The sequence below is a fragment of the Sceloporus occidentalis genome, unplaced genomic scaffold (assembly GCF_023333645.1).
Source record: "Sceloporus occidentalis isolate IW3139 unplaced genomic scaffold, rSceOcc1.0.p SCAF_55, whole genome shotgun sequence".
Classification (NCBI taxonomy): Eukaryota; Metazoa; Chordata; class Lepidosauria; order Squamata; family Phrynosomatidae; genus Sceloporus; species Sceloporus occidentalis.
Genome location: NW_028317035.1, coordinates 1,745,657 through 1,817,745, shown reverse-complemented (window position 1 = coordinate 1,817,745; position 72,089 = coordinate 1,745,657). Strand labels below are relative to the sequence as shown.

General features: G+C 39.6%; 1 protein-coding gene across 1 annotated transcript; it reads left to right on the top strand.

Moving 5' to 3' along the window:
• Positions 1-26,935: 26,935 nt before the first annotated feature.
• On the top strand, positions 26,936-68,928 carry LOC149287898 (neurofascin-like). Its single transcript, XM_089492268.1, has 25 exons — positions 26,936-27,014; positions 27,972-27,989; positions 28,737-28,842; positions 30,785-30,981; positions 31,678-31,800; positions 32,385-32,555; positions 36,274-36,385; positions 36,499-36,683; positions 38,298-38,435; positions 39,844-39,981; positions 40,514-40,625; positions 40,904-41,070; positions 41,409-41,556; positions 42,072-42,196; positions 48,375-48,476; positions 48,981-49,178; positions 49,264-49,334; positions 49,655-49,877; positions 51,147-51,262; positions 51,951-52,155; positions 52,603-52,725; positions 53,084-53,257; positions 65,902-66,033; positions 66,352-66,421; positions 68,697-68,928. Exons 1-25 carry the CDS (start codon positions 26,936-26,938, stop codon positions 68,926-68,928), a joined length of 3,465 nt encoding a protein of 1,154 aa, XP_089348394.1.
• The last annotated feature ends 3,161 nt before the right edge of the window (positions 68,929-72,089 follow it).

Below are 72,089 nucleotides of genomic sequence, written 5' to 3'. Positions count from 1 at the left end.
AAAAAATGTTAAAAATTTTTTTTGAAAAAGACAAAAAAATAATATATATATATAAAAAATATATTTTTGTGAGCAAGTCCTAAAATTAGCATATTAGCTTAAAACAATTCTCGCATGGAAAGAGTTAAAATACTGGCATATTAAATGCCCGTGGGGTGTCTACTTTTAAAAAAGTATTAAATGCCCGTTGGGTGTCTACTTTTAAAAAAGTATGATTTGTGGGGTAAATTGAATTGGCCAGGTTCAACAACGTCCCAATTAACACCGGGGGAAGGATGGCCACACACCTAATTTCCAATTAGAATGCACACGTACCAAATGTGGCCTTTTAGTTCCCACAAAAATGACACACCCATGCATGTGGGATATCACTGCACTCAGGAGATGTTGCTGAACACATTATGGGGTGTCGTGTGACAGCGGCATATACCAGGAGCTGTAAATTCATACATAAAGTAGGTGTGTGTGGGAAAAATACACACACAAAAATACTACTGCAAACTTTGAAAACATGCTGGTGGTAAAATGTGTGCATGCAAAGAGTTAAAATACCAGCATTTAAAATACCCTGTGGTGTCTCGTTTTGAAAAATATATGTTTTTGTTGGGCACACTGAAATGGCCCGGCTCAAAGATGTACCAAATAGGGCATGGGCAGTGGATCCCCAAATGCCAAAGTTCAACATTGAAAAATGTGCATGCCCCAAATGTGGCCCTTTTGCCCCCAAACGGCCAGGCAAAATCATTCATGTGAGGTATCGCTGTACTCAGGAGATGTTGCTGAACACATATTGGGGTGTTTTGTGATAGTGACATAAACGAGAACCTTTTAATTCATACCTGAAGTAAAATGTGTGTGACAAAACAAATGCAAAAAAATGACTACCACAAAGTTTGACAAAAACTGGTGGTAGATATGGTGCATGGAAATAGTTAAAATACTAGCATTTGGAATACCCTGGGCTGTCTAGTTTTCAAAAATATATGGGTTTATTGGGCACACTGAAATGGCCCGACTCAAAGATGTACCAAATAGGGCATAGGCAGTGGATCCCCAAATGCCAAAGTTCAACATTGAAAATGCACATGGGGGGAAGAATTACCAGATTTGGAAAAAATGGCTTTGAAATAGCAAAACGCTACCTGTACTTATTGCCCCATAATGTGTAGAAAAAAGCAAAAAAACATAAAAACATTGGGTATTTCTAAACTCAGGACAAATAGTAGAATCTATTTAGCAGTTTTTTTCATTACCTTTTATAGATGAGTAAAAGATTTTTCAACTAAAAGTTAGAAACAGTCATTTTTTTCTAAATTTTTCACCATATTTTATACTTTTTTTAGTAGTAAATAATATGATACAATCAAAACAATGTCATCTAAAGAAAGCCCTTCTTGTCCTGAAAAAAACAATATCTAATGTGTGTGGGTTCAGTAAACGGGAAAGAAGAAAATTACAGCTAAACACAAGCAGCGCAGAAATGTTAAAAAGGCCATTGTCACGAAGGGTACAAAAAGTAAAATCAGCCTTTGTCACGAAGGGGTTAAAATTGATCAAACTATGTGTTACGATAACCCCCTGAGGCTGAGGACACATGGGGGTAGGTTTGAGTTTGGAGGGGATACCATGATGGATTCCGTTCTTCCCTGCCCAGTCCCATCTTATGTCTAAGTCACCCTGTGAATTCCCGAGCGGATTGGAACTTTGCTACAACCCGCTACAATTTAAATGACTGTAGCTTGTCCCCCCTGCAGCGGATTACGGAGCGTGTTGGACAGTTAACAGAGGGGTCAGGAGCTTTCAAATGACACCTCACTCCACAGGTAAACCTGAGAATTATACCTTTTTTCTGCCTGGGGGAAATAGAGTCAATCACCCTGGAACTCCTCAATGGGTACTTTTCCATCTGTACCTGCTAAATCTTTTAAGTGGTGTTGCTCGGGGCATCAGTGCTATATTTGGACTAGAGACAGTTGGGGTCTATATAATGTCAGCCCTGTAAGATTCACTTGCTCCTCTCTAGCATGCAATATGTTTTATAAAGTAATTATCTATTATTTGTCCTGGCTTTTACATTTGAACTGTGGTTATAAATATTTGCAAAAAACATATTTGAGGTTGTTGGCTCCTCATCAGTCTGGTTGCAGCTTGCTGTCCAGGGGTTAATAGGGAGGAGGTTTAATTGCACCTCCCCCAACACATTAATAAGGTTTTGGTAGCAGTATAAACTGCTTTGTGTGCCCACTATGTAGGAGGTGAGAGTAGGTTCTCACCCTATTGAGAGTGTGCCTTGACGTGGCGGGTGAGCTTAATTATGCTTTGGCCAATTCATATAACCATAACCTCTCATTTATATTATGTTTATATATTTGTTGCCAACTTTATTAGGGTAAGAAGCGCAGACAGTTTTTGTTTTTTGTATAGATTGTACAGCCAATACACTGTTTTTGCAGCATGCTTACACCTGTTTGGTAGGCCAAAAAATGGAGAGTGTCGTCACATGAAGCACACAGCCGGTACTTGCCAGAAATTCCTGCCGTTCCTTTAATGTTGCAGTAGGCCTCTTGTAAGCCTCCCTGACCAGTTTTCTTCTTGTCTTTTCATCAATTTTGAAGGAACGTCCAGTTCTTGGTAATGTTGTGCCATATTTTCCCCACCTGATGATGACTGTCTTCACTGTGTTCCATGGTATATCTAATGCTTTGGAAATTATTTTGTACCCTTCTCCTGACTGATATCTTTCAACAATGAGATCCATCTGATGCTTTGGAAGCTCTCTGAGGACCATGGCTTTTGCATTTTGCAAATGTCAGGTAAATCCTACTAGAACAGCAGAACTTTATTTGTGATTAATCAGAGTCACTTTAAATGATGTCAGGTGTGTAATGACTTTTATTTAACATGAGTTTGAATGTGATTGGTTAATTCTGAACACAGCCACAGTTATAAGAGGGTGTGCATACTTATGCAACCAGGTTATTATGAGGGTCCCCTCCCCTCAAATATTTCAGTTTGTTTCAAAAGAACCTGGCATTTTAACAGGGGTGTGTAGTAGAGCCCTGTGCGGGACTGCTTTTTTAATCCCGCTCCCGCTGATTTTTTGCCCAATCCCGCCCGCTCTCGCAATGTGGGTGTTCCACTCCCGCCACATTTGTGGCCAATCAAGCCCACCTCCTTACCTGAACTGCTGATTTCCCACGCAGTCCCGCAAGGCTGCCCCCGAATTGGAGTCACAGGAAGTGATGTCACATCACGTGACTCAGTTTTGTTCCTGGGCGGAGCAAGAGAGGAGACACTGTAAGGGAGCAGCGAGGTACAGTGCCTGACCGCCTGCTCCCGCCCGCAACCCTAGCAAGAACGGCCGCAATTTTTTTGGCGGGACCCGCCTCCCAATGCAGTCCTCTAGTGTGTAGACTTTTTATATCCACAAGATAAGTAGATTCTGTACTACTTTAGTATGACAGCTGAACCTTCGTTCACACTTTGCATACCAATGGCACAGTACATGCGCCACATGCATGTGCAATTGTCAAGGCTTTTTGAGGTCATTTTTGCCTTAAGGGCAAATTGCAGAAATGTTTCGCCTATGGTGCAGAACCCCAAAGTGTCAGGACTTGGGTGATCAGGTCAGGTAGGAGCCCATGCGCAGGGGATACTTGGGGTTCAGTATGTAACCCACGGTGCATGATTATGCAAACAAAGACACCACAAACAGAAATCCAGGTAATGCAGTGTATTTCATGTATATAACAGGACCAGCAAATAAGGGTAATATAGTCTAAGCAAGTAACCGGACGTATGGCAAAATAAAATACAGGTAATAAGTCTTTTGGCAGGGAGCCCGCTTGGAAGGGCGCGACAGACAGAGAGCCCGCTTGGAAGGGCACGAAAGGCACACAGCCCGCTTGGAAGGGCACAAAAGGCACACAGCCCGCTTGGAAGGACACAATAGCAGGGAGTCCACTTGGAAGGACACAATAGCAGGGAGTCCACTTGGAAGGACACAATAGCAGGGAGTCCACTTGGAAGGACACGATAGCAGGGAACCAGGAACAGTACAGGTGCAGAGCCACAGCAGGAAGGTCCATAGACTTCAATACAAAGGCCCTGACTGAAGGGCAGGGCAGGTTCATAAAAGGCAGGGTAATCCAGATAACAAGGCCCAGCTGGATGTATGGACTAGGGCTCAACCCAGGTAACAAGGCACACCTGAGTTCTGAGTGCTCCAGAGGGCGGAGGGTGGCCACTAGTGGTCGCAGATGTAAACGCCACAGGTATAAAAAAAGCCATGGATCAGGCAGTGAAAAAATGGTTCCTGACAGTACCCGCTCCCCAAGGAGTGGTCACTGAACGCAAACAGACTGAACAAAATCTGTACACCTTTAATAAACTGAGCAGAAGGGTGTACTTAACGTGATTTCTTCTTCTTCTTTTTCGGTAAAGCTTGTTCACAGATCTCCAGGTCTTCCTTTCTGATTATATTGCCGTTAGAGGTAATAACACAATCGAAGGAAAGGTTATCTGTGGTGCAATTGTAGGTCAAATTAGGACTGGATGCTGAAGAAGTTGAGGAGAAGCTATGAGTCAGTGCTTTCTCTTTCCATGTACCAGGGGTCACATAGCTGCCCTGTACCCAGGGCACCACTGAGGGCAGTTCATTATGGGAAGCATTGATGGAAAGCCCCTTCTTACCCAGAGATGGAATAGGGTCATGCATCTTTGTTACCAGTCCAGAGGTGATACTAGGGGCTATGGTAGTCTCTGGTGTATCACACTTTGCTGAGGTAGCAGTGATAGGAGTTGCAATCACGGCTGAACAGAAAGCAATAGGAAGTTCATCCATATATCCACAGACTGTAGGATCGCAGACGCTGCATTCCATCACAGAACAATCATCAGGCTTCAGCTGGACATCCACCGGAGTTTGAGAAGCACCAGGAATCACCAGGGTTGGTATATACTCCATGGGTTCACTATCCTGGGGAATAAAGCTACTTCCCCTTTTAGCAGAGCTCTGTGGTTGTGACGTAGACTGCTCAATCGGTACAGAGGGTTTAGGAGGTTTCAGAGGACATTGGGTGATCCAGTGTCCCTTTTTGCCACAGTAAAAACAAGATTCCTCATCACGCCTTTGTTGTAATTCAGTTGTGGTAAGGGGGTTCACGTTTCTCAGGTGATGTAGCAGGTGTAGGTGAATGGTCTTCATGAGAGTGATTGGAGTTGGAGTCCCAGATTTGCATTAATGATTTGCACAGTTCAAGCAAGCATTCTCCTATCACTTTGATGACTGAAAGTAACCCCGCTGACTCCTTGTAATGGCCTTTGTATTCTGTCAGGACTCGGGTGATCAGGTCAGGTAGGAGCCCATGCGCAGGGGATACTTGGGGTTCAGTATGTAACCCACGGTGCATGATTATGCAAACAAAGACACCACAAACAGAAATCCAGGTAATGCAGTGTATTTCATGTATATAACAGGACCAGCAAATAAGGGTAATATAGTCTAAGCAAGTAACCGGACATATGGCAAAATAAAATACAGGTAATAAGTCTTTTGGCAGGGAGCCCACTTGGAAGGGCGCGACAGACAGAGAGCCCGCTTGGAAGGGTACAAAAGGCACACAGCCCACTTGGAAGGACACAATAGTAGGGAACCAGGTGCAGGAAGGTCCATAGACTTCAATACAAAGGCCCTGACTGAAGGGCAGGGCAGGTTCATAAAGGCAGGGTAATCCAGATAACAAGGCCCAGCTGGATGTATGGACTAGGGCTCAACCCAGATAACAAGGCACACCTGAGTTCTGAGTGCTCCAGAGGGCGGAGGGTGGTCGCTGATGTAAACGCCACAGGTATAAAAAAGCCATGGTTCAGGCAGTGAAAAAATGGTTCCTGACACAAAGTGTCATTGAACAAAGTTTTAACTACCTAAAGAAACATTCATATTCATTTATTGCTTTACTGTTCCTTTCTGTATTATTAAATATAGTGCCCCCACGCTCCTTCAGGTGTCTGTGTAAAGCAGTCTACAGAGACTCCCCTTACATAATCAGCCACAGACGTTAGATGTGATCAACCCTGAACAGAGTTGCTATAGGATAAAATGAGCTGGCTCAGTGTGAGAGACTTAAATGCCTCTTTTCATTTGTTGTTTTGGTTCTTGCAAACATTCGTACTGTGTGACGTTGTGCAGTTATGCTATGTGCATAGTAAAACCAGTGCCTGATGCCTGAAACTATTGCTTTAAGGGTAGAAAACTCAAGCAAAAATATAAATCTGGATTTTGTATATATAGGTTATTCTAACATTCTATCGGGAAAAAACCTGTATTAGCAGTGTTAAGTGTTTTGCCTGTGTCATGGTCTCTGTAGGCATTGAACATTATACATTTTCTTACTGTAAATAATCTTTTATGTTCCTGGAATCTATTTAATTGGCTCACAAAGAAGCGATTACTCAGTGTGACATCTGTGGAGCTTAGCTAACGAACGAGGCTGTTACTCTTTCCTTGAATTAGCTTTATCACCATATTTATTCAGACATGCACCTGCTTCCCCTGTTGCCGGAATTAAACAATATTCTGTATATTCTGCTACGATAGATGTTCATGCATCAAAATGTCAATATCCACCCCTGCATAAAAAAGATGGTCATACCTTAAACCTATAATATAGCAATCAGCAATGTATTTATCTGGGGTAAGCATCCAACCCCCCTGAGCAATACCTAGCTCCAGTTCGGAGCCCCACATGCATTTTCCCTGAAGAGTGGCTTTGAATTGTTTTTATGGTAGGTAGTTTTAATGATAGGATTGGAGACTGGCTCTCATCCATATGTTAAATCACACCCCACAGCTTACATTGTGAAAATGAGTGAAGAACAACTCATGTTAGTCAGTGCCAGATGGTACAGATATGTCCTTATTTGCAGGCAGGCACCTTGAACGTTATCATGCAGCCATTTGTTGAACGAAGCATATTTACGTCACTGCTTACATTGCATCTAACTACATAAAAGCCTGCAGTTTGTGAAAAGAACTTTGCTGCAACTTAGTGCAAATTTGTGGGCTGCCATATACTCAATGTTACGGAAGCTCATGCAATTTTTCAGAAGCAGTATGGTCTGTCAGGTGTGTTGCAACTTTTTTTTAAAGGCTGCGCACTGTGTGCTACATAATTGCTGGCAGGCCTCCTGGGTTGCCGGACCCAAGTTAGTTCTTATCAAACTCTATTAATAGATTACTTGATACTAGATTATGATACTGCACTAGGTGACAAGGAGTGTGCATTTGTATGCTTTGGTAGTTGGTTGATGTTTACAATGAATAGTAAGGTTTATACAGTAGCCCAGAGGAACATACAAAATGCACATTGGAGTCCAGGCCTTGACTGGGACAAAAAATAGGCCCGGGCATTTAAGACTGACCAGCCCATTTTTATTTATTTATTGTTAAAGCCCACCCTTCATGTACCATCTTTGAATTTCCCCAAATCACTTAAACATTCATGATAGACCCTTCCCAATTTCTCAATATGTACCCCCTCTCACTATCCCCTCTGCCCCTTCTCACTGTAACCCCCTCGCTTACCCTACTTACCTTGTTGTCGGAGTAAGCAGCAACTGCGACCGCGTCCGCCACTCTAGGAGGCCGGGCAGCCCCCACCAGGGCCGGCCTTAGGGGTGCGCGGCATTATTAAAACATCGTTTTTTGTTGTTGTTTTTTTTTTTACTTTATTTAACATGAAGGATGTTAAATAAAGTAAACAAAAAAGAAACCCCCGATGTTTTAATTTAAGCCCTGTGCGGCCGCGCACCCCTAAGGCCGGCCCTGGTTGGGGCTGCCCGGCTCCCTAGAGTGGCGGACCCGGTCGCAGTTGCTGCGGGCTTAAGGGGCAGGTGCCCCTTTTGCCCTGCGTTAATGCGGCCGTAGAGGCCGCATAGGCTCAGTCAGTCCGGTCCTGACTGGGCCTATTTTAAGGTAGGGGCCTGGAGCTGCAGCTCCATCAGCCCCTACTTCAATCCAGCCTTGGCCAGTCCGGGCCTGTTGGAGTCCATAGATTTAATGAGACTTTGTACTTTTTTCTCCTCTGTAAGTACAACAGATTTCTCGTATTTTCAAAATATTTTTCCTATATTTTACAGCTCGATACATATGTAATGGTATGTACTTACTAGAAAAGGCAATAACCCACATTATTCCGCCAGTCCATCTTAGCTATGGACCCCATTATTCTTTAGTGAGTCTCCTACTAAGCTGGGCATGTATCGTTCTCAAAGTGGTCTCAACAGCAGTCACATGTTCGTATTAGATTTTATTTATTTTAAATTTGTATAAAATGGTCTGTTTGTTACATCACCTGTTTGCAATCAGGATTGTAGGGTTTTAATATACAGACATTCTCCATCTCTCCATCTTTGTTTTTCTTTTCTTATATTTCTTTTGTTCTTTTAGTAGGTTTACTATGTATGATGGGATTTTATGCTGTAGCTATATGCTTTCGATAAATCGATACACGCTCCAAATGAAATCCTAATGTATCTGTTGGTCATACCCTTCGAAAGTATGTAATGGATGAAGCGCTTTATAAATCGTTGGCGCTATATAAATAAAATATAGTTAAAATTGTACTATGGATACTATTTTCCTCCTATTAATCGTATATCTGCCCTCTTGTTAAGCTCCTAACTGAATATAGCTGTAACTGCGACTGATCCCCTTTTAGGTACGCTCCTGTGCAAGCGCACTTGAACATGCCAACAAGATGAATAAGGTCTCTTACCCTCCCCTCCTGTCTTTACTTCGGATAGTTTCTTTAACAGTCAGGAAGTTATTTTTGCTCAGGGTAGGTAGCTCAGGGTTTTACTTTTTTAGTATGACCTGTGGTTTCATAGACCACTTTTAAAAATATATCCAAAAATAGTGATTTAAAAAAAAAATGCAGAACTGTTTAGTAATGCATACCACCTCTATTTCTTTTATGGTAAATTGTAGTACACATCATGGATATATTCATTTGCCAAGATCTGATGAAGGCTAATTATATTAGACTTTTGTTTTGGCAGCTATCTCTGTCTGTTTGATTTACAAAGACAACCGAAATGTTCAATCCATTTCAAGGTTGTTTATTAACAAATTTGTACTTTAGATTGCAATTCACATGCTTCATGCATTTGTAATATTGTATCTATTGACATTTCATTAAGTATCTTTTTAAAATATTCATAGTTTTAATAATGGTTTGAAAAATCTGGAAACAAGCGGGTTGGATGTGCTGATATGCCCCTAGCAGAATGTGCAAGTCGCTCAGTAAATTTGCATTTACTGCTTATGGGAAGGTTGACATTTTCCATAATATATGTTGAATACATTACTGATTCAGTTTTGTGAAACAGTAATCAATACTAACTGTTCATCTGCATAGTTTAGAAGTTCTGTCATTCAATGCATAAGGCCGGATTAGGGACAGATGTCCAGCTGCAGTGTAGACAGCTGGAGCCCTTTATGTGATTTCATTTCAGAATGTAAGCAGAGCAGGGACTAAAACAGGAGAAAGCAGCTGCTTCGAACATGATGAAAGGTAGATTGATGGATCAGATAGCAGTATATTTAAAGAAGGGAGACACTATATTTATGTTTATTTAGTCAGTATTGTAACTCTGTTAGTGTTCTATGGATGCCATTATGTGGAAATTTGTTAGTTTTCAATGGACAGCCACATTAAACGTTGTTTTTATGTATTAATTTTTTACAGTCCCTGGACCTCTTTCATCTGAAACATTCTGCAGATTGGGCCGTTAGGGCCTTTACTTTTTTGGGCATGCACATTAGACCAGGTCATACTACGGTACGTGCAAAAAAAGCTGCACACTGTCACTAAGTGAAACACTACTGTTCACTAAAACATGGATACCAGTGAGGCAAACACTATTTTGTTTTAGTGATATCTAAAAATAGCTTAGATTTTACGATCTGAAATCATAACGTGCTGTGTAAATTAAATGTGTTCTGATGTGCATGTTAGATAACTAGGGCATTTACTTTCAGTGAGTGGGGTAAATGGTGGAGTTTGAAAAGAATATTGATAATATGGGTTGTGCTTCCAAAGATCATCGTAAAAGTTTTCACAGGCATAGCACCTACCAATTACTTAGGTTGTTGGCTGGCTATTAGTGAACAGACCCCTAAAGATGTACTTTTCTGTTGTTCACATGTTACTGTTATGCATTGCAGGACTAAACTGTTTTATGGAACAGTTGCAATATTTTAGTATTTCTCTTTTGGTTGCATTTATTGTGCCCTAAGTAAGTATTTTTAAATGATCATGGAACTTCAAACAGCAATTTTTTCCCATTTCTGCCATGTGTACAGCAGATGTAGGATTACACTGAAATTGACAGCGATAAGAGGCAGGGGTGAGAGATGAGCCGTTTGCGGAGCAGGCACCAGACTGGTACCCAGTACATGCTGGCACAGAAGGCAGGGTGCCTCATGTGTTCACATAATGAAGCCAAGGAAACAGTGACAGCCTGCCTTGGGAAATGTACATGGGAGCATCATGGGCACAAATCATAGAATTTACATTACACAAATTCTCTACGTCACATTACTTGCCATTGAAAAAGATAAACACTTGTATGCTGCTGTGAAGCCGAGTTTCTGTCAGAAGCTGTCTTCTAATTACATACATTCTAAACAGTAGCTAATGCAGGGGTGTCCAAGTTTTTTCTGCAGTGGGTCACTTCATCAGAATTGTATATGTTCGGGGGCCGCACTCAGTTTTGACTACAAATTCAGGATTCTGTATAAGTAAAAATCTAGGGATGCACCAAAATTCACGGTTCACTTAGCCGAAACCAAAAATGACCCCCCCACCTTTAAAAATAATAAAAAAAATCCCACACTTTTAAAAAAAGTAAGTTACTCACCAAAATTGTATATAATATATATATTATTATGATTAACAGCAATCTCAGGCATACTCAGATTCCAGCATGTACTGGTTGGCTGTTAGCAATCACACTCCTATCATGCCAAGTCAGCCAGTACATGCTGAAACCTGGCTAGCTGCCCCATTGTGTATTGATGCTGCCAGCCACCATTTACAGCCACCCTGTACCAGGCCCGGACTGGCTATCGGGCACACCGGGCATTTGCCCGGTGGGCCGGGCCGGATTGACTTAGGGGCTGATGGAGCTGCAGCTCCTGGCCCCTACCTTAAAATAGGCGCAGGGCATAAGGGGCACCTGCCCCTTAAGCCCGCCGCAACTGCGACCGGGTCCGCCACTCTAAGGGGCCGGGAAGCCCCCATCAGGGCCGGCCTTACTGGTGTGCGGCCGCACAGGGTTTAAATTAAAACATTGTGGGGGTTTTTTGTTGTTTTTTTACTATGTTTAACATCATCCATGTTAAATAAAGTCCCAATAGAATAGACATTTCTAGGTGAAGAACAGCATAATACAGTAGTAGTTCATATTGCCCTGGCTAATTTAAGATTTTGGCAGCTGAGCTTCGCATGAAATTTTGTAGGTGATCAGAATGAATAAAAGAAGTGGATTACAGTGTTTCATTCACAATGATTTATATATAAACAAATGTAAACAGGGTATTTGTCCCACTAAAGCGGTAACAGTATGCTTTTTAATAGGGCCTGTGCAGCACATCTATTGGACTTGAATTACGTCTTTTAGTTATTTCTTCTGCAGAACGGACAAAGGGCCAGTCAAAGTACTTTAATATGCATTCTTCAAAAACAAACGATTAAACAAAAGGACTTATAAGCTGCTGTTAAAGCAGCCACTCATTTGCAGGTAAACGCTGCAAATTTTTTTTTGGAACATGTGCCTCAAGGGCCTAAACAGACACCCACAGCATTCATGGAGCCAGTGCTGGAGCTCACTGGTGGTGAAAATATTATGGGCATGGAGATGTGTTTGGCTAAATAGCTGAGTTGCGGGCAAATGCATAGGGGAGATGCTACCAAAATGTAAAGGTATCATGCAGCTATCATTCACATTAAAGTGCATATGATGCCTGGAGTGTCCTTTTAAACATTATTTTTCACTAGTCACCCTGGAACGGTCGAATTATGGTGCAGATTAGTCTTAAAAAACATCATCAGTTACTTGGCAACAGCATTACTTCTAATATAAAAAATCTGGGGTATATTCATTAAATATAGAAACAAAATAACAGGGCAGGTAATATTTACAATTTACCGTATTGGCTTGAATATAGGCTGCACTTTCCCCCCCCCCACTTTAAGTCTTTAAAGTGGGGGTGCGGCCTATATTCGGGGTCTAGCGCCCCAACGCCCGGGACATGCAGTTCCGGGCGCGGGGCAGGCAGCAGGGTTAGGATACAGATCCCCCGCAGCGGTGCAGGGGACCTGCATCCTACTCTCTGATACGCTCAGACAGCCTCCCCTGCCAGCACTTTCCACGGGGGGAGTGCCTGCACGGGAGGTTGTCTAAATGTATCGTGCAGACGTTCACCGGCAGCAGCGATGCGCGTAAACAGCCTCCGCTGCCGGCACGTCTGCACGATGTGCTTTAACAATCTCTCCTGCCGGGAATTCCCACGGGGAATCGGGAAGCAGAGGTCGTTTACGCGGATCGCCGCAGCTGGTGAACGTCCGCACGATGCGTTTTACCTTTGCCCCCAAGACTTACCAGAGCAGACTCCCGGGTGTCTTGCGTATACAACTTCCGGGGCCGGCACATCCGCTGAGTCCCGGTACCAGAAGTTGTATATGCGTATTGCGTAGATGTCCCCCGCCGGCCCCGCAAGACACCCGGGACTCTGCTCTGGTAAGTCGGGGGGGGGGTGAGTGGCAGCATATCTCGGGGGGGGGGAGGACAGTGGCAGCATATCTCGGGGGGAGGAGGAGGAGGACAGTGGCAGCATATCTCGGGGGGGGAGGACAGTGGCAGCATATTTCGGGGTGGAGGACAGTGGCAGCATATCTCGGGGGGGAGGACAGTGGCAGCATATCTCGGGGGGGAGGACAGTGGCAGCATATCTCGGGGGGGAGGACAGAGTGGCAGCATATCTCAGGGGGGGGCAGAGTGGCAGCATATCTCGGGGGGGGTGTGGCAGCATGTCTATTAAAAAAAAAAATTTCTTTAAAAAAGCACCAAACATTTAGGGGGCGGCCTATATACGGGGGCGGCCTATATCCGAGCCAATACGGTATTTGGTATTCATGTACGTTTAAAGCAAAAAGCAGCAGCCAATTTTTAACATATGTGTTTTTGCTTTAAAAACGGAAACAGTTTTAATAATTTGAGTTGTTATTCTTTTGTAACAGCAGTATTATCTGGAACCTATGCTTTCTTTGTTCAAAAAGTCATTTTAAATGGCAGTCTCTGAATTCAGTATGTGTTTTGTTATTTGGTTTGGAAATATTCGCTAAGAAAAATAGATGAAAAGTATATGCTTTAGTATGCATTTAGACAGATAGTGGCTTTGACTTCAGCCAATTACAGCTTGGATAGTAGATTCTGTGAAGCGTAATGTCAGCTATATGTAGGTAACCTCTATTTGCTATGTGACAGAATCTCCAAGTTTGTTCTTGAGACTTTCTGGTGGATGAAGGGTTAACATGACAAAGAAAAGCCCTATTGTAAAAACAGAATATGAGATGGGAGCTCAGTTCCATGGTCAGAGAGAGATGCAAATAAAATAAAAGCTCTTTTGTACCAAAGAAATGTAGCTCTTCTTTATAAATATTTTAAGTCCCCCAGACTCCTAAGGATCTACTTATGACTGGTTATTTGTGTAACTGCTATGCAAGGAACGTATCACGGTGTAAAACAAAAGCAGTAGTTTATTAACATACACACCAACTTTGACAATACACCATATGATTGTTTAGAAGCTGTGGACATTCTGAAATGTAGCAAAACAGGCAACAATAGCAAAGCTGTATTTAAATTAAACAAGAAACTAACTGAATATGTGTCACGCAGGAGCACCTAAAGCCGGGTTAGGTACACTAAGCCAAGGTCAGTACATGGAGGAGGTAGTCAGACAACTCAGGTATAGTACACAGATCAGGTCAGCAAAGTACAAAATCACTAGGCAGAGGAAGGGAAGATAAGCCAGAAGTCAAAGTATAATTTCGAGAAATCAATTTGCCAAATAGGTAATACAGGACCACACTAGGGTAAAGCAGAATAGCTTTAAATCATGCTTGCTTAGCCTCTTGTTGAGTAGCACAGGCGCACCCCCTAATCAGTGTCACAGATTGCTTACCAGCCCGAGGGGACCGTGCTGGCAGCCGTCAGGCAGGTAGTGACCTTGCTCCGGCTACCTGCTATTTGGCTTTGTGACAATATGCTAATTTTCATAGTGTTCCTGAACACTTTTGTTGACACTTGGTACATTATAAGGCTGGTGTAATATTTTTTCATACCCCATTACTTCTGCACATAAAATCGCCATCTTTTTTTTGTTGTGCACATATTTTAAGTCTTACACATACCTGGGAACTTTTTAAAAGAGTTGACTCTAAGAATATTGAAATATTAACTGTCATGAAGCTAAATGTGTTAACTAAATTAACTTGTCATTATTTAAAGATACGCTTAATTGAGTCATCTGCATTCAAGCAAGGAAATCAAATTGGCATACTGGTAGCAAAAGCACAAATTATGATAACAGAAGTGTAGAAAGTCAGTTCCGGACAATGTAACTCTGAGAATCTGCCCCTTCATCCTAAAACTGGTGGAAAGACCCAGAAACTCAGAGTAAAAACCTGAGAGCTCCGAGGTATGGTCCTAGATTTAAAAAAAAACACATCTTTCCATATTTATTCTGCAAGTCAACACAAAGCAGAAGAGTATTTTTCTGAAATGTAAAAAGTGAAAGTAAGAAAAAAGGCCATTATTCAAAGAGAAAATTAATAAGGGATTTAGGTATACTCAGTTCTCCTACACTTCAACATATTAACAGGGACAATTTGTTGCACTTGTTTGTGAAAACCATACACAAAATGCTGAGAAGGGCATTGTTGTGAACTGATGAGGGTAGGTTTGATACAGTGGTTCTAGATGTTCAGGGGCATAAGCAAAAATTCATTAATTGTGAATAGCTTAATTAAACATGAAATATGGAACAAAATATGTATAATGAAAGTTATTTCCAAAAATAAAAAATAATAATTGTCTCACACCTCCCACATCCCATTCAGGGGACCACACAAACCAACAGGGTCCTAAACTTGCTAATATGGTAGTGATACCTCTCTAATGTGAAGACACATGTGTGGTTTCTGCACGGTAATGAGATGCCAGTTCATTTTTTGGAACCATATGATAATAACATGTACTACCAGAAATTGTTATATAGAAAAAATAGAATAATATAATTTGGAGGACAGTTTTAACTTCTGTTCACCAGGCATTATATCCCCTATGTCTGCCTGCAGTTATGTCTTTTCTTCCTCCAAAAAGGGTATGTATTCTTTTTTTGTAATTGAAAAGGAGGATTATAAAGACATGTTCTTTTGTACTTGTATACAATGTCAGATTTCCCACTTTGTCTGTAACATATTAAAGAAAAATGTCAATGTTTGCAGGTATGGTATACATATAGTTGTTTTTACATAAAAACAATATATACATATCTACAGCTTTGTGTTTCTGCACAGGGTCGATTTATCTTCTTGCGTCTTGTGTCTTCATCAGAGAAATTGAATGTGTGTTGCCACAGAAAGTGAACAGGTCCCCTGGGGGAGTTTGAGGTTTCATGGAGGGTACACAGTTGGCCGATTTATTTGTGAGTGCATGCAGCCAGAAAACAGCAGATTAATCACTACCCATAGGGGACTATCATTCCCACTAAATGTTATCTGGTTAGACACTGAACAAAAACATGAAGAGGGTAGATGTGTGTATGAATGCATTTGTCAGTGTTTAATGTTATTATCTGTTAAAACAGAACAACATTACTTAGATAGATATATAAGATGTGTAGTGTTTTTCTTCATGAGCTCCAAAATCACCTTTAATATTGCAATTCACAGTACAGAAGGGAAAGGGACAGTGTACGCCCTTTATATCTGTAAATATCTGCCACCACATATAAGTTGATAGGGCCACTTCCACTTTGGCTTTTCCTGTTCCCTGCACCAGAGGGTAATGGATGCATCTGGTCACCCTCATTTAATTATTCTGCCCTTTTATTTAGATTCATCCATGTATATCCACGATGATGGGATGGCAAATATATAACAGATAATGAATTTCATCCCACACTTGGTGTAAATACAAATCCATATAGATGAGTATAAGCACTCTGTAGGGACAGGGTGCTAATTCTCAACTCATCTGCATATTAACTGGTCAGCCTGCTAATCTCCTGCTACCATGCCTGGCTGCCATGTAACCTGTACAGATCACACTTTGGGTTTTAGAGAAGAAGCCTTTCATTTATGTTTCGTTGCTGGTGAAAGACAAGTATTTGACAACATTCAAACGTTGCTGCATGGTAAGCCTGTGTGACACTAGGAAGCAATGACTAACATAATGAAACAGGGGGTAAACAGTTATTAGTTTGACATAATTAAAACGTTACTCCTATATTTTTTGTGTAGCTTGTGCCGCTTTAACTATGCTGATGAAACACTGAAGAGGTTTAATTACAATGTGTAGGCTGTTGGAATGTGAGAGTCCTTAGAAGCAGAAGTTTGTGTTTTTGAATGGTCCGAGTTAAAAATAAAGTGTTACAACATAGATGGGTTGCTGTGTAATGCCAGAAAAATAGGAGTTTATCAGACAGGGTGGTGACATTTCTCATTTGGTTGGTCCCCAGAGTATCTTACCACTTAATGTTATATGTTAGGCAGTATAGCTTGTGTAATCTAGTTATCTGTGTATCCATCTGTCTCATACCTTGCAAACATCCCATTTTCATGCACAGTCGCAGTTTTCGGGCAGTGCCCCGCTGAGATGCCTAACTGTCTTAAAGTTTGGGAAGTGGGAAACATAGGCCAGTTAAGGAAATGCTCTGATCTCCCCTAAGCGGCTCAGGAATTAAAAGCGTGTAAAATTGATGTGGTCTGTGCTGTTGCAACTGAGACCTAAATTGTAGCTATTTAGAATAACGTAGGTTGACAGTCAACCCTTGTGCCCAACTCTGACCACACCTCTCCACATCCTAGTTTAGATACCCGAGATGTTGGGAGTTATGCTTTCTCATCTAGCTGTCCATTTAAAGGATTTTTGGAGCAAGAGTGCAGACCAAACTGAGTCAGTGAAGGGGCTTAAAACAGGAGAACTAGGGATCCAGTGCTCTGTAGCAGGGTTAGAGGTCCTATCCTTCAATGGTGTCACATTTGCTCCTGGAACTGGAAATTAATTGGCATTAAAGTGTTCCCCTCACTATATGGCACCCACAGCAGCTGCCCACTTGCCCCAGGAAGCTGCTGCTTTGCGTAGGTAGTTCCATCTTCTGTTAGTGTGAGGCTGGTACAATTTAATATCGGTTTTAAAAAGCAATAGGAATCATTTTCATGTTTTTAGGAATGAGGAATCAGGTACATCATAATTTACATAATTTTAGGGACCGATTCGGTTTCCTGATATGCACAGTACACACTACAGCATATTTGCTTTCTTCTGTGCTGGGCAAAATCAGTGTGACGCATTTTCCTAAAGAATATTTTTCTTCCTGAATATGTTGCTGTTTCAGTATCTGCATTTGCCAAGGCCCTGTTTATATTGCCTGATTGCAATGATGTCAACATCATTTAGAGCAGACCTGGGCAAAGCACGGCCCGCGGGCCACATCCGGCCCGCTGAATAGCTCGGACCGGCCCGCAAAGAGTGTCCTGGTGACTCACCAATGAGTCCGGTGTCCCCCCCCGCCCCGGTCACTTACCTTAAACTCCTGTGTTGGAAGCGTTTGTCTCGGGTGCCGGCGCTTTACGCTGGGCGCCGGCATATGACGTCAGACGCCGGCGATCAGCAGTGAAGCGCCGGCACCCGAGACAAACGCCTCACGCTTCCAACACAGGAGTTTAAGGTAAGTGACCGGGGCGGGGGGAGAGATCCTGAGAAGGGGGGGTTAGGGAGTTAGAGGGGAGATACTGAGAAGGGGGGGTTAGGGAGTTAGAGGGGAGATACTGAGAAGGGGGGTTAGGGAGGGAGGTCTTACTGTGTGTGTGTCTTACTGTGTTTGTGTGTGTCTTACTGTGTGTGTGTATCTTACTGTGTGTGTGTCTCACTGTGTCTGTGTGTGTCTCACTGTGTCTGTGTGTGTCTCACTGTGTCTGTGTGTGTCTCACTGTGTCTGTGTGTGTCTTACTGTGTCTGTGTGTGTCTTACTGCGTGTGTCTTACTGTGTTCATAGCTTATTCAGTTATTGTAATAAATATTTTAGCCCATTTTTTAGCTCAAAATATTTTTTCCTTTTTTTTCTCCTCTAAAATCTAGGTGCGTCTTATCAGCAGGTGCGTCTTATAGAGCGAAAAATACGGTATGCACTCCGAAGCCTTGTTCATTTTGTTCACTTCTGTGCTGTGCTAATAGTTATTCAGGCCTTACTTATTCAAGCACCTCTACCAATGACGTAGGCTTGAATAACTTTATTAAACAGCACATAAGTTAACAAAATGGACAAGGCTTCGGAGTTTGTAGTTTGTAGAGGTCTGGCCCTCTAAAACCATTCCAATTTCTCATGTGGCCCCATGGGAAAATTAATTGCCCACCCCTGATTTAGAGGAATCTGTCAGCATAATGGAAACATGAAAGCTTAACACAGATGGACTGATAGGTGAGCTACAGGAGCTAACCCTTTTATAGAGCAAGAGAAGCATTTCTTCTTCCTATTGGATGAAGTGTGTATCTGGATTATTTTTTTTGCTTAATGTACTGACTTGCTGTATTTAATGGTACACTAAGTGCTTATTCTGTAATACATGCACAGTAAATATACGGTATGTTAAACTTTGTCATGGCCTTACCTCTGGCTGCTCAATTACCTTAGGTGTCTCATTCCTTGGTGTGCCTTGGATGCCTTCCTAGTTGATGGCTAGTCCCCAGGAGTGGGTGTATGTATTATGTGACTTTTATAGCATACTTCTGCATGTTCCAGTGTCCTGATGTCATAGTTGTGTCTGGCCAAAGGACTACTCAAACTACACGCAAAATACATATCATCCCCTGTGTATCGGGTCTTTTGGTAATCTTGCTAGAACTCCACCTTCCCCTACCTTTTGGCTTGATTCCAGGACTTTATCTAAACTGCCCTGAACTTTTGTCTTGATATCAGTACTTTTCCTGAACTCTGTCTGGGGTATGTGAAAGTTTCTGACCTGAAGTCAGAGTTTCTTTAGTGAACTTCGACCAAGGGTCCATCTGCAGACTTTGAGTTTGTTATTATTATTATCTTTTATTTATATAGCGCCGATACAGCGCTAAATACAATACATATCTTCAAGGGGTATTACACGAGGGGAAATTGACAGACTAAGACAAAATGATACATTAGGTCAGCGGTTCTCAACCCGTGGGTCGCCTAAGACCATCGGAAAACACATATAAACAAGGTTTTTTCAGAGCAAATGCTCTGAAAAAGACCCCTCGTCTTATAATCGGGGTCGTCTTATAATCAGACCTCAAATAGGTCTGACTATGAGACTAAGATCCAGATCCCCTACAGTGCTGCTGTCTTATGCCCCCCCAAACTTACCTGTGCGTCTGACTCCCCGGCGATTCGCGTAGACAACTTCCGCTGCAGCCGGAAGGAGGTACGGTTAGCAGCGGGGGTTGTCTGCCTCCATCGCACAGACCTTCCCCGGCTGTCAGTGAGGAGAGTTCCCCGCACCGGTGCAGGGAATTCTCACTGACAGCCAGTATAATATGGTATAATATAGTATTAATATGCCAATTGGGGAGATCACTTTAGGGAGCTCCTGGTTTTGTAGGAGAGAGCTGCTGCGTCCTTGACATGCTGCCCTACTCCATAAAACACAAGTGGTGGTGCAGTCATTTCCAAAGCCATTAACTAGCCTGTTCTAAATTCACTAGTCCAGCCTACCTAACATGAATCCTACACTCTGTATTTACCACTATGATGCAGGACTGTATTAAGATCTACCTAGTGGACTATGCAATGGATTTTTGCCCTTTAACTAATAACCAGCTATATATACTTAATGACCTTTCCATGCACCATCATGTAGTTCTTGCATCATTTCTTAATTCCCAGTCTGAGTTAATATGGGATGATTTTTTGTCATTGATTTAACTATGCATCTTATGTTAGGTAAGCTTTTAATGTAGGAGAAGCTCTTCTGTAATGCATAGGGAGGTAAGTGAATTGACATGGAGATGACCTCTGTATGATTTTTTTTTGTACTTGGTGCATCTCTGTTAATATCCCTGGTAAAATCTCTGCTTTAATCCAGGTGATTTAACTAAGGTTATACCGTATTTGCTCGATTATAAGACGAGGTTTTTTTCAGAGCAAATGCTCTGAAAAATACCCCTCGTCTTCTAATCGGGGTCGTCTTCTAATCAGACCTCAAATAGAGTCTGATTAGGAGACTAAGATCCAGATCCCCCGCACCGCTGCAGGGGACCTGGATCCTCCTGTCTCACCCCCCCCCCCATCATACACACACTTACCGGTGCTTCCTGCTGTATTGCCGGGGCAGCGGGTTGACGTCTACGCGATCCGCGTAGACAACGTCCGCTGCAGCCGGAAGGAGGTGTGGCTAGCAGCGGGGGTTGTCTGCGTCCGTCGCGCAAACCTTCCCCGACTGTCAGAGATCAGAGTTCCCCGCGGGGAACTCTGATCTCTGACAGCCGGGGAAAGTATACGCGACGGACGGATACAAACCCCCGCTGCCAACTCCACCTCCTTCCGGCTGCAGCAGAAGGCGACGTCAACCCGCTGCCCCGGCTGGAAGCACCGGTAAGAGAGGGCTGAGAGGGGAGGGGAGGGGAGAGTGTGTGTGTGTGTGTGTGTGTTAGTTAAATGGGGGTAAAGGGTGTGTGTGTGTGTGTGTGTGTGTGTGTTAAATGGGGGCATAGGGCATTTCTGGAGTGGCGTTAAGGGGGCATTTAATAGAGCACTCTGCCTCCTGAAATGCCTTATACACCTATATGCCACTCTGCCCCATAATATGCATTTTAACCCCCTAAATGCCAGAGTGGCATATAGGGGTATAAGGCATTTCTGGAGGCAGAGTGCTCTATACAATGCCTTTTAACTCCCTTAATGCCACTCTGCCTCCTGAAATGCCTTATACCTCCCTATATGCCACTCTGCCCCATAATATGCATTTTAACCCCCTAAATGCCAGAATGTGATATAGGGGTATAAGGCATTTCTGGAGGCAGAGTGGCATATAGGGGTATAAGGCATTTCTGGAGGCAGAGTGGCACATAGGGGGTCAAAAGGCATACCATGGGGCACAGTGGCATATAGAGGGTTAAAAGGCATATCATGGGCCACAGTGCCATATTGGAGTGGCAAGCCTGGGGGCAGATGTGCGTAACTGGGGGACAGGTTGGAAAATACAAGAAATAAAAACAAAAAAAATATTTTTCTCAATCATAGCTTTTATTAAAAAAAATAGTTTACATGAATTAACATTTACTGGTAAAACTTTTTTCCTTTAGGGTCGTCTTATATTCAGGCTTTTTCTTTTTTTCCTAAGTTAATATTCAGATTTTGGGGGGTCGTCTTATAATCAGGGTCGTCTTATAATCGAGCAAATACGGTATTTAAATCTTGGAAAGTAAGGACTTCTGTGTGTACAAGTTTTCTTAGCACAACGAGACAGTGGTGACACAGAATCTTTGTAATAAGCTAGGGTTATTATGTTATGTTTTCCTTGTCTCAATATTATTCCTGGCTTTTTTGCAATATGAGAACTCTTTGAATTATGCCTAGCTTTATTAGTTTTCTGTAACTAGGTAATGATCTATCATCTATTCATATTAAATAAAAGTCTATTTTGATACACAAACTTTATTAATACATTTTTGTAGCAGGTCATGTAGCTGGATCTGTAAAGGACATTCCATTCCATTGATGGCCATAGTCGTGGGTAGCACAGAACATTTCCCAACCCACGGTACAACAGATGGAAATTGTTCAATGAAGTGAAACTTGTCCTTTGTGTGAAAGGTCAAGGTTGAGGAGGCGGGAAGAACAACATATAGGAAAAACAGCTGTGTTTTGGAACATTTTTAATCCTCTTATGTACACCCTATCAAAGCATAGTGAAAGTGACGTATATGAAAATGTGAAGAATATATGTTTCTCCTAAAATATATTTCATCATGAGCTGATTCGGAAAAAAAAAAATCACACTATATTTAGAGCGGATGACCTTTTTTTAAATTAAAATAATGAATATAGCCATATTAGTCCAAGATACAATGAAGCATTTAGTTGAAGTAGACTTTTTATTGGGCCAACAAAGAAAAAGGAGACGCTTTACAATTTAAGGACCATGCTGTTTTTATCTTTTTGTACCATTCGTGACCAAGGCTGTTTAAACACTTTTGCAGTGCTTGTGTTTAGCTTTAATTATCATCTCTCCCATTTAGTGTACCCACACCAGTTAAATATTTGGGAAGTGCACATTTTTCATTTAAGAACTTTGACATCTGGTCCTTCTGCCCCATGTCTTATTTGGGACATCTTTGAAGCCGGGTAGTGTTTTCTGTGTGTTTTTTCACACACATTTAGGTATGCACTTACAGACTTTGGTATATGTAACTGTCAAATAACACCCCAATAACATCCCCTGAGTACAGTGATACCACCCATGCATGGGGTTGTTTTTGAGGGCTAAAAGGCCACATTTGGGAGGTACACTTTTTTTTCTCATTTTGACATCTGGTCAGTCTGCTCATATGCCCTATTTGGGACATCTTTGAACCCGACGAATTCAATTTAGCCCATCAAACAATAAATTTTTTTAAAGTAGACACCCTTGAGTTTTCGAAATGCTAGTATTTTAACATTCGGCCCAGATAGCCAGTTAGAGTATGTTTTAAAGAGATTACATAATCACAATTTAGTTTTATTTGCTTTGGTTAAAGTGACACTTAATACTGCTTTTCCAGTGGTGGTTTCATAATGGTGAATGATTTATGACATTGGAAATGTAATGCACATAAAACCAGTGACAAATGTCAAGTTTACCTAGTCCCATCATGGCACACCATGAAATAAGGCAGTTAGTCTCCCACTAGGTGTGCTTATCTTAGAACGCACCAGTGGTGATGTTTGGTTGACAGCCAACACTAGGGCCATTGGTCACATTCAAACAACTGCTCTAATAATAGTATAACAACTTAGTTTAACATAGTAAAGCCTAATATTAGTGCATGCCAGGTTCTTTCCTGTAACCTAATGTCCTCACATTTCTGTGAAGATGGCTCAAAAACAATGACTCATGGTTTGTTGAAGTACACCACGATCACATGGTGGTTTTCACGCATATTGCATAATGGATTTTTGTGTTGGAAACTATTATATTTCAAGAAATATAGAATACTTGTTTTGAAGTAAAATGCCACCGATTGCCTTGTCTTGTATTATAAACATTTAAAAAATATCTTGCTAAACCAATGGAAATGTTTAAAATATGTATCTTGCTAAACCAATACCATCTGTTCTCTCCTACAGCCTGAAAACTACTGTGTATTCAAGAAAACAGGTGAGTTTCAACTCTATGTCTCTTGGTCTGTTTCTCCATTTACAATTCTGATTGCTTTCAACTCATGTTGGCGGTACTCTGTTAAAGCAGCTACTCACTACGAAATTGTTTGTGGCTGATATAAAATTGTAAAGCATGGCCATGTGTATTCTGCCGGTGGCTGTACACCTTTCATTTATTGCATATTGGCCATAAAGTGCCAAATGTAACCTCTGACCCTCCTAAGATGCCAAATGCGAAACATTGCCCAATTAAATGGATGTGCATTAGGCCGGTTCCACAAACAATTCCCCAGAGGGACCAACGCCTGTGACGGCTTCAGATCAATCCATAACTTACTCTGCGGACCAACCAATTACTCCAGGGCTCGAAGCAGATGTGTGGCCCAATAATATTTTTGAATATCCAGCAGAGTTAATCCTTCCCTCCGCTTGGGAAGAGTCAAGGTCCTGACCCGAACCCTTGGCAATGATTGGCGCCAAATAAACCTGAGCAACGCTAAGTTAAGGTCCCTAAAGAAAGAAGAAGGAATATACATTATATTGGTATTGTTTGAAACAAGTAGAGGAGCCTAGAAATTTATTTTAAGGGCGTTAATACTTTCACACCAGAGAGATGCGGAATCGTCCATACTCTCAGATCTTGCTTAAGGGTGAGTAGCATCGCCCCAAAGTTATCAGGAATAAGTTAGACTTATTGGTCTAAATTCCCAGTAGAGGACTGCATCAGGATTGGGATACCGCAGGACCTGTCAAAAAACTTGCGGGTGCGGTCGGTATTTTGTGTGTTGTGGGGGCGGGAGCGGGCGGTCACACAATATACCCGCGGGTCCCGGTAATCTTGGACACTCCCGCAAGGCTGTCGCGTTTTTTCTTTTTTTGCTTCTTCACATTCAATTTCAGAGGCGGTCCTAGCCTTACTTTTATATTCAGCCTCCTTTTCATAGAGGCAGGAGAGAGAAGAAGCGGGAGTGAGTGACTCATGCATGCAGAGCTGAGCTGAGGAGAGGTTGATCTTAGCCACCCAGCCTGTTTTGGAGCAGGCCCATTACAGGCAGATTTTTGTAAGTCCCAATTATCTGTAAATAAATGTATTGGAATAGAAGCTTGCTGGAGTGGAACACACACCTTGCGGGAGAGGGGGGTAATGGTCAGAAATTCAGCGGGAGTGGGCGGGATTAAGAAGACAGTCCCGCACAGGGCTCTAGTTCCTAGTAAGCCAAATACCCAAATAATTTTATTTACCCTGATACCAGCGGGAAGGATAGGTGGAGCGGAGTGAGGACTTCAAAGAACTAGTGCAATTCAGGTTCAATACTTCTGACTTGTCCTGGTTGATTTTTTATTTCAATAAGTCCCTGTAACGACCCAGTTCAGCTATAATGTTTGGAATGGTTGGCAGCGGTCATGACCACAAACAACAGGTCATCAGCATATGCCATGATGTTATATTGTATCAATGTAGTGTGGAGGTTCAGATTATCCTTTATAGCCTACAAGAAGGGCTCCAAGGTGAGAAGGAACAGCAAAGGGAGAAGGACACATTATTAGATTTACAAGACATCCATTATCTGAAGTTGGGAGAGTAAAGATCTGCTCTGCTTGGAGCATGTAGAGCCCTGTTTTGATGAGCTGCTTTTCTGTGGAGTGCTAAATACGTAGTGTGTTTGCACAGGATTTTACTGAATTCACAAGGATTTAACTCGGTGTTTAAGCATAAAATAACACATGAGCTGGGGTGTTTCTCTGGAAGAAATACTTCCTCACATGTAACACATTTATTCCCTGTGTGCGCCAAGTAACTTGGAAGGTGCCCCAGTCTGAGGGTGTACCAGTCTGGCTCACATGGAAAATATTGTATCCTGGTTAGCAGCAGACAGTTAGGAAAAATGTGATGTCTGGCACTTCATAGCTAATGAACACATTGCCTTTAATAATGTGGTTTGGTAATTCTGAAAATGGGAGGACATTACAGTAAGCAGTAAGTTTTATTTACTAAATCATGAATTGTAGGTAAAATTACATGATTTCATCAATGGAAGACCCCTGCACTAAGGGCAAGTGTGACCTTGCATTATGAATTCTTAAATCCTGAAATCATTGAGTTTCATCTCAGCTGACCTACAATGTACCTTTTATAGAATAAATACCAATATTGTGTTGTAAGACTCCACTAGGTTTTTACAGTAGGAAACAATTGGCAGAAAAAAAATATAGTACTAGTTAGCCAAAGGAGAAAAGAAAATTATGATGAAAAGGGGATCTATGTATGAGTTTTATTCGTTTCACAGTTGTAATGTGCCAATTTGCCCACTTGCTCTGTCATGCCAGTATATTGAGTAGAAAAAGAAAGTGTATTGCAAATGTTAAGGATTCCAAGAAAACCATATTGACATCAATAAGAAAAAAATATTTTACAGGTTTTTTTTTTTTTTCTTCTTAGTTGATATAATTGTTGGGGCATCATTATTGTTCTTAAATGTTCATATTTTATTAGATTTGTTTGTACATGAAAATGTCAACCAAGGGGGTAAGCAATGCATTTAAGAATTAAAACTTCCTAAAATTTCTATTATGTACCCAAGGATACATCTTCCTCCCCATAGTGATTATTTTATCTTGCAAGAACCATACATCCTAATCGCTTTGTATTACTGAGTCACCAGATGGTCCATGATCCTTTTCTATTCTATTCTATTCATACGCAAAATAAATGCCAAGGCAAAGATTGGGTTAATACTGAGGAATGCTTACCTGAGTATCAGAACTTATGTCTTTCTGTATGTGTTTTCATTTGGGGGAGTGTGTCTTAGCCACAACACAAGGCAGATGGACTTCCGGGGCAAACTGCATTACAAAAGCCCTGAGAAGAGAGCCATAAATAGGTGAAATGACATATGTACCAGATGGGTTATCAGGCAGATGGACAGACTGAGGAGCCTGAGGCTGCATACTAAACATGTGCAAATTAGAGGGGGAGGAGAGGATATTGGGAGAGTGAACTGAGGAAAAGGCCATGATAGTGTAATGGGCACTTAATGCATGATTAACTGCAGTACTGTGTATCATTTCTACATATGTGTTAATATTGTCTTAAAAAAAAGTGTATTCTATGTTCAGTACTGAAACTCTATGCCTGAAGTTATGCACTCATACATTTATGTTCTTGAAATGTATAATGTTACTTGTATATTAGCTTTTGGTTATGTTAAAATGGTCTCTCGTTCTAGATCTGGCACCCAGTAGACCAGCAAGATGTCACAGCACTCTATATTGAACATCTTCATTTTTAGCTTTTTCCATCTAATCTTCGCCATTGATGTGCCTTTGGACCGTAAGTTACAAGGGGTTGATAGATGCTCTATAGAGTCGGAGAATTACATGCCACATAATAATCATAGTTTAAGCCTTTTACATTTTAAGCATTTTTTTTAAGCATTTCTGGATGCAATTTATTCCTAAGCACAATTACTTGACTGTTGCCTTCAACCCAGCTATCCTTAATATAATTGTTCTGCTATTACAGGTCATGATGTGTTTATTTATATATATATATATATATATATATATATATATATATATATATATATGTGTGTGTGTGTGTATTTACCGGTTCCCATTTATGTATAAAAGTCTGTACATTATTCAGATACTGCTGTCACAAACTCTGAGCCTTAACCCTTATGTGTGGCTGCTGCCATCGACACAATTCCCATATGACCTTGTCACATCAAGTTGGATGGTTATGGAGTCCTGAAGAGCTCACACAATGAATTCTGAGACCATGCCTCACTCCAGGTGGTAGATAAGAATTCTTATAGCAGCTGCCTCTCTGCTGGGATTCTATTCAACCGAATCCCACCATTCTATATAGATATAATTAGTATAATCAGGATGCAGAAACTAATACCTTTGGTAATTTCATATTCAGCCTAATAAATATTTCTATTCTGACAAAACAACAAAGGAATTTAGAAAGTTTCAATTTAGAGTTTATAAGAACTTCCATCTTATTGTATTTTTTTTGGACATAAACAACCCATTTGAGTACTAAACTACTTCTGTCCTTTAATCTACCCATCTAACAAACTAGAAATTGGTTCATAACAGTAGAATGGCAAACACATTAACTGTTAATGTGTGTTATTCATGTGAGCTACTGCAGCCTACAGCAGCCTTCCTAATCCTTTAATTGAGCTGCAGTTTTTGTCCATCTTTGTGCTCTTGTGTTAGACTTTTAGTGTGTGTTTCACTAACCGTGTCTTTTTTCCAACTTTCCAAATTGCTTCAGCAAACATTCAGAAAGACTGTAAGTATTGCTTGCTGGTAGTAGTGCAGTCTAGAGAATGAGTGGTGGAGTGGGGAGGAAAGTAAGCTAACTAAACTTGAATTGAGTGGGGAAATAGATTGATATAATGGAAAAGATGGCATGCTAGTTAAATTATAATTGACTGCACTCCTTTATAAACAAGGAGGGGAATGGGTTGCAGACAGGGAAAATGAGGAGATGGCTATCATTTATTTATGGGGCAAAGGGACATAAGGATTTGGGCTTAAGAGAACTGATAGGCAGAGAAGACATTGAAATGCTAACATTTCGCACATTATAATTTATAATAAACATATTTAAACAAAAAAGATGTTCTAGAGAACATAAAAAAATACACAAATATATGCAAAGTATATTCGCAATACAGTTTCTGATATTAGAAGAGGGAAAAAAATAAGGAAGCATTTGGTAGAAAGTTCCGCAACCTGCAGATATATTCCATGTGTTTCTATAGTAATTACCCCACTTTTAACCCCTTGCTTTGTTTTTTTGTACCGATTCCTAATTTGTCTTATTCCATATTCCATGTGTTTCTACTTTCCACTTTTAACGCCTTGCTTTATTTTTTTACATAATCCCTACATGATACTAAAGTTTTAGTACATGGAAGCAGATGTGAACTGATAATGTTTGAGGAAAGCTATGGAAAGCTGCATGCATGTTTGGTTCCATTATTAGCACCTGGTAGCTCAGACTTAACCCCATTTTTTTATTTCTTTCCTGCAGTAATTCAGCCCCCCACCATCACCAAACAGTCTGTGAAGAATTATATAGTGGACCCACGTGACAACATAGAAATTGAATGTGAAGCTCAGGGGAACCCATATCCCACGTGAGTATCACAGAGCTAGTGGGGTGCTCAATGCAAAGGTACCTAAATACATTAATAAAAACATATAATAACATAAAAAAACAAAAAACTAACTGAATCTGACGACCTCTTGGTAGAAACCAGCAGGCTATAAACTGCTTGTGTTGTGGGAAGTAGTTCATAGACACACATCCTCCTAGAATTATCAACATGTCATGTGAAGAAAAAAAAAGGGCATAATGAGAATGAACAACATATACAGGGCTGGATTAAGAGCATAATTGGCCAAGTGCTGAGGATTTTGGTAGGCCTTTTAATGGAAATAAAATAAAAACAGAATCTTAACTCCTCAGCATCCATGTGTACTTGATAAAGATGCTAGGCAGATACTATAGGATATAATCTTACGTAAAGGGATTTGGAGTATATCAGTACACAAAAAAAGTCATCATACATGAGGCACCTGAAGCTACAATTTAGTGCAGCTAATCCTTTTTAATAAGATATGCAGGTTGAAAAAGTAATACAATACATTTTCCACTCACTGTGTCTAGAAAGTTTTGTCCTCTGAACTGGTCTACAAGTGCTAGGAAATGGATGACCAAACACAGACACCAGGACAGGCTCTGCGACATCGACACCCAAATACACACACCTGGACAGGCTCTGCCACACCGACACCCAAACACACACCAGGACACATCTGGACGGGCTAAGCTACACCAATAAAAAAGTATTTCTTAAGCACTCTGTAATGGGTTCACCAAGAGAGCTGTAATTACTCCCAGAGATCACCCACATGTATCCTCCTGTTATCCCCAAAATCACTTCCAGCACCAGCCAGCATGCGCACCTTGGAACCCTGCTATGTGTACCCAATAAGTAGACACAACTACCTTGAATTGAGTACAGCAGGAATGAACAGTTTATTGTTGTAAAACATAGACTCATATAGCCACAGAACTTCATTAACATAAATTAACATTGATAAACAGGTACATGTAGTCAACCCAACCTTTAATCCCCTGACAGCAATACTATTGATTGGATTAATTAAACAATAAAGTTCCTACCTGTGCTATCTTTGTTTGACAGCCAGGCTGGAGCCATCTCTGAGTACCTTGGGGCCCTGTATGACAGGTCATTCTGTCAAAGACTCCTTTGTCGTTAACCCCCCCTTTTGTGTTTTTGCCTCCTTGTGTATCGGCCCCAGCCAGCCCTATGTGTATATATGCCCCCAGGCTGCCCCTCCCTTTAGTATTGATTTATGTTATGGCCCCAGCTGCCCCACTTGTGTATTGATGCCTCCAGTCCCCACGTGTCCTCCAGCCACCCCCCATTGTGTATTTATGCCCCCAGCCAGCCCCACATTGTATAGTTATCCCACCAGAAAGCCCTACATTGTGTTTTTATTCCCCCCTAGCCAGCCGCCCTGGGAATTAATGCCCCCTAGGGAGACCACATTGGCCAAGTTTTCCAGGACACATATTTTTTACATATTGCTGACCAGCCCAGATAACATGCTGCCCAGAAGTATGGGGATGTATATATGACTAGTTGGTTCCCTTCCATGAGTCTATACATACACCATAATGGGTAGCATTTTTTATGGGCAATATGTAAACATTATATGTGTCCTGGAAAACATGTGGTCACCCTAATGCCCCCACACCCTTGTGCATGGCCCCCAGCCAGCCCCACTTAGTATATTTATCCCACCACTCAGCCCCCCTTTAGTATTGATTTATATGATATCCCCAGCCAGCACCCCCTTGTGAATTAATGCCCCCACACCCTTGTGGATTGCCCAACAAGTAAGAGGGTTACATGCAGTAATTGGAACATGGAAGAAACTTTCATATTGTCTTACTGACTCTATTGCAATATGTACGATGCTATGCAAATTTACCTTGTTGCAGCTTCCCCATAGCTACTAAGCCACCATGATATATCTTTATTCTAGGTTTTCATGGACACGAAATGGAAAGTTTTACAATGTAGCCAAAGACTCCAGAGTTTCCTACCGCAGGTATTCTGGTACACTTGTTATTGACATTCATGGAGGAGGACGACCTGAAGACTATGAGGGGGATTATCAGTGTTTTGCCCGAAATGAACATGGGACAGCCCTTTCCAACAAGATTCTGTTACAAGTCTCTAGTGAGTAATGGAGCTGAAAGTCTCATATATCTGGGGAATGCAGGTCATGAAGCAGCTGTACACATGGGTTGAATGATTTGCAGGAACCCAGGTACAGTGGATGTTAGGCACGTAAGATAGTAGCATGGAGTAGAAGATTCATAATGCACAAAGTAACATACCGTAAATCAATAGGATACAGTAAATGCAAGGCACAATGGACACACGGAGCAGTAGATCACAGGGATGAGAGGTTTGCAGGGCATGGAGCAGAAGATCATAGGGATGAGAGTTTTGAAGGGCATAGTGCACTCAAAGGACAAATAACCAGTAGCCACAGAGCAATGGTGACTCTGTGATAATTGTCAGTTTAAACCAAAAACACAAGAAACACACACCACTGGTGTAAATGAATAAATAATACTTTCCCTAATTAGGCAGCAGCACCCAAATAAGCGTCCCTCCAACACTTAATAATCTTTACAACTCTTCCGAATGGGGCGCACATCCACATAGGGAAAAATAGATAACTGACAAAAAATAGTTTAACACGATTCATTAAGAAACTCAAATCCACACAATAATTGACAGATGGAAAGTATCATCAATCATAGATTACAGTGAAGGAAGTGCAAGAAGTGAAAAAACATCTCTTGAAATCCACTTTATATTTTATATTACATTATGTTATACTTTGCTTTCTTCTCTAATTTACAGAATCACCTTTGTGGCCCAAAGAAAATCTCGATCCAGTAGTTGTAAATGAAGGTGCTTCCCTAATCTTGCAGTGTAATCCCCCACACGGACTCCCACCTCCAGTCATATTTTGGATGAGCAGCTGTAAGTGGAATATACTCGTGTGTTAAATTGGAAATTGGCTGAAACACAGAGCAAAATGACCACTCTGAACTAGCTATCATTATTATCTTCGATCTGTGGAATTTCATCTTATTCCCTACCATTTGAATTACATTTGCCTGTACATCACTTTCTCGTAGTTTGCCATGGAATTCTAACTGCTTCCGAAACCTTAATTTTCATAGATGGTATCTGCCTTACACATTCACGACTGCATTTGTATAGTGGGAATAATACTCAAATTAGGAAATGTGTTCTGATCAATCCCTAACAAGTGATGTAAGGTTGAGTATTCAATATATCTTAATAAACATACTACATTCAAAAAGGTAATGCATATATGATATTCCATAAACCATTACTTCAGAACCCAAAATTAAATGTCATAATTTTAGAAAATATGCATTGATTGAACCAGCACAAAATATTACAAAGTACATTGAATGGCACAAGGAAATAAGTATGCCAGTATTTTGGCAATAACCTTCCTAATTTCTAACAATGGAATCCAGTAGTGCCAGATTTTGTTTCTGAATAATACATTGGTCTGTTTTGCTTCCCTACAGCTATGGAACCAATCACCCAGGACAGGAGGGTGTCTCAGGGTCTGAATGGGGATTTATATTTTTCTAATGTTCTGCGCCAGGACGCGCAGACAGATTACAGCTGCAATGCTCGATCCCACTTTACACACACGATCCAACAGAAGAATGCATATACTCTGAAAGTTCTGACCAGTAAGTGTTTAATGCAAACATATATGTTTAGTAATAGGACAAATAAATCCCATTGCTCAAAGCAACATTAGCACTTGGGTTCACGTTTACACGTATGCATATCGCAAGCATCTTTGTATAATAAGAATTGATGCACGCCATGCCTCAATAGGTTTATTTGTAAATGTATTACAATCCTTGAATTATTCAGTCACATGACTTGTATCTTTTCAATGTTCATTAGGGTCTTTTATATGAGATTTTTAATGGTCATAAAGTTCTACACTACAGTTTAATACAAGGGAAAATCTGATTTTTCCTTATCATCTACGTATCAAATCTATCCATTGGTGCAGAAGAGAAATGGGGCACAAAGTTGTTGTTATCTGTCCCTTTTTATGACATAATGTGCAGCAACATATGTAACTAATTTGTTCTCTATTAAAGTCGTTTGTTTACAAACAGCACATCATGGTGAAGCCCTAAGTATGGGACAGTGGATCCCAAAAAAAAAAATGTACTATATATTTGTTAGCACAATGTATAGATAACCCAATATGATCCCCATAAGTACATGTTAGATGAAAGTCACTTTAAATTTACATATGGGTTAAAATTTGAGTACCCATGAGAAGTACATGATTAAGTAAGTAACCTTTTTAGTTCCCAGGAAGCTGCCAGACATTTAACCAAAATGCACCCTGTCGTGTTCTAGAGCAGAATCATAATATGACATCTCATTCACATCTCTTATTAATTCATACAAGGAGGCAGAGAACCAGACTTGTAGACAACGCACCACAGGAATGGGTAAATGCTATAGTTTCCTGTCTCCTGCTGCCATTTTTTTTACTGCTTTGCCAGCTATGTATAGCAGGTATCTTAACACATTTTGTGTGAAAGGAGGGGCAGTTTTGCTCAGCATTGCAATGTGCTTAATTTGTTTGTTAACTGTGATGTTTTGTTTCGTTTATATGTTTGTGATTCAGACTCTGCTTTAAGCATATGCTATATGACTGTTTCTTGCTCTTTCTCTCGTTTTACCTTGACCCAATTTAGCTCACTCCAACTTTTTCTTTACTTTCTCTCACTCATATAAACCAGCACCTTTTCTCATGGGTGACTAACCTCATGGCTTTAAACATCCTCGGCATTCTTATTGCTATATATGTAAATCTTTCTATTGTTTCACTAATATTGTATTACAATCTGTTCCTTTGTTAAATGCTCTCTTCTACCTACAGCTGCTGATCTGTCTTTTCTTTCCCAATTATGATTTTGCATTGACTTACTTATTCCATGGACCCGGCTATACTTTCTATCTTTTCTCAGTTTTCTGATTCACTTACTTTCATCTTTATATTCCAGTGGGGTTCTCACCTTGTCTTATTTATTACAGAGAATTCCCGTACTGACTCCGCCATATACTTCTATATGAACCTCACTATTATGTATCAGGGTGAGTTTTTGAGGTCACTAGAATTCTCTATGCCCTAACTCACCTTCTAGCTAACCCCACTCACTTTAATTATAATATTTTCTGGGGATAGATGTACCAGCTATTATAGTATGTTTTTTCACACTTTATCTTAGTCCAGTGCTTTCCAAATGGCAAAAAATAAATAAACCAAATGCATTTAGACCTACATAAATGGTTTACTCCTGACATTACTTTTTATGTTGGGTAGAAAACAAAACAGATTTGTTAGAGGACATAAGTGCTTAAAAAAACCTATTCACTAAAAAAAAAAGCATTAATAACATTAAGAGGCTGTGCCAAAGGAGCTTGCAGTTACCTTTCATGCACTTTTTACCTTAGACCACCAGTAAAATAGTGAAGGTTTTTTCTTTCATAAGTTACCACTCCAAAGGAATAGATTATCTTTCCTCCCCATGTTTTCAGAAATTCTGCATAAATAATAGTGACTCCATAAAAAAATGAATTCATTCATAACTATTTGTAGGATGACCCTTGTTATATTCCAGGAAATGCTTGCAACATTTCTTTTCAAAATTCAAAAGGGCCCTGCATTTCCCCACATCTCTTTTTTGCTTAACCTTTGTTTGGATGTTGCTTATTGTGGCTTTATAACACAGACTGGCTTTGCGTATTTGACTTTGCGCTTTCCACCTTTGTTTGCAACAAATACAATTCGATTTAAGGCAGCAGGATGTTAAACTTCAATGAACTATAGCTGTTCTCATGATTTGAGTAAGCATTAAAACACATTTGACCAGGGACACATAAGAAAATTGTATATTGCAGGCTTTCATTAATATCTTTGGTATTCTGGGACCATAAGCATAATAATTACCAGATAACATCGTTAACTGGGCACACCTGTAAGAAGTGCATCATGCAAGACAACAGAGTATAATGGAGCCCTGCAGTATACATTTTCTATAAGGGCCTCGGGTTAAAAGAGCCAGCTGGTCACCGTACTCGACAGACACCAGTGTGTTAATTATTGTCCTGACTTGAAACCTCCTCCATGACACCATCTCTCTGGATCCCTTATTACAAGAAAAAGGCAAAAGACAGTTTAAACAGGCATAAAATATCTGTGCCATATAAAACATAAACCTACTGGTGAATTCTTACTAATCTGCAAGTAATTAACTAACTCTCTCTTCCCCAGATCCTTATATTGTCCCCAGGGTGTCTTTCTGATAACTGGAAGCAGGTGTTCCAGAACACAAATTGAACTCCTATTACCAAAGGGATTTAAAAAAACTATTGATCCATAGTGGCAGTAGGGAATGGAACAGCAGATGTGTGTTTTAAATAAATATCTCTTAGTTAGAAATAACTGACATTTTTTATATTTACTTTAATAGTCTGTAATCTAAAGGCAAACATCCTTTAAACATTTTCCGACTTTTTATGGCAGTGTTTTGGTATTACCTGTTCCAATTGGTAAATTGGCTTTCTTTACCCCATATGCTACTCTGGGGCATGAATTGACTATACTGGTGTTTATTCAAGAAGCCTATTTCTGAAAAAATACAAACATTTTATTAAGAGCTTTACTGCAGATACAGTCTAGAATTGATTATAGACTAGGAATGTTAGATCGACACCTTTTATTGCCTAATGGCACCTTTTTAAATACCTTTTCCTCATCTCCTGTTTCGGTATTACTTGTACACACCTAAGCTGGCTGTGTACTATTGCCAGAGAAACATTAGAAAGTTACAAAACGTTTTAGTGCAGACATGCTGTAATCAGGAGAATTAAAAGTGTTCATTTTCATCGAAGAAAGATGATAAATGATGTATCGGTTAACATTCAAATTGCATTCAGATTATGATATTATTATATATGGTATTATTTGCCATTGCAGGATGTATTCATAGGTGATGTATTAAGAATGTGGAAGCTGCAGTGGTTTTAGTGGCGTGGTCTGGGCCTTCCACATTAAAACAGACACTTCAGAGAGAACTCGAGCAGTCCTTGCTACTTTTATTCTGCATTATTAGGCCTGTATGCAGTATCCATGCAGAGCTGTAGGCATAGACACGTTCATACATGTGATATAACAGCAAAATTGTTTTTGCATAGTCATCCCCCAGTTTCGCAGAGCGAACTTAAATATTTGAATTGTTGATAACACTGAAATGTTTAACATGGACATATTTTGTCTTTTCTAACAAACCTTTTTTTTTATTTTTGCGTTTCCCAGAAGCTATTATGCCTATTTCTTTGCTCTAACTGTTCAGTGTACTTCTTTATTCCCAGCACGAGGGGTGGCAGAGCGGACCCCAACTTTCTTGCTGCCTACAGGTACTTCCAGTAGTAAGTTGGTGTTACGTGATGAAGATCTGCTTCTGGAATGTATTGCCTCTGGAGTGTAAGTATGATAGTTGTGCTTCCCCACATGTATGGTACTCGTCCACCAAGCTTCATTCAGTGGAAAACACTTACAAATTACGTATGAGAACAGAATTTTATGTTTCTTTACAGCCCAACACCAGACATCATGTGGTATAAAAAAGGAGGGGAACTTCCTAACCAGAAGCTGAAATTTGAGAATTTTAATAAGACACTCCGCATTGTTAAGGTGTCCGAAGAGGACACTGGCGAGTATTTTTGCCAGGCATCTAACAGGATGGGGAGCATCCGCCACACCATCTCCGTCCGAGTAAAGGGTAGGAACCATTGTTTTAGTATTTCTACACATTGAAATATAGAATTTATTTAATGGTAGTTTACAGCCATTCGGCTCATCCATTCTGAGCATTCTTTTCAGTTGTAAAGATTTAAACCTAAATCAGACCTTGGTCTTGTTTTGCATATAGGATAACCATATGCCTATCCCATGCTTGTTTAAACCTGCCTGAGTTGACTGACATTAACTTAACCACCTGCCTGAGGGAAATTTTGTTTAGGCTAGGTTTCCACTTGCGTTTTTGTCCTGCGTTTTTTTTCTTGATGAAAAACGCCAAGAAAACTGCCACTGCATTTTCCTGCGTTTTGGCGTTTTTTTTCTGGCGTTTAAGCCTTTCTGTGGAAATTGCTTTTTTTGACCTTAGGCAGTTTTTCCAGCCTTTACAAGTTAGAAGTTTCACCCAGCTAAAAGGGATTAGGATAAATGGCGAGTATCTGCCCCCTGATGTCATTTACTTGGTAGAGTTCTACTTAAACGCCCCGGCGGACCCTTTTGTCACTTTTCTGTGGTTTGTAAGGCCTGCTTTATTCCGAATGTCTGCTCCTCTAGGAAGATTGGCCCCAAATGATGGTGCAAATTGTTTGCTGTTGCTTTTGGCAGGCAGGATCCCGTTGGTTTGTTTGTATTGGATGTTTGTTCCAAATGGTGTAGAATTCAATATGAACTTTGTTTTGTGTGAAACTGTTTGTTTTCAGCCTATTTCTCGTAGGACACACAGATACCGGGTCCATCCTCTGCATTGTAACTGTGGAAAAAACGCCATTAAAAACTCCAAGGCAAAAAACCCACATGGCTTTTTCATGGCGTTTTTTCTCTCCCATAGACTTCTATTGGAGAAAAACGCCAAGATTTCCTTGCAAAAAACGCAAAAGTCTCTATAGTTACTAAAGCAGAAGGTTAAAGTGGAGTTGTATTTTCCACTTCATTAGGTATTTTGAACAGCCATCGCTGGCCGTTTTTTCTAAGGAGAATGGCCTGGCTGGCCCTGCATAATGCGTGGCTCAGTCTGTGAGATGACTTTAAGGCATATCTGATAATTAACTAGGCATTAGATGAACCTGCAACTCTGTAAATTCCTGCTTTAGTAAAGTAGTGTTATTGTGTTTAACTTTAGCAAATTAACCCAATTTTTTCCTCTTTTTCAAATGGTTACTTTCAAATAAGCTATAAATGCCTTTAAACAAATCACAAAACACATGCTAATTTACCTTGCCCAGGACAAGAGAGACCGAGTCCAATGAGTGTTCCCATATTGTAGTCCAAAAAATAGTTCCTGGTTCCATTACTGACTACAAATTAAGGCACACTCCACACTCTAAGGACATTTGCGAGTATGGACATAGTTGCAGCACAACCATTTCACATTTATGTACCCCTGCTTCATGAGAATAGTATTTCGTATTTTGTGCCCTTTGCACGTTTTGTGCTATGTGGTGGAAATGACCTGTGATTGCAGTGCAGTACATGCATTGATAAGTGAAAAAGAGTAGTGCTTTACTTTAAGTACATTTCTGGACCTCATTGTGTACATTGATCTGTAACAAAATGTTTACTTTGCTGTCAACTTAGCAATTTATGTTACCTGTCTCTTCAGCGGCACCATATTGGCTTGATGAACCCAAAAATCTCATTTTGGCACCAGGAGAGAATGGGCGTTTGGTGTGTCGTGCCAATGGCAGTCCCAAACCCACCATCCAGTGGCTGATGAATGGAGAACCCATCACAGGTAGGTGTATAAAAAAAAAATAAAGAATATAAATCACATTTTCGATAAATAAACCATTAAGAAATAATATTTAAGGATGGAAATAATATATATATGTTATTTAAAGCTTTGGTGTCAAATGTATTATAACTATGTTGCTAAAACTATTTTACTGTTAAGATGAGCCATTTAAAGATTAAAAAAAAAATAAAAAAAAAAAAAAATATATATATATATAAAATGCTTCTTGTGATTTTGACAAGTAAAAGAAACTATGATATTGCCATGTACTGTGTAATATACTGGACCCAGTGTCAGGCCAGCTCTGCTGTCATTGAATGTAACTGTAATGGCATGGGAATGGATTGATGTGGGGTTAGGTGGCACGTGGAAGTGCAGGACAAGAAAAATATGGAAAAAATGGAGGGAGGGTGGAGGATTTCTGGAAAAATGTGAAGATGAAGAGGAAAAAATATTTGTGTGAAAAACCTACTTTTCTTAAAGAGACTGGGCGTGAATTAGCATAAACTACCTCATGTGCCGTTTTAAACAAGCCCTGCTTTTGTAGGTACATTTTGGGATCTGAAAATGGCACCTGACCAAAGCTGATTAGCTCACAAAACAAGTTGAAAATTGTGCATTAGACAGTGCCCTCTTGTGGTTAATATGTAAAATGCCACTTTCAAATTTTGTTGCACTGTCAATGTACTAAGCATTTTTACATGGAGGGACACTATATGACCAAAAGGATATGGGCATCCTGCCATCACACCTGTATGAGCATTTTGACCTCCCATTCCAAAACCATGGGCATTAGTGTTGAGTTGTACACCACCCCCCTCCCTGCAGCTGTAAGAGCCCCACACTATTCTTTGAATGCTTTTCACAAGATTTGGGAGTGCGTCTGTGGGTACTTGTGCAGTGAGGTACTGGTGTTAGATGAGAAGGCATGGCCATCCCAGAGGTGTTCAATGAGGTTAAGATCAGGTCTGTGCAGGCCACTCGAGGTTCCTCAACACCAACCTTATCAAACCATGGCTTTATGGATCTTGCTTTGTACACATGAGCCATGATAGAAGAGGAAATAACTTTCTCCAAACTGGTGCCACAAAGTTTGAAACATACAAAGTTTGATCTGCAATGTCTTTGTCATATGATGCATTAACATTACCCTTTATTGGCAGTACCAAACTTTACAGTAGGCACTAAACCCGGTGGGTAGTGTTCTCCTTTGTTCCAAACCCAGGTTTGTCCATTGGACTTCATGAAGAATTAGGAATTTTATTAACAATATCCTGATCACTGAGTATTGTAGAGACTGATAATGTGCTATATCACAGCACCTAATGTAGGTCTTTGTATTGATTAATTCAAATGGGAAAGCTTTTAGTTAGATTTGTGTTAAGTCTTTTTCTCTTGCATGCTGCCTCTGCAGTTCCAAACCCCAATTTTGAGGTTGCTGGTGATACCATCATTTTCCGTGAAGTACAGAGTGGCAACAGTGCAGTGTTTCAATGCAATGCCTCCAACGACCATGGATACCTGCTGGCCAATGCTTTCGTCAGCATTCTTGGTAAGAAGTAGTTATGATAGATTACATGCATTCCATCTAGGTTTTGTTTCCTGTTGATTAATCTAGTTCTTTCTTTTTACTTGTATTTAGCTCTTGAAAGTTTCCTGTACATATGCCAGCTAGGTTGACTAGCCATTTCCATCAAATCTTTTTACCTACAGAGCCTTATGTTGCTTTTGTTTACGAATATAAAAGGCTTAACTCCGCACAGCAAATTAGGTACTAAATACCACCAGTGTTGCAGTATGGACACAAGCAAGCTCTATAGAGTAGTTTTGTACAGAGATGCTTCTGATTTTGGATTTATATTCGAGATGATCTTAATATATATCCCCTATGTATAAATAATACCACATTTGCTAACTCACTTTTCTAACCATAACACATTTACAGCATCCAATATTATAAATCCAATTGTTTTTCATATAATAGAACGTTTGTTTCAGATTACAAATTATATCCAAAACAGTTCCCATTATTTGAATTTTCTATTACATGCACAAACGCTTAGTTCTCTTATTTCATGCTACAGATGTTCCCTCTCGGATGTTAGGCCCCAGGAACCAATTGATAAGAGTAATTGAATACAATAGGACTCAGCTGGACTGCCCATTTTTTGGCTCTCCGATACCCACTCTTCGGTGGTAAGCATAGAAAAATGTTTGTATACGAGACGGGCATGTGCATTTTATTGGTAAATACATATGTTAATTTTCTGTAGTTAATGAACACAAGAAAATCATTAAGCATGTCAAATAAAACCTCCAGCTCGTTATAGTGCTTTCAATATAAACGGCTACAGCTAATATTGCAGAGTTTGGTGAAATTGGTCTGTTTTATTTTATTTACCGTTGTCATTGTTGCTGGAGCGATGGAGTAGGTAACTGATAACAAACTGCATTCCCTTCCCTTATGTGTGCAGGTTTAAGAATGGGCAAGGCAGTAACTTGGATGGCGGGAACTACCGGGTGCATGAGAATGGTACACTGGAGATTAACACTGTACGCAAAGAGGATCAAGGCAAATACACATGTGTGGCTACCAATATTCTGGGCAATGCTGAAAATACTGTACGGTTGGAGGTCAAAGGTAAGGGAGCCTGTCAGAGCAGAAATGTGGCTGGTGCTGTAATTTCCAATGGATTTCTTCACATTCTCCCTGTTTCTCTCTGTTCCTTGTGCTGTACTTATACTTCCTTTCTATCATTCTTTCAGTCCCATTTTTGGTTTTCTCTTTCTCTTTTTTTTTTAATTTTCTCAGTGTGAATGCAGTGTGGCACCGCATTTATTATGCTTTCGATAAGACAGTTGCAATTGTTACTTTTAAAGCTTTAGAAATATGGTGGTGAAGAATTGTTTGGACAATTATGGGCAACAAGAGAAAAAAACAAACATTTACACAACTAACATCTTTATTTTGTTCCTAAGAACCTACTCGCATTGTCAAGGGTCCAGAAGATCAGATTGCCAAGAGAGGCTCCACAGTCCGCCTTGATTGTCGAGTGCGGAGTGACCCATCTCTCAGACTTACTGTGACATGGATGAAGGATGAATCTCAATTGTATATAAGTAACAAGTGAGTAGACACAGAGCTTGTTCTATACATAAGTAGTGAGCACAGAGCTAAGAATACAGTTTTGTAATCTGGGGACTGGGCAGTTGTCTTAATTGTGACCTTTAAATCCTGTGTTCCTGTCCTTTCTGTTAGGAAAGGGTAGGGGTGTTGGTAGGCTCATACTAGTTTGGAGGCTTCAGTTAATAAATTAATTAATAACGTTTAAGCAGTGCTGACCACCCAGGGTTCATATTAATAAACTTAAATCATCATGGCAAAGGCATTTAAACTCAATATAATGCTTCCAAAAACATTGTCCTTTATAAATAGCATTGTAAATAACAACACACAATTTTTAATGTAAAATAATAAACCTTAAGTGCTCTGGTAAGCACTACCTATGGAAGTGGTGACTGCAAGAACAGTGGTGACTTTTAAGGATAAGCTGATCAATGTAATAGGGGAGAGGTTAGGATAGGATGAAATTTACGTAATTGCCAGTTATGCATTAAAATCTCTATCTTTCTTATTCTCAGGATGAAGAAGGAGGATGATGCCCTTACAATATTTGGAGTAGCAGAGAAGGACCAAGGAGCTTACACATGTGTAGCTAAAACAGAGCTGGATCAAGACTTTGCAAAAGCCTACCTCACTATCCAGGGTAATTACTCCCCCACACAATAATTGCAGGTCTATTTCAGTTTAGTAATATTGAGAAAAATAGAATTTGATAAGAACCATTGTACCCATCAAGCCTACTCATGTCTCAGATTCAGGATAGCTTTATGCCTACCCCAAGTAATTTTACATTCCCTAAATGTATTAGCTTTTACCACTTCTGATGAGAAGCTGTTTCATTTGTCTACCATCCTTCTGAGGAGCATTGGCTGTTCTAAGCTGGAAATCAGTTAACCTAGCAGAGCTGCAGGGGACCTGGAACCTCCTGTCACCCCCCCCCCGCCCATTTACCGGTGCTTCTGAGTCCCCGGTGTGTAGCCGGGGTAGCGTGTAGATGTCTACGCGATTTGCATAGAGCTCAACACGCTGCCTGGACTAAGCACCGGGCAGCGTGTAGAGCGCTACGCGATTCTCGTACACAACTTCCGCTGCAGCCGGGAGGAGGTGCAACTAGCTGCGGGGGTTGTCTGCGTCCATTGCACACACCTTCCCCGGCTGTCAGAGATCAGAGTTCCCCGGACCTGTGCGGTGAATTCTCTCTGACAGTCGGGGAAGTTCTGTGCGATGGACGCAGACAACCTCCGCTGCTAGCCACACCTCCTTCCGGCGGCAGCGTAAGTTGTCTACGCGCATCGAGTAGAGCTCTACACGCTGCTCTACACTGATTTCTGGGATTTCTGGGCCTACAAATGCAGGATTCTGGATAAGTAAAAATAAAATAGTTCTATTTATTTTAGGGATGCACTAAAATGAAAATTCTGGACCAAAACCGAAAATTCAGGGTTCACTTAGCCGAAACTGAAAGTGACCCCCCACACACTTTTAATAAAAGTAAGTTACACACCAAAATTGTACAAAAAAATTATATATTATGATTGTTAACAGCAATCTCAGACATACCGAGATTCCAGCATGTACTGGTTGGCTGGGCATTGTATTTTTTGTCCAATTTTAGTGTGTAACCACGCTTTTATTAAAAGTAACACAACAATATGACTTGGCATGATAGGAGTATGATTGCTAACCACAAACACACTCTTTTTATACCCAGGCAACCAGTGAATGCTGGAACCTAGGCATGATGGGACTGTGATTGCTGTTAGCAATCACAGTCCTATCATCCCAAATCAGACAATACATGCTGGTACAGGGGGCTGTAAGTGCAGACCCCATACTGCTGGCAGCATCAATACACAAGGGGGGCAGCTAGCCAGGTTTCAGCATGTACTGGTTGACTTGGCATGATAGGAGTGTGATTGCTAACAGCATACACACTCTTTTTATACCCAGGCAACCAGTAAATGCTGGAACCAAGCCATGATGGGACTGTGATTGCTGTTAGCAGATTGCTGTTAGCTGTTAGCAATCGCACTCCTATCATCCCAAGTCAGCCAATACGTGCTGGTACAGGGTGGCTGTAAGTGCAGACCCCATACTGCTGGCAGCATCAATACACAAGGGGGGCAGCTAGCCAGGTTTCAGCATGTACTGGCTGACTTGGCATGATAGGAGTGTGATTGTTAACAGCAATCACAGTCCCATCATGCCTAGGTTCCAGCACTTACACATCCATGCTATCACACACACACAAATTCATTAATTCCCTCAATCAGACATACTCATTCACACAACCTTCCCCACCCCCTTACCTGCTCTACAGCTCTCGATGCCGCTCACAGACTTCAGCAGGGGGCGCGGCCTCCCTCGTTGTCCCCACAGAGGAGGCAGGACTGGAGCAGAGAAGAGCCCCTCCCACAAGTAAGCAGCAGGGCTCTTGTGATCCTGGCTGCCGATCTCTCGCGGGCCGCACCTCGAGGTTCCTCGGGCCGCATGTTGGACACCCCTGGACTATAGTGTTGTCCTATATTCAGGCTTTTTCTTTTTTCCTAAATTAATATTCATATTTGGGGGGTCGTCTTATAATCAGGGTCGTCTTATAATCGAGCAAATACGGTACATGAGACGTAGTTAATAAATGTCTGTATATTCAGCAGTCCTCTGTAGTGTTATACTTTTCATAGGAAGAAATGTGCAAGGATAAGAACAGACCAAACAGACCTGTTAAACGGATATTATTATCCCACAAATGCACAACACTTCTTTTATGAGGATTCATAAATACATTGACGTCAATTAAAGGAATATTTTGAGTGCCCTTTGCAAGTTTTGTTTGCATTGACTTCTACTGTAACTGAACACTAATGTCAAAGTAACTGAAGTAAAAATTGGTGCATAGATAGACTTTAATTTTGCAAATTACATGCAATTCTAATTTCCATTTTAATCAAATACTGGGTATGTTAATGAATATTTAATATATTGAGGGATCCAGTCTATGTTTAAAGGAATACGCTACTGTGCTCAGCACAGCAATGATGTGAATTAGACTGTGTCACCTCTGTGGCAGACACTTCATCTTCTGTTATTTTGAAATGTGTACACTTAATTTCAATCATATTAAAAAATAGCCATAAGACATTTGCTTTGTCTGCCAGAGATACGTAAGATACAAAAATCATGCAAATCTCACACCTTTTACCTACCTGTTTGAATTGTTTAAAGCTATTTTTTATGGAATCCATAATGAATTAAACATTTATATTAGGGTATTACCAATTCATGGCTTCAGGCATGAAATATTACTTTGTTTCATCAAGTCATCTAGACACTTGTAAATATGTGCGTATGACCAACTGTCATGTTGGAATAAAGTTCTTAGCTTTGTAGTTCCCATCAGCAAAACTGAGTTTAACTTCAGTTCAGCAAAATATAGTAAAGAGAAGTAGTAGCATTAAGACCAGATTTTAAACGTAGAAAATGTTTATTTTATATGGCTCATTACCATAAAATCACAAATGATTTATATGTATTCGTTATTTCGGATCTAAAGTAACTTGATTTTTTGCCTTTCTTTTCCCCGTGACATTATTATGAACTCATGAAATAATACGTCCTTTTAGTTAACTAAAAACAAATGTATAGTCATGTGACATTACACTGTGTCATGATTTATTCAATACAAATGAAGCCAAAATAGAGAAGCCAAAACTAGGCACACTTTATGATTCAATAGCTTGTATAACCACCTTTAGCAGCGATAATGTAGTAATCATTTTCTGTATGACTTTGTCAGTCTCTCACATCCTTGTGAAGGAATTTTGGCCCGCTCTCCTTTACGATGTTGCTCCAGTTTTTTAAGGTTAATTTGTTGATGTTTATGCACAGCTTTCTTAAGGTCGCACCACAGCATTTCAATCAGGTTGAGGTCTGGACTTTGACTGGGCCATTGAAATCCCTTGATTCTTTTTTGTTTTTTAGCCATTCTCTTGTAGATACTGGTGTGTGGTGTGCTTGGTATTATTGTCCCGTTGCATGACCCATATTTGGCCAAGCTTCAGCTGCCGGACAGATGGCCTCACAATTGACTCTAGAATACTTTGGTATACAGAGGCGTTCATGATAGACTCAATGACTGCAAGGTTCTCAGGTCCTGTGAGATGCACATTTGTACTATCATCAACTTTAACATTTGAGGCCTGTGGAGTGAAATGTTTTTTGAAATTTCTCTGAGCATTGCACGGTCTGACCTTGGGGTGAATTTGCTGGGATGGGCTTTTGAATAATTTTTCTTACTGTACAATGATTGTTTGGAAATGGCTTTATAACCCTTCCCAGATTGATGGGCAGCAACAATTGCTTCTCTAAGATCATTGCTGATGTGTTTTCTAATTGGCATTGTGTTAACCAGCAAACTGCAAACATTTTGTGAGGTGGTCACGCTTGCTGATAATCAATGAATCAAGGTCATTTGATGAGCAGCACTTGTCTGCTACTTAGCATCTAAATTACAATGGAAGCAGTAAAGTTGTACTAGTTTTTCACACATGGCTTCTCCATTTTGGCTTTATATGTCATGTGTTTTTGTTCATCTGAGGTTAGATTTACCTCATGTTTATACCTACTAAGAAACAGATGATTGCTATTATGTCCTGATATGTAAAACCATAGAATTCAAAGAGGGTGTTCTTTCTTTTTCACGTGACTGTATGAATTTGCTTACCACATGAAACAGCTTCTATTAATTCTATTATTTTAGCACATAGCAGAATGTATTTAACTTATGCACTGTAACTTATTTAACTCTACTGTATACCCATTCTGTCTTTTGATGATTAACTAATTAACCATAAGTCTGGTCCTTACAAATTGATATCTTGAAGGGTGATATTAACACTTTAACCTGTAACATTTTCCCTTTACAGAAACTTCCTCCTCACCTACTAGTCGACTGACTTCCACTCTTAGAGGTAACATTCCCTACTAATACCTAATACTTCCTAATTACCTCTACAAGATGCTATTGGAAAAAGCGAAAAGGTAGTTAGCAAAAAGAGTAAGCTAAGTGTAGTGTCAACGGGCTATGTCTACTCTTCTGAAAATAAGGAACATTTTACTATAGTGGGCACAGTAGTGTATTGTGAATTTGAGGCCAAAACGTTCATCAGTGTAACAGATTTTTTGTGGAATGTACAATATAAATATTTGCAGGGGGCTGTTTTGAATTAGAACAGGTCTTCAAAATGAAGATACTTACAGATTTTTATACAGTAACAATTAGTAGCTCATCATTAACCAATCAGCTTAAAATTAACTTAGTTTGTGTATAGGTTCACCTGATCACGTTATTTGTCACATATACATCATGATTCATCAAAATTCATAAGACAAGTATCAGCTAAATATTATTACAATACATATCTTCAAGGGGAATGTTGAGAATAGAAAGACAGACTAAGACAAACCGATAATTTGGGCAAGATGGCCTTGCTCACAATCTAGAGGGAATGGGATCAGGAGAAACATAAGATGTGAAGAAAGGTGAGAGGTATCATGGTGCTTGTATTAGTGAGAGGTAAGATCTAGCTACAGAGATGATATGTTCCTCTGAAGAAGTGAGTTTTATAGATTTTTATTGAATATTGAGAGGGAGGGTGAAAGCTGTAGATAAGGTGGAAGGGAGTTCCAGAGGTATGAAAAATAGTAATAAGTGAGGAGAAAAACCACGTGAAGAATGTAAAGATTGAGTAGGGGAGTATTTTATTATGGAGGAAATAGGTATGAAGGACAGTAGTAAGGAGGGTTTTATGTGTTAGTCCTGGGGGGTTTATAACAAAAGGACTAGAATATGATTCCTCTTTTCCATATTTGATGAACCCAAATTATACATAATTTAGTTCAGGAGAAGTGTGGCCTTCTTTTAAATTAATATAAATACATGAAACATAATTATTAGTGATAACAGATATATTAAAAAAAATCACATTTCTACAATCTTGCTTAAGTATTTTCTATACTGTGTCACAACTAAGCAGTGACGAATGTATCTTCAGTAACATTTCCTGATTACAATCAAAGGCCACATACATATTTTGTTATGTTCCAGATAGCTAAATCCATACTTTACATATTGCCCCATATTACATATTTTTTAGTACTGCTGACTGAAAGAATTTGAGGCTAGTGGTTTTTCAATATTTGTTTAACTTACAGGGAAGGGGCACAATTTTTGGGATCTGTCATACATTTTTTGTGCCAGTGATGTCACTGGGCTCCCAATCATTTTTTATTTATTTCATTTATATTCATTTTTTTTACCTTCATTTTTTTACATGTTTTGAAAGGAGGAGAAACTATTTTCCTCCCTCTCCTCCTTGTAGTTTGTTTGTGGTGATCACAGTGTGATCAGCAAGCGAGACTGAGCTAAGAGAATTACACCTAGGAACATCCCTTTATTGACCAAAATGTATAGTATATATACAATTTAGAACATCTTGATCAATTTTCAAATTAGGGTTCCAAGTAAACAATCCAGTAAACAGGGAGGGAAATAAATTGACCAATCAGAGTTAAGGGAACGGAGAAAAATATAACCAATAGCAGAAGGCACTACCTTTCACACTTTGCATCTGGCACACTCGGTATATGTTGAAAGGTGCGATAAGGGAAGAGAAAGATGCCTACACAACTACTCTTTCTATAACATGTTTTATGGTCAGTAGATTAAGTGCCAGATCTCCAATTTATATCTCCTGTATAAGTCACCAGAATACCTGTTAGTGAGCTGGTTTCAAGTTAAGAACATTTTTCTTAATTCCTGATAGATAAACCAGACCCTCCTATGGACCTGGAGCTAACTGACCTGGCAGAGAGGAGTGTCCGTCTCACCTGGGTACCTGGTGATGACAACAACAGTCCAATTACAGGTGAATATAATTTCTCATTGTGTTGAGCACCCATCAATTTTTTTATGTAGCTTACTGTTGCCCAGTCACATGTCTTTCTCTTTGTTTCACACATTCTCTTGATGCCTTCTGTACCAAACTTTTTACGGTGTTAAATTGTATCTTACACTTTTATCATGTGTTCTTTTATGTTTTAATCACAATCTTTTTTTTAAACTGTATTTTTTTTTATATAGCCCCTCTAACTAAGGAGGTCAGTCCTAATTTTATGCATATCTACAATGCTGCCATCTTTCTGTTGCATTACACTGGAGTGTTTGCTCCATTGGGCTATTGCCAAATGTGCTATTCATGGAAAATTATAGAAAATGTGTATTAAATGTCCTGTCTGTGCCTGTGATGGGGGAAGATGTGATATCAGATCTGAAAAATGTAAATAGAACCAGCTTTCAGTGCTGGATTCCATTATGTTTTTCCCTCAGATGTTGCTTCATTTTTAGTCTTCACCACTCATATCACCACCAGGTTTCATTATACAATTTGAGGAGAACCGTTATCAGTCAGGCACCTGGTACAACCTTGCCTCCGTTCCTGGTAATGTGAACACTGCAGTCCTTCGGCTATCACCATATGTCAATTACCAATTTCGGGTTTTAGCACTGAATGACCTTGGAAGCAGCATGCCTAGTCCTTCTTCTGAACGCTATCAAACCAATGGTGCTGGTAAGTGACCCTGCCCCAGACTCATGTGTATCCACCAGTAAATTTAATTTATTCTTTACAATGAATTTTTTTCACATGATTTCAGCTCCAGAAATTAACCCAAGTGATGTTCGGGGAGTAGGAACGCGCAAAGACAACATGGAGATTACATGGACAGTGAGTATGAATTATGTGTTGTTTTCTCCTTTTTTTATTATGCAATTGTAGTATGTAGTGCCAGGTGTCATTGATGAAAATAAAGTCATGTAGTGAGAGAATTCAAAAGTGGTTATTCAGCTAAGAAAGGGGCAGGATAATAGATCTGTCATCTTAGTAATATTTGGAAGTTCATTAGCAGTCCTTTGCACTGGAGTGTTTGCTCCATTGGGCTATTGCCAAATGTGCTATTCATGTCTGCAATACACCTACATACCAATATAGATATATATATTATATATTTATATTAGTTTAATTGTCCTTTTTTTTACCATTCATAGCCACTTAACTCTACGCAAGTGTATGGGCCAAACCTACGCTACAATGTCAAGTGGCGTCAGCGTCACACAGGCGAACCTTGGAGCAACGTCACTGTATGGGGCAACAGGCACGTGGTGTGGCACACTCCAGTGTACACTCAATACGAAATACGAGTGCAGTCTGAAAATGACTTTGGGAAGGCTTCAGAACCTGGCACTGTGTTTGGATACTCTGGCGAGGACTGTGAGTAGGAAATCACTGATAAGTGGCTATTGTTGTATTTTGTTGAATCTTATTAAAAATTATGGTTTTGAAAAATTTTAAGCAACAAGGTCCCCTTTGCAGAAACACTGCAGGTTTTAAGGCTCATTATTCAAAATTTATTTTTTAAGGAAATAAATGTATACAAGATTTCTATGAATGCCCTGTAATTTAGTGTAACATTTCTCATATGAAAAGATATATACGTATTGGATTTAGCTGGCTATTCAATTTATTGTAGTAGTGCATCAGTGATTCACATTTATTATAGTAGTGCCTCAGTAATAAAGGAAATCAAAGTAACTTTCTCCTTCCATTTATGAAAGTTTTTCCTGCAACATATAGTAGTTCGTAGTTTTTGTTAAAACTGTATTTTTACCCTTCTACAAAATGCTAGTAGTTAATAAAACACCACTACAAGAAGACATTAGCAATGGATCTAATTGAAGTGGGTAAATTAGATCTCTTTATTGGCTCTTCCCATGAAAAAACACCTATTTTGGATGCCATGTTGAGTTAGTTGAGGAACTGATTGATACTGTATATATTTTATTATAAATGCATGTTATGTCTTATTATTATGTCACGTCTAAATCCTTTCATCTTCCATAATCTTTTTGTTCGAAACACCAGCCAGAAACACACAGTGACCATTGTATGGTGCATGTTTTACAGTTTGTTTGTTTTTTTATCTCATATACTATAAGTACAGTGGGTTAGCTGAGTTTGTGTATTCAATCAAGGGGAAATGGAAAAACAACTTGATTTGATGATGAGGGTCAAGCACTGAAAAAAGAGAACCATGTGAATATTATCATGGGTACATAAGAGGTGGTTGTCTTGATACACAGAGGATGTTGCAGATAGATATAATTAGGGAAGCAGGGGTGGTACTGAGAAATTCAAGTATATACATAATCCATGTCAGGACTGGATGAAAAAAACAGAATCATTTTGGTATAGGGTTGTTAAAGATGGCTACAACTCTTAGTTGAAGGAGACCTCAAGTATATCAAGCTGTAGCTCTGGAGGTGCGTTTTGTTATGGAATACTTTGGCCCTGTATTGGATGCACAAATGCATTGATACACAGTTTGTTATATGGGGAGTTTGCTCCTGAACAGCATAAGGGGCTAATGAGCACTGAAACAGAAATACGTATGGGGATAAGGCATCTTGAGCTAGCCAGCCATAGTATCCCAGCCCAATAAGAGGTAAACAAGGCTCTGCTCACAGCTTCCTCTGTTCCCAGATCCTAAGGCTGCACCCACTGACATAAAGTTGCGAGTCGTGAACAGCACTGCCATCGCCCTTTCATGGACACGTGTGGCACCAGCATCTATTCGAGGAAACCTTCTGGAATACAGAGTGAGCAGACACACAAGCCCACCCTGCTAATTACTGTCTGCTGATGGCTAAACAATCCCTAATCCAGTGTGACCAATTTCAAACCCAGCTATATTCAATGCCTAATGTCTACACAATGTCAAAAACAATGCTTAACCACCCTATAAAAATGTCTAATCAATACCAAAAATACTACATATTAATCAATATTAAACCATTACCTACCAATACCTAATCACAGATGCAATCTCTACCCAAAGTACTTTCTTTAAGCAGAGTTAAAACTTTTATTTTTAGCTTTCATTGTGGAATGAATGTGTTTACCAAACTTCCTCAGTACATCCATGATTGACCACAAGAAGACAGCTGATCTGTTTTTTTGGTGACATTTGGTAATATCACTCTGTAGTGGCGAGAAGACATTGGAGGAACATTGATTCAAGAGAAAAAGAGTGAAGTCTGCATTTTCCCCAAAAATATGTTACTTGCTCAGCTGTTGGACTGTGCAGAATGTCAATATAATTCCAATATGTGACTATCCTATTTAATGCCATCATCGTGAGAATACAACAAAACAACTAACCAGATAACCATGGTTTAGCATGGCATTAAACTGATTGGAGTAACCTAAACCATTAACCTGTATGCAAAACCCCTTGTTAAAATACAGAAGTCTTAATTATGAAATGCATGGGTTGTGTATTTTAAGGCCTATTACTGGAGGGAAAGTAGTTTGCTGAAGGGACACTGGGTTTCCCAAAAGAAGCAACATCAAAGTTTTATTGGGGACAGAGTGCGAGGGATCGTGTCGCAGCTAATCCCGTACAGCAACTACAAACTGCATATGGTAGCAGTGAATGGGCGAGGAGATGGCCCGAAGAGTGACACTAAGGAGTTTACCACCCCGGAGGGAGGTAGGTGCTCCTATATGGAACACGGAGCACTAGCAGAGATCAATTTAACTCATTTAGCGCTTTTTTTTGAAGGAATGTGAAGAATTATTGCTGTATATGATCTCAGATTAGCTGGGAATCTGGGACATAATAGGCAGAAATAGACTGTTGGGAACCACTGGCTTACAAACCAAAGATACATGTCCATTGCCCTGCCTTTCACATATATATACTCCTTAGTTCTATCATAAGATCTATGTTCAACAATGTCAATCTTATAGATTGTTTAGTCAACTTCACAATATGTGTTTATGCATATCGTCATAAAACACACATCTGTTTGTGTTATCTCCCTCAAAAACAATTGCCTTTACTGTTTATGTAATGTGTGGCCTAAGACTAATTCCTCCCATAGCCTTTATATCTGTCCATTTCGCCTAGTGAATCATTTATCCTTTCTTTATACAGTGCCCAGCGCGCCAACAAATGTTAAAGTCTATGAGCCAAACCGGGAGACTGTTGTTCTGGAATGGGGACCACCAGAGCATCCTAATGGGAACCTTACTGCATACACCCTACGCTACCAAGCATGTATGTACTCTTCAGTTTTGACTGCTAGAGAATAAGTTAAATGTATTACCTTGAGGGATCCAGATCTATTGATAAGGAGAAATATCATACTATTGTAAGAAATCAGTATATTAAAAAACTGATTTCCATATAACATAGAAATAATAACTTTTTTTTGCCAGAGTGACATCATGTAAAATTATGGTTGAATTCATTTGAGAAAGCTCTTTTTTTATAAAGCTGCAAAAATTGTAACCTAAGTTGTGATATTTCTTGTGTCTATCCTATATGTGTATATGTCACAAACCTGCTGGTTGCAGAAGTACAAACATTTATCAGTCAGATAACCTTTATCACAGTGCTTTCTTTCCTCATGCAGTCAATGGGACACGATTGTCGAAAGCTGTGGTGGAAACACTGTCCCTCAACCAGACAAAGTATATCGTACACAGAACAGACCCAGTGTCCAGGTATCGCTTCTTCCTCAGTGGGCGCACTCAGGTTGGCGCCGGAGAAGTCAAAACAGTTGAGTCTCCCATCAAACAGGACGAAGGTAACAAATTTTGAAATTGTACAATAGCCTTAAAACAGACTTGGGTAGTACAACTTATTTGTGTTTTTATGTGTCACATTTTCTTTACTAGAATATATCAACAATATCATGTGAAGCATGAAGTGATACAATCTGATAATTTGGACCATTTTGCTGAAAACGGGCTCATGGCAATCTTTGCGTGAGCAACTTGTGATTCCCATGATTGTATTCTATTCACCTTTTCAAACCCATCGCACACTAGATAACGCTTCTAAAGTTTACACTTCTGTACTGATGATGTCAAGCTGATGATGTAAATATATAATTTGAGATAATTATATATTTACTTTTTTTATTTAGGTATTTGTCCTGATTTTGGAAACTTCTTCTATTTTGGTTGTTTCCAAACTTTTCTAAAAATATGATATGTTGGGAGGACCCCAATAGCTACTAGAAATAACTAAACCACTGAACAAAAGTATATTTTTTTGACATCCCAAAGTATCACTAGGGGATTTTAACACTTTTTATATAACCATTTTAGCAGTTATCTGTGCCAAACATTTTAGTAAAAATTATTTTTTTCTATTGTTAATAAACACATTGTAGCATTTCAGTAGATTTCTTTACTAGTGTCACGACCACCCACACAGACGGCACTCACTGCGGAAGTTTTTCTGCCCAGTATACCGCTACCGAGAGAGGAGCCCTTAGTAGCAAGCAGTCATGACTTAGATGATCCCAACAGCAAGGAGGCCTTAGTGCGGGCAGGTAAATAAAGGTACTGGGTTTAAAGCCAAGGTGAAGAGACAGCTCCATGCAGAATAAACACAGGCAACTCAGAACTGAAAGGATAAACTTGAACGGGAAGGTCAAGATAGCCGGGTCTGTACACGAAGCAGGTAGTCGTGCAAGCCAAGGGTCAAAACACTAAGCAGGAAGTCAGACAGGCCAAACTGGTAAACAAATATCTAAGCAGAGGTACAGAGAGTAGCCAGGCAGGCAAAGGGTCAAAATAACGCAGATCAGGAACACAGGCAACGATACTGAGTATAGGACCACAACAGGGTGCTTGAGAGACGGATTTCCGTCCCACCCCCTCGATGACGTCACTGCCGCACATCCAGAAGTCCATCATAACCGAGGCTTCAGCCGCGTGGGAAGACTCTTCTTTTGGGGATCCCTGCAAAGACGGCTAGCACTGTGCTCACCTGTAGTGGAATCCCCAGACTTAACCCCCTGCCTCCCGTGCCGGCGTCAGGAACTCTGTCCGCCTGTAACACAGTTCCAAGACGGTGTCTTGGGTACCTGGCATCTGCGGGCGGCATTCGCTAGTGCCGGGACCCAAGACCGTGACAGCTAGGGTATGTGCAAGTACACAGGCAGCCCATGACTTCTATTCATTACCCTCATATATGAGGTAGTAACAATAAATTATGTACTAAAAAATAATTAATTTTTTTACCTTGTATGAAGCCTTCTCTCTCTGTGATCATCAGCCCACTCTTGATTGGCTCTGCAGCAATTTGAAGTGCTGCGGAAGACTTTCTTAAGCTTGTTTGGACCACATTAAAGTTTATGGGGACTGAAGACACAAGCATGAAGGGCTTAGCACTACAAAATTGCTCTCATTGAAGCAGCAGGGGATCGTTGGGGCTGGTCCAAAGAAACTCAGGGCTTTGTCCCTGCATGACTGCTCCCTTAGGCACAATCAAAGGCTCAAGGGGCTTTGTCTTCCAGACTTCCAGGCAGACAACAGCAGCAGTGCCCCAGCAATCACCAGAATTGGGTAACATTTTTTACCCGTAATGTACCAGGTACGTCACAGATGCTATAGGGACATTTTCAAATTATGTACCTGGTACATCATTGGGGGCAAAGGGGTTAATGAAGTGGCCCTGTGGATCCCCACTCCTTCCCTTACACTGTATGTACAGTAATATAATAAACTGGGCAGGAAACATTTATAGCATTCAGCAATAAATCCTGCTGGTGTAAGCCATCCCTCTCATTCACTATATTACAAAAAATATTACTAAATCAAAAACCTCCTAGCTACCTCAAAGGAAGCAAAGAAGTGGGTATCTACCTAACCCAAAAATATCGGTCTTGGTTCCAGAGATTTGCCATGCATTGGTACCCAAAATCTTAAACATGTACAAAAAATTACACCTTTATGTATGTTTCCATTAGTGTGAAGCACTGCCATTAAATCTTAATGTTCAGGCCCAGAAAAGAGTTCTTGCAAAAAATATTTCTTGGTGTGTCATTAAAAAATCAGTCAAATTATCCATGCCTATAATCAAGTTCTAGGAAAAAAACTATACTTTTTCTCATGTTATAAAATATGTACATATATAAGCAGAACACATAATTTTAGGAAGAACAAGCATACTGTTGGAACTTGACCACGTTTTTGATTGACACTGGCTTTTTTAAGCAACAGTATTGAAGTATGCCCTTCGGCTACCTTGGTGTTTATTTGTGATCTATGTTTATAACTACCCAGAACAAAAAGTAAGGACACAATCTATTGTTGTACAGCGTCCATCTAAAACAATAGTGTGTACTTCATTGTTAGGTTTTGCATTCCATTCTGATCCCCCCCTCTTCATGTCTTTTTCTCAGATTCTCTTTCTTTGCTGTGCCACAGATTTTGCCATTCTTTCTTACTGACCTCCTTTTTTGTATGGCCCAGACACCCTCTCTCTCCACAAGGTCATATATTACATCTCTGTCCCAGACCCCACCTTCAACTGTTTGTGTTAAACGTCCACATCCTCATTATCCTAGATTTTCTCTCTTTTTCCAATATTATAACCTCTACAGGTTCCCTCTTATACTTTCACTGCTTCAGACCGCTTTCTCTGTATGCATTATGAAGAGGGTTCAACACTTAGAGGCTCTATTAACACTGATGCTCCCCAGGATATACATCTGGGCAGACTGTGGACATTCATAAAGGTACCGTATTTGCTCGATTATAAGATGAGTTTTTCTGCAAATGCTCTGAAAAATACCCCTCCTCTTATAATCAAAGTCTTCTTCTAATCAGACCTCAAATAGAGGTCTGACTACAAGACTAAGATCCAGATCCCCCGCAGCGCTGCAGGGGACCTGGATCCTCTTGTCTAGTAACCTCCGCTGCTGCCGTCACTTCCACCGGGGCTTCACCGAGAGTTGGCGAAAATGCCGGCAACAGCGGAGGTTGTCATCGTGCAGACCTTCCCCAGCTGCCAGAGAGCAGAATTCATGGCAGCGCTGCGGGGAATTCTCCTCTCTGGCAGCCGGGGAATAGATGGACGCAGACAACCCCCGCTGCTGGCACCTTCCGGTGCTCAGTCATAGAAGCCCTAACGCTGGCCTCCACCCGCTGCCCCCAGTAGACACCAGGGAGTCAGAAGCACTGGTAAATCAGCCTTTTAACCCCCTTTATGCCACTCAGCCTCCGGATATGCCTTTTAACCACCTATATGCCACTCTGCTTCCAGAAATGCCTTTTAACCCCCTATATGCCACTCTGCCCCATGATATGCCTTTTAACCCCCTATATGCCACTCTGGCGTATAGGGGGTTAAAAGGCATATCATGGGGCAGAGTGGCATATAGGAGAGTATAGGGCATATCAGGGGGGGCAGAGTGGCATATAACTGGGGGGGCAGGTTGGCAAATTAAAGGAAATAAAAAACAAAATTTTTTTTTCTCAATCATAGCTTTTATTAAATATGAAAAAATAGTTTACATGAATTAATATTTACTAGTAAAACTTTTTTCCTATAGGGTAGTCTTATATTCAGGCTTTTTCCTTTTTTCCTAAATTAATATTCAGATTTTGGGGGGTTGTCTTATAATCATGGTTATCTTATTTTCGAGCAAATACGGTATTTAAGGGACCACTGTGAAATATAGCTGGATAAACCAGTTATGGCTCAAGACGATCTTGGGTGCAACACCAGGTTCAGCACCATATCTGACTCAAACGTTTCCACTGTTTAGGTATTTATTACAGACACGTGTGCTTTCATCCTTTTTTCCAGCTCATCCCATGTAACAGCTTTTTTGCCCATCTCTACTGTTAGATCCATACTCTGTCGCCAGGCATAAATAGGTTACACTGATTTTAAATATATGATTGTCAAAGACCTAGCTTTATTCTTTAAAGTGTAATCAAATACATAGCAGCATACGTAGTTAATGAAACATTCAACAAAGCATGCCGTTATCAAGCAAGTGGACTGTGTAGTACAACTATAAACCAGTGGTATATTAAAATATATGATATGCCTAGATCCTAGATCCAATGCCTAGCTCATTGGATATAGAAGCATATGATTATTCTGACCCTACTAAATGTGGTTGTTTAACTGGTTTCTAGATTCTTGCGTTTACGAGGAATAATCAATACATTTCTTTGCTAAAACAGTTGATTTAATGTTGTTGTAAAGCAGACTCTATTATAGGTGTCTGTGTCTGTCACCTTGTGTCTCTTGTCCTTGTGTTCATGTCTCCCTCTCTTTCTCTCTCCCCCTTTTATCCCTTACTCTTCCCTACACTTGGCTTTTTCTCCCGTGAGGTCTGCAGCTTCACCCACATCAGGTAAAGTATTGACACAGCAAGGTAACATGCACGTGGGTTTCATGCATGATCAAGGTTAACTTCTTCCACACAGTTGCCTGGCATTTTTATTAAATAAAACGTTGTTAATTGCAATTCACAGGGTTGACAGAGGCCTCTCTGTTATACACCAATCCAAAAGCTCTCCTTCGAAATTTTATGTTGGCCTAAAGTGGTGTCACCATCAGTCTGATGATCTGCTGTATGTGCATGAACAGCATAGCTGTTAAGTTATTTACCTTCCTTAGAGAATATGACATCGTATTGCCCACCTTCTCATGCAGACAGCCGTTGTTATGCGAGTCTTGTTAGTCCTAATGTTTTATACACTAAATTGAAACATAAGCAGCCGAGACTACCACCATAACATATTTATATACACCGATCAGCCATAACATTATGACCACTGACAGGTGAAGTGAATAACTCTGTTAGTCTTGTTATCATGGTGCCTGTCAGTGGGTGGGATATATTAAGGATCAAGTAAAAATTTCGTACTCAAAGTTGATGTGTTAGATGCCGGAAAAATTGGCAAGCGTAAGGATCTGAACGACTTTGACAAGGGCCAAATTGTGATGGCTAGAAACATAGAAACATAGAAAGTGACGGCAGATAAGAACCAGTAGGCTCATCCAGTCTGCCCCACCTCTGAGTACTTTCCTTTAGTACTTGCCCTTATCCTATATCTAGCTTGGCCTTATGCCTATCCCATGCTTGCTTAAATGACTTTACTGTATTAACATCTACCACTTCTGCTGGAAGGCTATTCCATGCGTCCACTACCCTTTCCGTAAAGTAATATTTTCTGATGTTACCATTAAGCCTTTGCCCCTCTAGTTTATGGTTGTGTCCTCTTGTTGTGGTAGTATTTCTCCTTTTAAATAAACTCTCTTCCTTTACCTTGTTGATTCCCTTTAAGTATTTAAATGTTTCTATCATATCCCCCCTGTCACGTCTTTTTTCCAGGCTATATAGGTTAAGATCCTTTAACCTGTCCTGGTAGGGTTTATCTTGTAATCCATAAACCATTTTAGTAGCCCTTCTCTGCACTTTCTCCAACATTTCTATATCCTTCAGGAGATATGGTCTCCAGTGCTGTACACAATACTCCAAGTGAGGTCTCATCAGTGATCTGTACAACGGCATGGGCACTTCCCTCTTTCTACTGCTAATACCTCTTGCTATACAACCAAGCATTCTGCTAGCATTACCTGCTGCTCTACTGCATTGTCTGCCTACCTTTAAATCCTCAGAAATAATTACCCCTAAATCCCTTTCCTCACATGCTGAGGTTAGGACAGTACCAAATATTCTATACTCTGCCCTTGGGTTTTTATGGCCCAGGTGCATTACTTTGCATTTATCTACATTAAATGCCAATTGCCACAGCTCTGACCATTTTTCCAGTTTACCTAGATCGTTTGCCATTTGGCTTCTTCCTCCAGGAACATCAACCCTGTTGCAAATTTTTGTGTCGTCAGCAAATAGACATACCTAGATCATATTACAAGCACTCCTAAATCTGTGTGTATTTTGTAATGTATTCTCATACAAATATACGTTTCCATCCAATCTTTGGAGCAAGCTCAATGCATGGTGCGGGTGCATGGTGTTTACCCCAGTCCATCACCCAGGAGCCATCAACGTCATAGCTGTTAAACTACCTAAATGCCCTCCTGTAGCTATATGTGGAACTGCAATTAAGTTAAAGGAATTTGGTCTGAAATAATTTTGTCAAATAAATCTTCAGCCTTATGCATTTTCAACATAATGTCCCTATGTGCATGTTTCTACACGTGGGCAAACCAAAGCTTTAGTTTTGGTGACTGATCACTATAGTATCCAAGCAATCCTTGTTAAGGTTACAAGACGGGTACCTGATTACTCCTTACACTTTCAAGTTAAATATTGTGGTTTATGAGCAGGGATTTTCTTCTTCCATTAACAAATGTTACACCTACTCCTGAGTCTTGTGTGTACACTGCCTCTTTCCCAGCTTCATACAAATCGTCGGTTTATTTGGATATTTTATAAGCTATCTAATGGATTTGAATATAAACATTAGTTGCATTCCTTTTATTATAAGTCCCCTGTAATCTAGATTGGTATGCGTCTTCATTTCCAGTCTGTTATGTGAACGCTCTTCTCTTTTGAATGTGTTCTCCGCTTTCTCTCCCAGTTGCTCCCTCATCTCCTGTACCTGTAACAGATGTTCCCACAGAAGTTCCAACTGTTCCCCCAACCACTACTGGTGCTACCAAAACTATGCCCCCTACCACTATCAGCGCCACAACAACCGTCTTTGCTACCACCACTGGCACTGAGAGCTCGCTGACAACAGTGACTAGTGTCCATGAATTAGGTATTAAATGTGCTAATACACTATTCATTTTACACTTACTTTAAGGGGACCAAAACAGATTTTTATGGAGAGGATTCATTCTTCATTAGAAAACATTGCCACCTAGTCGATAGTTTTAATTATTAAACAACAACTTTTGGGACACATTTTGTCAATGAAAACACTGAAATAGAGAAGTAGGTTACTGTCAATCCAAAAGGCAGTTTATCCCATATACCATTCCTAGAAATGGAGGCTGCTGTAAGATGTAATGGGAAGTGAAAAATTTTAAAAAAATAAATAAATAAAAAGCTAATTGTAATTTATTTTCTCAATGAAGGGAAAAACTGTAAAACTATTTGTCCAAGGTATGAAAACTAATATTTAATTGGATTTCTTTAACATCCATAAAAACAAGAACAAATTAAAGATATCAGAGCATTGACTGTGTAGGAGATAAAGTATTAAGAGTAAGTTTAACTTAATCAGCAAGTTTTTTGGAGTAAATTTAATTATTTCTTAAAGAGAGCTGATGCTATATAAAGAATGTATCATATAGGTCAGAAATGATGTCGTGAAGCTAAAGGTTAACATTTTCATAGGATACGTGTCTGTGGCCCTTACTGGTCATTAGCTATTTAGTCATCAATTTATCTTCCACCTTTACATACATTAGATAATTACACCATTAAAACATCTTTTGTTCGGCGTGCAAGTTCATGTAATTAAAGGGAAGTGGGAGTTTTGTAGTGTTGTTTCAGTGACCTTTAGGAATGTTTCCCTGTGCCTAGAATAGTTATGTTGGTTCTAACATATGCTATGAATCACCTCCTCAGCCACCTTTGGACATCTTTTGTGGAACGTCACGGCTGTGCCCAACAGCTACTGGGCAAACATCTCCTGGATGCATAACTTAGAGCCAGACTCTAAGTTAATGGTTGAGTATAAGGACAGTAAGCATCACTTATGCATGTGGAGGTGACTGTAACCACAGATGTGACATCACCTGCAGCCTACTATCGACCTTTCCATGCCATGCTTGACTGTGCTTTGCTCAAAACAAAAATCAGTAAGGCAGTGCAGGAGCTGGTACTTCTCAATCTAGTTTTGAACGTTATTTGTTTGGCCCGCCCTGAATGGCGACTCGTAATTAATTTATGTTCAAGTACATTTGATAGGCCTTGTATTTTTTTTTGCTGTTGTTGACGATGTTATGGCTATGACCAAGTGAAAAACATCTGGTACAGCCTTAGTTCAGTGCTACTCTTTTATTTTTTAGGCAGAGCAGTTTGTTTTTTCTTGCAGTGTTTTTCCGCTTTTGATTTTATCTGCAAGGTAACTTTTTAAAACAGATTTTGTGTTGTAATAGCTAACCCAGCTCCTGCAGTGCTCGTTTAATATATCAACAGCTTGTAATGCATAGCTCAAGTTATATCATATTAATAGGCATACCTGGGAACATTTAGAGTCTACTAAAATATCACAGTCTCAGTGTAAAGATCTCTTCTCACTGGTTGAGAAGGAACCCAAGCCAGTATTTTCATTTATGTAAGTAGGACATCTGGTTGTTCATATATGTACTAGGTGTTTCTATCCGTTGGGTTAAGCATTTCAATGGGTGTGGTATACCTTACCAGCAGAGATTTAGTTAACGGGAAACAATTGAGTATTTATTTTAAGTTATGAATATGGTAGTGCCATGCAATCTAAGAATAAGGAAAACATGAGCCGCCATCGTATGTTGGAAATATTTACATACCCTCCCTTTCTTTCCAATAAAATCATTCTTTGTTTAAGAGAAAAAAAGGTTTCTACCGAGTCATTTTGCAACAGTAAAAACCTCATAACCATTTATTTCACAGCTTTATGGCATGGTTTATTCAAATAAATTGGGTTTTCACATCTCACTGTAAATGTATGATCTATCCTTGCTGCAGAGATTTTAGAGGTTCATTTTCAGATTAGTACATGAAAGTTCCCAGGTATGGCCCATGTGTATTTTTTCATGTTTTAAATATCTGTTTATCAGATCTCCTGTTTAATACATCTTGCTTTGTACAAGCCCAGTATTAAACAGAAGGCCTGGTTTTCTTGCATAATACATATAGTGGCATTACGCGAGCATTACTTGTGGTTCTGGTTTCACCTATCACTGAATTGGTTTGATCTTGTGCTTGCAAATTGTAAGCCAGTGTGAGACTGGAGGCCTGCATGTGCTTTGTCCATTTACGCTATATCCATTAGCTATTGTTCATGTAGGACTAGTGGAGTAGAACGGAGAATGCCTCAAATCGTTATAAAAAGGAAGTTATAGTGCAAGGCATGGCATCATAAAATTTTAATGCAGATTGTGCAATGCTTAGCACCCTCAAGCTGTATCCAACCTTTTTATGCAAAATGTTTTGGGCCATACATATGTATACAAGTGTGTAAAGAAAAATGTACGCTCCATGTAACTGTTTGCTATCAACATGGATAGTTAATATATGACAGTCAAAGTAAATAATTAGAGAAGTTTAAAGAGTGCAAGTACTAAGGATATGCCTGGGTGAATGAAATAGAGTGACTTGTAGACTTTTTTTTAATTTTTGAGTGGTTATCAGTTATTTACTATATCCGCATATGTCTTTTAGGATTAAATGTATATATAAAATGCGTGAATGGCTTGAATTGTGTGAGGTTTTTAAGTTGAATTTTAACCTTTACTACAAGGTGTGTCTGTAAATGTATGTTTGGCACTGCCATAACTCTTGGTCAGCAAAAATGAGCTTCCCCACTACCTTATGTTAAGGTGAGCAGTCAGGGGACTCATATCATGTGATATCATTAGACATGCTTACACATCATGGTGTTTCCTTTATAAAAAAGGGGCATGTGTACGCTACAAATTACTAATCCACCTTCAAATTTATGTCCTACAATACACAGTTGCACCCTATTACCGATGATGGGGACAATGTATGTATCTTGGTTGTAAAGCCCAGGTAATATATATTAGCTATATCCCTTGAGTATGTAAAAGCCCAACTCTGTTATTCATTAAGGGCGTGAAAGAAAAATAGAGGCAGATGAAGATCCGGGGTATTTCTGGAGGTCTTCAGTAAAACCTGTGCAAATTCATACAAAGAACAATGATGGGGATTGTGTATTTTCAGCAGTTGATAAATTAAAGCACCCCAATCAACATTCTTATTGTGTCTCACCTTTGTTTAAAGCTTCCAATGTTTTTAAATGTTGTTTTTATCTTGAAGTAAAAAATATGCAGTTTTCATCGGCTGTCTAGAATAGAGAAGGTAAATCAGAACCCAGTTCCGTCTCATGAATAGAATTGATAATCCAAAATGATTATCAATAAGCAAATCTGAGATGATTTCTATTATGATGAGTAATGATGTTTATTATATAGAAAAGAAACCTGTGGAGTTGGTTGTCCAATCTCTGTAATTTGCTGACCACTATAGGTACCATACCTGTGCTGATATATGGCTAATATATGTGCCATTTTCTTTTGGAAAGTAACATGGGCTTTGCTTATGCCTGTTTTCCCGAATCCCTAAGCAAATATTTTCATTATACCGGTATATTAAGATTAGCCAGACACTCTTTACTAGTTCCTTAAACCAAAGCTGTATTCATATATATTTTCAGTTGATGTTGCTTACCCTGTTTTTTGACATAAACCAGCAGCTGCTTTCCAATGACAGTTGTTATGAGGTTGTATGAGGGAATTTATGGAAGTCCTAGATATCTCTACCTAGGCATAGATCTGAACCCCAATTTTTTTGTGAGACTTACAAATATTTTTTATGGAAAATAGAGGATAATGGTTCTGGCCCATATAAGATTAAATTACAATATAGCTTCCATGGATGGTTCTTTACGGGATTGGTGGATGTAGCTAGACCTAAAAAAATGTTACTCAATGTCCTCAGAGGGCTTATTTCAATGTTTTTGTACGTATGTGTGTGTGACTGTGTGTATACTTATATGTACAAGGATGTACTTTTTTCTACTAGCTTATATATTCTGCTTAGTGATAAAATGAAGGTGCCTTCTAAAATGTTATATCTGGTTCTTAAATTATTTTTTATTTGATGTGTACATCAGTGCATTATAACCATAAGCAGAATGTTTGATTATATTTTGTATGATAGTACATGCAATCAAGCCAGTCATATATGATTAATGTTATGACTTGGATTGTTTTAATGTACGGGTCATTTTACATAATGTGTTGTGCGAATGCATGATGTGTGTGACAGCAGTGTATATGGCATCCTATATAGAACAGCTAAACATTGTATTAAGGTTTAAGGTTATGGCTCTTAATGTTTGTATGGGGCTGTTGCATGTGTACAGCTAACTATTATAATACTGTGCTTTTAAAGTTCATCCTCTATACAGTTATAGTTTGTGTCTATAGTCTTGCTGGACATAAATAACGTGGTTTGTGCCATGGTTTTCCAGTTCATTTGCATGTAGCGCTGGCATCCCTGTCCATTTTCTCACCTATCGTCCGGTGTTCACCCTCAGCTCTCTCCTGTCAGGTAATGAAACAAAGATAGGAATTCCTGTTAAAGCTCACCCCCCATTCATCCAGCTGACTGACCTGATTCCTGGGATGACCTACAGGTTACGGGTGTACTCCCAGGAAAATCCCTCAATCCAAAGTCCATTATTGACTTTCCAGACAAGCTCAGGTGAGGGACACTAATGTTCCTTTAGTAAAAGTACAATCACTCAAATCACAAAAAAGAAACTAGAACCATATTTAACGAAAAGGAATCACTCATTAGATGCATGAGCTGTTTTGGCATATGATAATTCTCCCAAGGTTTCCAGACATTTGTAGTTTACTATGATTTTGGATGACTATTGTATGTTTGGGGAAATATTATTATTCAGAAGCATTTAATAAATATTAACTATTATGGTACAGTGCTGCAGAACGAGAGCATGTGTTAATGGTTGATAGAGTCCTACTATAGTTTAGACTACAATTGCAATCCACTATAGATGTAGCTGAGTCAGCTACACTGCTGAAAACACATTTGTGTTTCTTCAAACCATAGTGATTTTTTAAGGAACGGATGACATCTTGATTGTTAAACATGATATAACTCTGTGATATTCATTGATTATTGGTGGGATTTTGGAGGAATAATATCAAGCTGCAGTTGAAAATATTATAGAGTCACCACTTGAAGACGGACGCTACACCTGAAAAGATTCAAATGGTTGTGTGCTTTGTGACTTTGGACCTAGTCTAAAGATGCACTGGACTTCTTTTTATTGAGAAGATCTTTTACTATGTGACATATGTGTGGCATAACCAAATCTTCTGTTGAATCTAATGAAAATATCTAAATACGTGTTATTATATCATACAAATACATAATATATTTTCAATCTATATGTATATCTGTATATGCATTCCTTTTATCTGTTTATTTGCAGTCATTGCCTTTATTTCATTATTATACCTGTGCAGACCAGAAACGCCTCTCTGTTCTGCATTTTATCACCCGTGAACATGCCCTTCATGGTGTTGTCCTTATAAATATAGTATGTAGTAATTGTTGTTGTCAGTTTATTTCATGTGCACATTTTTAAGCTCCTACATTTGTTTTGTCTGAATACTGGTCCTTGCTAAGGTTTCTACCACTGCAAAACAATCTATAACCGGTTCTATGCTTAACCTTGACAGCATATACCAGGAACCAGGTGGACATCGCCACCCAAGGCTGGTTTATTGGGCTGATGTGTGCGGTTGCCCTTCTGGTACTCATCCTACTCATTGTATGCTTTATCAAAAGGAGTCGAGGAGGAAAATACCCAGGTGATAAGTAAATGCCAGGGATGTTTGTGGGGAATGATTATATTACACTAAAAATAGTTAAGTGAACCAGGTACACTATCCTTACTGAAGATGTAGTATATGTTACATAATAAGTTACTCTTATTTAAGGAGGTATGACTTAAATTTTAAATAACGAGTATTGCAGTATGTGTTGATACTATTTTTATTGGACGTTTAATTTTCAAGACAAAAAATAAAATTCCGAGACCGTGACATGTCTTGAATACATACAGAGTATTGCAATATTAGAACAAGTTCTCAATGATTATCTTCATAACCATCTTTTGCTCCTGTTAGTGCGTGAAAAGAAGGAGGTAGCTCTGGGTCCAGAAGATCAGAAGGAGGAGGATGGTTCTTTTGACTACAGGTAAAGATTTCAAAGTTATTTACTGCATTCAGAAACTCACCCAAAGATACATGTGTGCTATATGCACCTCATAAATACAGTGTATTCCAGTCAAAATAAACAAATTATTTGACCAAAAGTGTGTGGACACCTGACCATCGCACCTATATGAGATTACTGGACATCCCATTACAAAACCCTGGGCATTATTATTGAGTCACCCCCCACCCTCATGACAATAACAGCCTTCACTCTTCTGGGAGGTTTTCCACAATATTTTTGAGTGTTTCTGTGGAAATTTGTGACCATTCATCCAAAAGAGCATTTGTGAGGTCAGGCACTGATGTTAAACTGATAAACGAGAAAGCCTTCCTCTCAATTTGTTTTCGGATTCATCTCAAAAGTATTCAGTGGGGTTAAGGTCAGGGTTCCGCGCTTTGTTCATGCTGGAACAGGAAAGAGCCTTTCCCAAACAGGTGCCACAAAGTAGGAAGCATACAGTTGTCTAAAATGGCTTTGTATACTGTAGCATTCCCTAGAACTAAGGGTCCTAGCCCAAACCCTGAAAAACAACTCCAGACCATTATCCTTTACAGTTGGCACTATGCATTCTGATAAATAGTATTCTCCTTGCATCTCCTTGATATGGCTTAAATGCCTAAATACAATAATTATTAGGGGTGTCGACATTCTTTTGGTCATATAGGGTATGTCTAAATATTTGAAAACCTATACACTAGTAACTTGGCGTGACATGCTATTTTACGATGGAGCCTTTGTTTAACACACAAAAGTAGAGCTTTGTTATGGTATCATACCTGTTCAACACTCCCTAAATGGGGTTACAGTATAACATAATAATTCCCTACAGCTTCATGAGATTGGCCTACACAGGTAACATCTATGATTTATCTCCCTCTTGCTATCAAGCAAGAAGTGCAGGTGAAACAAGTCACTGCCTACGTGTCATCCTCTGTGCTTTATGTGTGTCAGTCACTGCACTATAGTCCAGAGAGCATAGAAGCTGCAGTCCCACTATGCAATCAGAATCAAAGTAAAAAATGTCTTGTGACTTGAAAATGTATAACTCCAACTCCTGTGTAAAATATATGTGTAAATATATGTAAATATATATAGACATCAGACAAAAACTAATACTTTAATATTAGTACAACTGGATAATTGTTCTGGGTAATCTAGAAGATTGTAGCAGACAAATATATAGGGAAAGTATCAAGAAATGGGTTAGAAGCAGATCTGGTTTCTTGTAGAGCCAAACTTGTCTTTGCTTAAATCCTCAATACTTGAAAACATAATCTGTATGGTGGGTGAGGTGCCAAGCTGCCAAGTGATAGTAGGCATTGCATTGGTTGTTGGTAGTAATGCCATTGCCATATAGGATTTAGCATCTTTGCCCTGCCTCATTTATATTATCTCTATTATGATTATCACAATCTGTGCTTTTCTCTTCCACCTTTTCACATTCCTCCTGTCTGTCTCTACCCCATTTATGTCTCTCTACCACACTCTGCACTCTTAAATGTAATTACGTGTTTGACTGTTTCAACAAGATTTTTTGGAAGGTAGGAAGAAAACATTTATCTTCTAAAGGATTTTAACTTCTCTTCTTGCAACTAATCTTAAGCTATTAAATCGTAAGGTCTATCAGTTTTTTTTTTTAGGAAAATGGTGTACAACTAACTAATTGCTATTTGTCATTAATACTGGGACAACTTAATTCGACCTCACTAGAGCTTTAAAGCAGGGTCACAATGTTTATCTTACCACAAAACCCCATCTAGGAGCTGAATATATGTTGGTATATAGGGGTGAATGCTTATTATTTACAGTCTGTGAACATTTCTGCAGAAAATAGACTCCGTTATAAAGGATGCCTTTTAGAGATGTAGCTGAAGATGGGCAGCACTGCAGATTGCACTGCAGAGATCAGGGAACTACATAGTACTGAGTCACTGACATATATATCCATACTCAGCAGTTTATTTCCATGCTTCTAAAGTATGATGAATCAGCACTGTGGGCCTGCTCCAATTAATGTGATATGTGTGGCTACTAAAATTAAGGATGGTTCTGACGTCACCAAGATGTTCTGTTCACTTCTAATACTTTACAAAGGGCAAGTTAACACCTCATACTGACACAATGCAGTGTAAATGATTAATGTAAATAATACATCCTCAATAACCCTTTCTTCTAGAACCATGACCCGCAGTATTGTTAATTAACACAGAGCAATTTTCTAACCTATTGAGTGAATGTTTTTTTCTCCCTTCAGTGATGAAGACAACAAGCCTCTTCAAGGTAGCCAGACTTCGCTGGATGGAACGATAAAACAACAAGAGAGTGATGACAGCCTTGTGGATTATGGGGAGGGAGGAGAGGGTCAGTTTAATGAGGATGGTTCTTTTATAGGGCAGTATACTGTGAAAAAAGACAAGGATGAGACGGAGGGGAATGAAAGTTCAGAGGCCACCTCACCAGTTAATGCCATCTATTCACTGGCATAGGACACTGCCAACCCCCTTCCCTTATCCCTTACCACCCCCATGTCTTAGCCTCTGTTATACCTACTGGCAGCACAGATAAACCCTTTACCCTGTTAGGTTCTGATGGGACACCTACAGCTTGACACCTTTTGGAACTCTGGGTTTTAAAAATCCAGGAGGACGTCCTAGAAGTCTGCTATCTGTTGTGGCTGCTGCAAGCCAATACCAGTAGTACTACAAGATGGGATCTTTCTCTCCACCCTGCCTTGCAATCCATATACTACAGTTTCAAGATTGTCCACCAGAGGGATTCGAGGTTCTTTTTGTTTGGAACAGTTGAATTGTAAAGACTAACTGGGCATGCAAATAATCAGAGAAAAAAAGGATTGAAATTTCTTTTTTCCAAGGGTCAGTATTTGCATGAGTAATGGAAAATTCTACTTTTGTTATCAATGGAGCATTTATATCAGGAAGGCAACAGGACCAAGTATGGAGGAGCTATACAAAATGCATTGTCACTAACCCTACACTAGAAGAGATGTTGTGGTTTTTATTAATTTGCCCCTTCCCCAAACATGGACTATTTTGATGTAGGCCATTTGTCCTGCTTAATTTTCAGTAACAAATACAGGACAATAAGGCACAGCTACACCATTACATCTCCTGGAATATAATGGATATTTCACAAGGCTAATGCCTTCAAGTGTGTCCCTCCCATTTGATGTTCTGCAAGACGAAAGGCTTATGTGCATTTTGTGGAAATCTATCCAGTACAATGAATGCACCTCAAGTTCCATAGTACCAGCATATACATGTTTTCATATCTCTTGCCATCAACCACTTGACTTGATCCTTTCACTGCCAGAGGGTGGTGGGCACCACAGTAACTTCACCAAACATGGGGGCTGTTCCCATTGCATACATTCAACCTGCCCTTTGTGCCACTAACAATCTATGCAGAAAATATGTTTGTTCCTGTCCTGTGTCGTGTCTGCTCACAAAAATACATTTTTGTTTGCTCAGATATTATTTCTGTGAAGCAATAGCAGGGCACAGAATTAGTGAGAGAGCTAGCATTGACCTAATATCTGCAAAATTGGACCTGGCTAACTGCTAAGAATTCTGTGTGGAATAGTTGTGAGCACTGCAGCTGTATAATGGTACACAAACCACAGTAAAACAGTCCATGGCTATTGTGAGTGGGAAGAAGGCCATGATGCTAGATAGCTGTATTTGTGCACAATATACCTTGATCTAAGTATGTATGTATGTGTGAGTGGATGATTGTAAGATATGTCATGCTGTATCATATCCAACTCACTGTTTTAACGTGTTGAGAGAAGGCTGACAGGTCCATTGCTTGTGATGTATATATTCCGTGCATACATATCAGGTTTTAGCATAGTGTGTACATGCTATGTTTGGAATGACAGCCTTAGTTTGGACCAATTTCCTGTTACTTTGAGGCGTTGCCAAATTTGGTCCTTATCAATCTGAAAGTTATATTATTATATACCCAGGCCTCATGTTATTTGGTACTCCATCCTCACCACTTACCTGACATGCACTCTGTCTTGTATCTCCTTTTGCACTAAAAATACCTTCATATCTTCTATGTGAGTCTTACTTGTAAATATTAATTTATATTCATGTAAAAATATCAGAGAAACACTAATATATTTGTACCCCATGATTTTCAGTTAACACTGTACTCACCAGAAATGTACATGGAGAGGGGTTTAAATGTTCCCAAAATATGTCAATGATGAAAATTAGTTTTACTCACTTAGTGGATATTGGTGCTGAAAGGAAAATCTTGTTATATAAGGCTCTATAGAAATAGATAGACTAATATTTAAGATACTGATGTGCATCTCAGTATGACTTTGCTCAACTTGAAAACGGTTGAAATGTCAGTGTTTTCCCCCCAAAATATGGCCCTATTAGATTATTATAATTGGTTTGGAGAAAGCAGAGTGCTGCATGAGCGTCACTAATGAGAGTCTGTTGTCTGTTACTTGTTTTGTCTTTTTTAATCACTGTAAAATAAACTCTCTTTTTCTTTTTGTTTCTGGCTGTAACGTTATTATTTTGTTCACAATGGAACACGTGACATGGAATAATAATAAAGTAATAATTTTACATTTTAGGCCACCTTTTCCAGCCAACCCATGAAGGAAATTAACAAGCATATCTCTAAACATTAAAGCCTATAATACATACATTTTCATACCCATACACTGGAGCTTTTACTATTAAAACATTTTCTATAACTAAACCTTAAGGTTTAGTTATAGAAAATGTACCTATACATTTTTATTTATGGTAATTGTTTGAGAAACATATGTTTAAAGGATTACTTAATGGAGCTGGATCGCAAATCCAGCATTATGTCATAGATTTTGTCCTAAATGCTCTCTCTTCTACTTACAAAAGCTCTGGACCAATCAGGACCAATCAGCAATTTATCAATAGCAGAAAGATAACCTAAATGCCTAATTTTGTCCCGTGTTTTTTTTTTTTTTAAAAAGTCCAATGCAGTTTTTAAATTTGTTCATGCGTCATATTTTTAGAATAAAATTAGAAATAGTGAGGTGGACTCTTATTTCAATCAGAGTTTTTATTTTAATGAAAAAATAAAAACAGCATTCTTGTATATGTTACATTTTTATGTAAGTTCATTGGAGTGAAATGGTTACATTCACAGCATTTAGCATAAGTAAACTCATTTATTGAAACTACCAATAGTGTCAATTTTTTATTTATGTTTAAAATGTATCTTTAACTCGAATTGTTTTGACATATATGTCCATACTTCTCAAAGCCTAACCACTAATGTTAAACAGCTGAACCATACACTATAATAAAGAAATTCCACTTTCATAAAATTTCATGAAAGAACCCAATGGGAGTTGCCATATTACAGCTTCAGCCACCAAGCACTCTCAGTTTCAGAGTTTTGTTGGACAGATATCTATCATTCAGTCAAACACTGGAAAAAAAACACCAAGGGTTAATAAAGGCTTATAAAAACACTGTGCGTGATTCTTTGCATGCACATAATATCTTTCAGGCACTTAACTAATATAAGGGAGCCTACTTCCAGTTGCTTGCCAGGGTAAGTGTCTATTTTAACACTGAGATTGAAGGCAACATGTGGCAAAGTTCTTTTTACTCGTATC

Excerpts from the sequence above, each read along its gene's own strand:
- LOC149287898 (XM_089492268.1), top strand. The coding sequence starts at position 26,936 with ATGTCACAGCACTCTATATTGAACATCTTCATTTTTAGCTTTTTCCAT. Across the intron at positions 38,436-39,843 it reads AGAACCCATCACAGGTAGGT|TTCCAAACCCCAATTTTGAG; the intron begins GTATAAAAAAAA and ends CTGCCTCTGCAG. Across the intron at positions 49,878-51,146 it reads TGGATACTCTGGCGAGGACT|ATCCTAAGGCTGCACCCACT; the intron begins GTGAGTAGGAAA and ends CTCTGTTCCCAG.